Genomic DNA, 72,089 nt, shown 5'->3' with positions numbered 1-72,089 from the left:
AATTTTAATCAATAAGTTTCCCAGGTGGTGGTATTTTATGAGATTATTTAGGGTGAAAGGAGTGTTTTAATTTAAACTCCTTTGCTGGTATTTTAGTTTGTTTGGCAAATGCGTTTAGGTCCTTGGTACTAATATGCATGATTGCTTATAATATCCTAATCATAAAACAGCATAAAGAACCTGACCACCTAAAGTCTTTAGTAGGCACAGAGCCCTTCGGGGGTGAGGAAGCCCTATGAGAGAACATAAAAATATTATTCTAAAAGTGGTTATAGTTAAAGATTTAGAAAAATAAGAGTTTAAATTTGTTAATTTTAACCAGGAATGCTAAACAGGGGCTGCCTCACTGGAGCTGCAGAGTCTTTGTGTGGTAAACCTTTTAGATAAATTTAACTGATAACTTCTGCAAAAGGATTGACCTTTGTGTTCATTAAAGAATAGATTACGGAAAACAGCTTTGCATTCACCTAGGTCATAAAATGTCAATAGGCCCCAAGGCCAGAAGATAATGTACAAGACCCTCATAAACAAAGAAGTATGCAGAAAACACCCTGGTTTCGTGAAGGACAAGCTGACGTAATGTTAAACTATCTTCCCCTTAGAAATGTACAAACTTAGGGTATAAAAGCTATGGTAAAAAATAAAGCATTGCCAGACTCTTCCAGACTCTCTGCACCCGCGTCTGGTCATTCTCTCTCTCTCTCTCTCTCTCTCTCTCTCTCTCTCTCTCTCTCTCTCTCTCTCGCAGACTTGGCCCTATCAATGCTAGTCTCTCGTCTCTCTCTCTCTCTCTCTCTCGCCGACGCCGTTCATCCTGAGGGTATCCCCTGGATCCTGCCGAGGCTGGACCCCGGCAGCAAATCATTACTGATCCTCAGAAAAATGTAATGTGACTGGGCCTAAAACCTGGTTGGAATTTTCCATAGATGTGTGATATTGGAGATGTGTTTGCAGCTGCACTTGCCAAATCTCCTTTTCAAAGCACAGTAGGTCATGGCCAGAGGAGCAAGGGCAGCTCTGCTCGCTCTCAGGCAGAAAAGGATTTTAGAAATGTCAGGTTCTCTCCCACAAAGGAAGGGGTTAGCAGATTATGAATTGGTGATTAGTACAAGTGTCTGTGATCCCTCAACTAATTTCCATCTTGAAGCTGGGATATAAAGACTCAGGTGCTGGGTGGTGAGTCACAATCTCTGAATAGGTGCTTAGTCAGGACGGATGGGCTGAATCCGGGTCTCGGCATCTGGTACCCAGCTCTTTTTCCAGCAGGATGCCTTTAGACATGACCCTGACACCTTTGCATCCATAGCTTTTTGTTGTTGTTTGGTTGTTTGAGTATATAAAATGGTGATAACACTACTTGGTGGCATATTCAATTAAAAAAAAATAGCAACCTTTCATTACTCAGTGCAGATCAAACAGGAAATGCTTTCTCTTAGTAACCCTGCTTAACAATTTTCTGGACTCTTCTGCGCTGGGCCAGATTCAGAAATACACAAGTGAAAGATGAGACAGTACATCATGTTTTATTCAATTGGGTCTTGATACCTGTGTGTGACTCTTAACCAAGTAGTCTGCAGTAGTTAAGGACACAGATTGAAATTGTTTAGAGTGTGTCCTAAACTCTGACTGCCAGGATTTAAACCTCAACTCTGGAGATTGTAAAACCTGGGAAAAATTGCTCTCCTAAACTTCATTTCCTGCAACCGAGAAACATAACTGTATCTTCCTTGTTGTGTACTGAATAATACCCTTGTCCCTAAATATCCATATTCTAATGCCCAGAACCTGTGAATGTCACATTAAATGACAGAAGGGATTTTGCCAATGGGATTAAATTAAGGTTATTGATAGGAAGATTCTCCTGGGTTACCTGGATGGGCACTCAGTCATCACTGGTGTCCTCACGAGAGAGAGGTAGAGGGAGATTTGACTCCAAAGAGAAAGTGATGATGAAGCTAGGTTTGGATTGATGCAGCCAGAAACCAAGGAATGCTGACAAGAAAACAGATTCTGTCTTAGAGCCTCTAGAGGGGGCATGAATGGTCCTACCAACTCCTGATTTCAGTCCAGTGAAACTGGTTTTGGACCTCTGTCTTCCAGAACCGTAAGAAAATGTGTTTCGTTTTAAGCCACCAAGTTTGTAGTAATATTACAGCAACCGTACCGAACAAATGTGCACCTCTTAGGAACTATTACCCCAGTTAAGATGTGTGCCTGGAAGCACACTTAGTGGAATAGCGGCATGCAGCAGGTTTGCCATCATAAGCCATTCTTAAAAACCTGAATCCTTGGCTTTGCGGGATCATCAGATCCAGTACAGTGGTTGCCGTTTTTCTCCTTGTTCATCCTGGTAACATGTCTGGACAGCTAGTAGAGAGAGCTCTGTCCTTCTCCACAGGTCCTCTCACCTCTATTAATTAGAAGGAAAGTAAAAGTTGCTCGGTCATGTCCAACTCTTTGGAGACCCCATAGCCCCCCAGGCTCCTCTGTCCATGGGGAGGCTCCAGGCAAGAATACTGGAGTGGGTTGCCATACCTTGCTCCAGGGGATCTTCCCAACCAAGGGATCGAACCCAGGTCTCCTGCATTGCAGGCGGATTATTTGCCAACTGAGCCACGAGGGAAGCCCAAGAGTACTGGAGTGGGCAGTTTCCCTTCTTCAGGGGATCTTCCTGACCCGGGAATCGAACTGGGGTCTCCTGCATTGCAGGCAGACTGTTTCCCAACTGAGCTACCCAGGAAGTCCTAACGAGAGGGAAGAGGTTACTTAAGTAAGACGTTACTTAAGCCACCATCTTCTTTTCCTCTCCTTTATGACTCTTCATCCAACTGGTCTTTATAAATTTTAAAGAAAACAAAGTCATTTCTCAATGGATTCAGATACTACCCCAAATTAATATTCCCCAAAAGTTCTTATTCTTATTTCTAGACCTCATCACCAGAAATTCCTGAGCCTAAACCCTGCCTAGCTTCTAGGATCAGTCATTTTCTCATTTCTCCCTTTTCCTTTTAGTTGAGTCTTGTCATTTTTGTCCCTTCCCTAAACATAACTTGTAATAAGGTGACATAGCAAAGTGATGAAAGTATAGATGGTTTGTTTTAATCCTGGGTTTTTGCCATCTACTTACTGTGCGACATTGGACAGGCTCTTTAACCTCTCTGGGCCTCAGTTTCAAAAAAATAAGTCAGTATTATAAATAATACCTACCTAAGATTGCAATTGTGAGGATTAAATGGGCTTAAGCACTTGCTAAGCACTTAAAATAGTACTTGTTGTAGTGTAAGCACTGTAATTGTGCTTGCTAATAATCATAAGTGCAATTCCCAGCACATAACTTACTCAACTTTCTGTCATCACTTTGAGGTATGTATTTGATGAAATCAGTAAAATCATTCTGTTTCAAGGGGAACAGAAAAGTATTTTTGAGCAATTGTCCATGTGGCTATTTCACCACATTTAGTGTTTTCAGATTTCTGTACAACAGCCTGGGCTAGTCCAGCAGCAAATTAAAAATGGACAGAGCTTATGTTTTGCACCCTTTATCTCACTGTCCCCCCGCCTCCCCCACACACATCCCCATCTCTTTGGACATAAGCTTTCATTTTTCCTACATGTTCTGAAAACCTACTTCTAAGAAAGTGTCTCGGTTCATCCATGTCGCCACAAAGTAGCATTGGCATATAGACACTATCACGTGTGAAATAGCTACTAGTGGGAAGCTGCCGGATAACCCGGAGAGCCCAGCCTGGTACTCTGTGATGGCCTGGAGGGGAGTGAGGGGAGGGCTGAGGTAGGCTCAAGAGGAAGGGGAGATACAGATATAGATAATTATATGTTTATATTATATATAACGTATATATTATATATGTATATATAATTATGACTGATTTGCTTTGTTGTATGGCATAAACCAACACAACATTGTAAAACAAGTATCTGCCAGTTTAAAAACCAAAGGTGTGTGATCTCCAACTTAGCGTGAATTTAAGACAATAGTGCCACTTGTCTCAGAGAGAGAACTTTTCAAGCCTGGTTCTGTTTCTCAAGGTTGTTTTGTTTTTCTGTCTCTCCTAGCCTTTCCACCTTGGGCAAATACGGGAGGTCCACATTGTGGCTCCAACACTTAGCACCCGCGGCGTTCTCCAGGCCCGAGAGGAGCGTCTGAAGGCGGCACCCCTGTCCCGGGGCTGCTGAGGGACCGCGCCCGGCTCCGTCTCACGTGAGGCGTCAGCTGCTGCTCAGGCAGCCCCTCGCCTCTCGTCACCCTGGGTGACGGCAGCGCCCGGTCCAGGGAGGGCCTGGGTGGGCTCAGCATAGGCAAGGGTGTTTCTGGATCTCTGAGAAGAAAATATCGGCGACAAGAAAGACATGCATTCATGAGTCTGGGATTCTCAAATCTTCCACAAGCCGCCTGCTAATTCTTGAGAGGTATATGTGGGGAAAATGCCCTGCTTGATAATAACGAGAGTTTTAGCCTGAAGTTCCACACAAAATTTCTAATCTTAAGAAATGTAAGAGGCCCTAGGTGAGATCTCACTCGTGGCCTAGACCAGTATTGGGCACAGTATGGAATAAGGACTACCTGGCTCATAATGACCTGAAGTACTGTTTGAAATCCAGATTGTTAACTCTCCCACAAGGCAAGGAAATTAGGAGTGATGGGGCCAGAATTATGCCGTTTTCATGATCAGTAACTAGTGGTTATTTCCAGTCTAACCTGAAAGCAATTTGGTCTCTTTTCTTTCAGGGTCTTATGCTTCCTTTGGTCTTAGAGCTTCAAACTGAGGAGGGGGAGGGGCAAGGGTTCTGAAAGAGGAGGGGATCCAGGCAAGGAAACAGTGTTGCCTTTGAACATTTTAAAAATAGTTTATTCTGGGGAAATGGTTCAAGAGAACAAAAGAAGGTGGGTCAGATTTTAGGAGAAGTGATGACATTTTGTGAGAAAATAGCAGTTGAAGGAAAAAGCAAACTGAAATACAGCATGAGTTTAAACAGTTGATGATAGAGACAGAAGTAGGAGCATCATGCCTACAGAGAGGGAAATACAGTTCTACCATTCTGTTGTCTCCAGGACCGAGCAGAACTTAGTTAATTTAACTTACTGGTTTTCAACCCATAGCATCAACCTGTAAATAAAACACAGGACACTTTGTTGTGTTTGCATAACAAATTATAAATATTATCATCACAGGTAAAGCAAACATGCTATTGCCCAAAGGTGAGCTGTACAAGGGGAAAGACAGAACTGGGGGCACAAGCAGTCTCAGGCATAAAGAAAATGATGAGATTAGAGTGAAAGTGAGTACTGTAGCTATGTCCTATAGCTAATATTTCCTGAGAGCTTCCGTGTGTTGGACATTGAAGGCTGCAGATGTGTTATTATTTGCATCATCACGAGCAACTCCACGCAGTGGTGGTTATCATCCAGTTCCTCATCATACAGGTGAGGAAACAGAGGCCCAGGAAGGTTGAGTAAATTGCTCAGGATTGCAGAGCTAATAATATACTGAAGAACAAAGCTTCCAAGCCAAGTGGTCCATCTCCAGAACCAAGGCTTTTAGCCACTAGACTACTACTTCTCCCTTCAATAAAAGCCAGCAAAAATTGCATGGCATTACAGAAGAGAGGCAGCAGAAGTGATGAAATGAATATGATGTATTGGAGGGAAGAGGGATGAGAAGTAGTGGGGGTAGGAGTTTATCTTCCTGCCTCATGCTAGGGTGCTAAAATGGATCTACAATGGATACAGCAGATAAACATAATGTCTAGAATTATGGGGGCAACATTCCTGTGGCCAAAAACTGTCTCTGGAGAGGGGAACTGGGGTTAGAAAAGTTGAACTTCTGTATTTGAGATGCTATCATGTCCACATAGTATTTTCATAACAATATTTCCATTTATTTAGATGAAGCTTCAACTGTGTAAATGCATTAAAACATGAAATTCAAAATCATCTTTATATCTCATACATTTGCTAAGTGCTTGCCTTATCAGAATTGTTGTTTTCAGCTTTGAAGGATTTTTGTTTTTTAATGAAAAGCATTATAAATTTTAAAAGTTAAAAATTGTCCCTGGTGATGTTGTCCTGCATGGCCGAGAGAAGGTGTGGAACTATTAGAAGCAAACTGTATTTCAGCCCTGCTTCTGGTAGGGAAGGAGAGTGTCTGAAGTCAGGCAACAGGAGCTTTGATCCTCTGGAGTCGGAAGGAACAACTTGGAGTAAATGAATCAGGCGGCAGGGTGCCGGGAGGAGGCTGTCGGCCTCTCTGTGATGGTGTTCTTTGTTTTGCAGGACTAATCTCAGAAATGTTGCATTAGGCTCAGTGCTGTGCATTTTTAGGCTGCAGTATTTTTCCATCTGTATACTTCATGAAAGCAAGCACTTTTATGCTCCCTTTAAAATGGGAATCTCCTATTTGAATTGCCTGGTGAGGACATTTGAAGTAATTCATTAAGCATACATATGCATGCTCTATCTCCATCTATGTAGCTATCAGTTATCCTTTCCCTACTCACCTGCCTGTATTAGTCTGCTCAGGCTGCTATAACAGAATAGCATAGACTAAGTGGCTTAAACAAGAGACATTTCACACTTCTGGGAAGTCTTAAGAGCAAGGCAGAAACACTTCCAGGTGAGTCCTCCATTTTTGGCTTGTAGATGGCCATCTCCTTGCTGTGTCCTCCTCACATGGTGGAGAGAGAAAGCTTTCGTGTTTTTTCTGTTTCTTATAAGAGCTAATCCTATCATGACAGCTCTACCCTCATGGCCTCTTCTAAACCTAGTTACCTCCTAAAAACTCCATCTCCTAATTCCATCACACATAAGGGGATAGGGCTTCAATATATGAATCTGTGGAGGGGGACAAAAAAATTGTCTTAACTCTCTATATCTGTCTGTCTATCTGTCTTTATGTGTAGAATAATAACAGTGGCTTATAATTCATTTCCCTGTGTTATTTTATCCTTCCAAAACTCGTGTGAGGTAAATTGGCCATAGGAAAATCACTGATTTCACTGAAACGTTTGAAGGTTGGATTAAGTTTGTGATCACACAATCAATAAATGATGATGCCACAATTCAATCCACATCTTCTCCACCCTCCTTTCCTCTTCTCTTCTCCCTTCCCACTTTCTGACTTTCTTCCAGCCGCATTATTTACTAGCTTTTCCCTTAGGACATTGGTGTCCTTCTTCTGGGCCTTGCAGAGGTTATTCCCATTATCTGGAATGCTTTTTCCTCAGATATCTGACTCAGTTCCCTCCCGCTACACTGTTCAAACTCCACCTTCCCAGTAAGACTTATCCTGTTCTACTGTTTAACTGGAACACCTTGTTTCTCTGCCCATACACTGCTCAATCTCTGTTGCGTTTGTTACTAGGCTTCCCTGGAGGCTCAGTCAGTAAAGAATCCACCTGTAATGCAGGAGACCTGGCCCGATCTCTGGGTCAGGAAGACCCCCTGGAGAAGGAAATGGCAACCCACTCCAGTATCCTTGCCTGGAAAATCCTGTGGACAGAGGAGCCTACAGGTGGGCTACAGTCCCTGGGGTTGCAAAGAGTCTGACACAACTTAGCAACTAAACCACACCACCAGCTTGTCAGATAATTTACACTGATTTCTGTTCTCCCCTCTGACTACAGGATAGGCTACAGAGAGTCAGGAGTTTTGCCTTTATTGAACCTCCTGGAGGCCCAGCAAAACTCTAGGGTCTGCTAGAACTGGACACAGTTATACCTCTTATGTTTGGTATTTTAGCAGCCTATCTCAGAGCCAAGCCAGTTATTGAAGAGAATCTTTTCTGATACTTTAAGCAGTATGATCAACTTGAAGTAAACTTAAATTTTCAACAATTACAGAGCAGGCATGGACTCTTCCTTTGTTTCTCCAGACACATGAACCTGGATACAAAGTCCATCCTCTCTGGGTGAAGTGGGAACATACAGAGATGACTGGCCTAAGTTTCAATTGGATCAAAAGATGCACAAAAGAGACATTTAAACGTTTTCAAAAACGAAAACCATCAAGTGTGTTTCCTCTTCACACATCAGGGATTGTCTGGCCTCTGGTGTGGTTCGAGTGGTGCAGGGGGAGAGAGAGAGACATAGAGAAGTAAGGATGAGCTGCCCTGTCTCTGCCTCCTCTGGACCTTAGTTCTTCCTGGACTGTCACTCCTTACACTCAAAGCAGATTTCAGAAGTCAGCACACATGGTCATAATGTATGCCTAGCTCCACAACCCAGTCACTGGGACCCAGAAAATTTTGCAACCTTAAGTCTGCCTCAACACATCATGACTCATATATATCAATGGGTAAAGACACACAAACAGTAGTAGATTAACAGGAATAAGTTTTTACTTATATATAAATTACCTATATACATATTTGTCCATAAAGCTGGGAAAGATAAGTGTCCATTGAGGCAAATGGGTAGGGGGAGAGGAAGCAGCTAAAGACAGCTGTAGAACTTGCCAGTTCCAAGTGTAGGGAAAATATCCAGAAGTTTGGGTCGGCCAAGTTTACAGTCAAACCAGGGATGGCATAGTGGATGATACATGCAGATTACTTTCCATCCTCCACATGGAACTTCTCAATTCTGGTATGTAGTTCTGAACTGGGCTCAGATACTTCTCAGCCTGCACGACACACACACCCACCTTCCTCACCCATGCACATACAACACACACCTACTCGTGCATATCGCTGAGCGTGTGGTCCTTTGGCTCATTGCTGCTAAAGGCAACATCGTGCTCCTCCAAAGTCAGAGGGGTGCCCTGAGTTGGGGTCCCAGGAGTTCTGAGTGCAGACATTCCTCTCTAAATATATATGGTGCTATCCCCCATCGTACTACGTGGGTTTGGGCTGGGGAGGCCTGGGTGCTTTGTGTGAATGGGACAGCAGAAGTGTACCCAGTCACAGCGGCTGAGGTGCTGGCCCCCGTCACCCGCTCTGTGCTTTGCATATATGAGTTCCGAGCCCAGTGGCAGGTGCTGACACTGGGGCCTCCCATCCGAGATGAGATGTGGCTCCTTCCATGTGTTCACCCATGGTGTATTGGCCAGGTGGGTCCCAGTTGTACTGATGGGAAGTGTGGCTACCAGGTCCTCCATTCCTGGGAATGATGACGTTCCCTCCTATACCACCACCACTTGGATCTTGGACAGGTGAACCCCTTGTGTTTGGAAGTCAGGTGGAACTTCTAGTGGGTTTCAAGCCAGGGGTGGGTCTCACAGTTGCAAATCCAATGGATGCAGTGTTGTTCTAGTGAAAAGTTGAAATTGACTTGTCCCTTGACACAAATTTCTTCTTCATGGTGATGGGATTTGTAACTGTAGATTGTCTACACTCATGTGGGTCCTGGGTGCAGTGATGGGAAGTGGTAACACCCCGACCTCTAACCATAAGGATGGTGGTTTCCCCTGCCGTGACTCTACCACCTGGACTTGGCTGAAGGAGACCCCAGGCGTTTGGATTCAAGTTGGAACCAGATACGTGCCCGGATGCTGGGATGGGGGCTTGCTGTTCCTACTGCAGCAGCCAGCTGCAATGAGATGAGCCCAAGGTGATCTGGCCACAGTAGGAACACAGGTGGTGCTGGGTGTCCCACACAGTTCTGTGCAAAAGTGAGGTGGGCCAGATGCTTCTGAATAAGTGAGGCCTAGGGCATTCACACCAACCCAAAACTCCCACCAGCCATAGAGGCTGCAGCCCCATCAACAGTGGGCCTCATGTGGTACTAGCAAGACAACAAGCTACTGTCTCCAGGACTGGGCACTGTGGTATCCATTCCAAAACCAGAAGTAGCAGATACATCCCTGGGGAAAATACCTGAGCTGTAGACAGAGGGCGGCTGCATGTTGATGGTGGTGGTGGAAGACAGGGGATCTGGTAAACCCGAATCCATTATCCTTCCTCTGGGTGGCTGGACTGCAGAAGAGGTTAGCTTTTCATCTTGTGCTAGGGCTAATGGGTTTCCCAGTGGAATAGACTTGTTAGGCTTCTTCCTGTTGTTGGCCCCAGATGTGGGTTCAATGGTGAGTTCTGGGTTTCAAGCTTCACTTGAAACATGGGTACCTCTGTTGACCACGTCCACAGGTAAATAAGTCGAGGCTCGGGTCCAGGCATCGCTGCCACTGGGTGCTGTGTTCTCAGAACCAGGAAGAGCCATGTGGTATGAGTAGTGGTTGTCCTTGGAGTCAGAGGTAGACTAGAAAGTAAAGTCTGAGGAGGAGGTGCATCCATAGCTTTGATGTCAAAGACTGGTTTGACATCTGTAGAGATGCTGACTGCTGAAGCATAGATAACTGCCGAAGCCATAGGTGGGGGGCTGGGGGAGGCAGGAGCCGAAGCCATAGATGGGGGTTTGGGGAAAACAGGAGCTGAAGCAATAGATGGGGGGCTGGGGGAGGCAGGACCTAAAGCCATAATTTGGGGACTGAGGGAAAGAGCCAAAGCCCTAGAGAGGGGGCCAGGGAAGACAGGACCAAAAGCTGTAGATGGGGGGCTAGGGGAGAGAGTGGGCAGAACCCTAGATGGAGGGATGGGGAAGACACTGGCTGGAGTCCTACACAGTGGGGCCGGGGAAGACAGGACCCAAGGCCGTAGATGGGGTTCCAAGGGAGACATTAACCAGAGTCCCAGGTGGGGGCCCGGGGAAGGCGCCAGCCGGAGCCCCAGATGAGGGCCCGGGAAAGGCGGCAGCCTGACTCCGAGTGGGGGCCCGGGGAAGGCGCCAGCCGGAGCCCCAGATGAGGGCCCGGGAAAGGCAGCAGCCTGACCCCCAGGTGGGGGCCCCGGGAAGGCGGCAGCCGGAACCCCAGATGAGGGCCTGGGAAAGGCAGCAGCCTGATACCCAGGTGGGGGCCCGGGGAAGGCGGCAGCCTGACTCCGAGTGGGGGCCCGGGGAAGACAACAGCCTGACCCCCAGGTGGGCGCCCGGGGAAGGCGCCAGCCGGAGCCCCAGATGAGGGCCCGGGAAAGGCAGCAGCCTGACCCCCAGGTGGGGGCCCGGGGAAGGCGGCAGCCGGAGCCCCAGATGGGGGCCCGGGGAAGGCGGCAGCCTGACCCCCAGGTGGGGGCCCGGGAAAGGCGGCAGCCTGACTCCGAGTGGGGGCCCGGGGAAGACGACAGCCTGACCCCCAGGTGGGGGCCCGGGGAAGGCGCCAGTCGGAGCCCCAGATGAGGGCCTGGGAAAGGCAGCAGCCTGACCCCCAGGTGGGGGCCCGGGGAAGGCGGCAGCCGGAGCCCCAGATGGGGGCCCGGGAAAGGCGGCAGCCTGACCCCCAGGTGGGGGCCCGGGGAAGACGACAGCCTGACTCCCAGGTGGGCTCCCGGGAAAGGCGGCAGCCTGACCTCCGGGTGTGGGCCCGCGGAAGACGACAGCCTGACCCCCAGGTGGGGGCCCGGGGAAGATGGCAGTCGGAGCCCCAGATGAGGGCCCGGGAAAGGCGGCAGCCTGATATCCAGGTGATGGCCCGGGGAAGACGGCAGCCGGAGCCCCAGATGAGGGCCCGGGAAAGGCGGCAGCCTGATAACCATGTGGGGGCCCAGGGAAGGCGGCAGCCGGAGCCCCAGATGAGGGCTCGGGAATGGCGGCAGCCTGACCTCCGGGTGGGGGCCCGCGGAAGACGACAGCCTGACCCCCAGGTGGGGGCCCGGGGAAGACAGCAGCCGGAGCCCCAGATGGGGGCTTGGGAAAAACAGAGGCTCTCTGCTGCCCATCAGTGGCTGCAGATGTAGGGTGAGGGTTGGTTTGGGAGTGAAAGGCATAGTTAAAGATTGAAGCAGGGCAGGAGACCGTCGGCACAAATGGCGCTGGTGGTGTCTGGTCTCCCTGCAGTGCGTGTCTGCTCCACCCCAATACCTGGGGGAGACTGAAAGGTTACAGCATGAGCCGGGGGAGTAGTGTCCATGTCAGTGACGTCCTGATCTGAAGGAGACAGGAAGGTTACACTTGGAGATGCTGTGACTGTGGTGGTAAAAGGGACTCCAGTAGAAGTTGTAGCAGGGGGAGCGATGGGGCGGTCTGGAAGAGGGGTGAGTAAGTATGAGGGAGGGGGAGAATCTACACACATGGGTGTTGGGGATTCATTTTTGTCGGAGGGTGGCTGGAAGGGGAGGGTTGGGGTGCTCAGGGGTGTGGAGAGGTCAGAAATAGAAGGTGGTGTTGCTCTGACTGCACACGCAGTGCCCGCATCCTCCTTGAGGGCAGTTCCCACAGTGGGATTGGAAACTGGAGGCAGAGCATCTGCAGGACTAGCAGAATGAGAGTCCACGGGGGCTGTGTGTCTTGCCACCCGATCCACATAAGGTGTCAGGCAAGGTGGAAGGCCAGCCAGATTGGGGAATCTGGAGGACAGGTCGGCCAAGTTGGTGGTGGTAGGAGGGACCTGCAACGTGTGACTGACCGGAGGCAGGGAGCCTGTGGTCCCTGGGGCAGGCGGGGCGGCGCTGCGGCGTCGCATGGCCTGCCTTGGATCCCTCAGGATTCTGTTCCTCTGACGGTCCCTGTTTTGTTTCAGGGTGCCCCAGGTTTTGGCGCGAGTCATGGCTGGAAGCTTCGGAGGCGGGGGAAGGTCACTGCGACCCCAGAGCAGCGGCAGCGGGGGCGGCAGTGGCGGCAGCGGGGGCGGCAGTGGCAGAAAAAGCGGCGGGGGCATCGTCCTCTTGCGGGGGCGCCCACTGCCGGCGGCTCCCAGGGGAGAAGAGCTTCTCCGCGGGGTGTCTGAAGGTGGCTCACGCTGCAGCGCCTTCCCGGACATCGGTGACTCTGGGCAGCCGGGTTGGTGGTCTTCACCCAGCACCACTTCTCCTGGCCTCTCGGGCAGCAGGCTGCAGCGCGGACTTGGGGCAGAGAGCACCGTGGCCAGGGGGCCAGGCTGCGAGGGAGGCCGGCCGTCTCCAGCAGTGCCGTCTGAGCAGATGGCGGGGCTTTGGGAGGAAGGCTTCGTCCGAGACACCTGGGCTTTCTCACTGAAGTTGCCTCCTGGGTGCCCCGGAAGGAGGTTTGGGAGGCTCGGGAGGGCAGTGGAGGGGCGGGAGGAGCCCGCCGGTCTCCTGGGGCCTAGGTGTCATTGTCATAGCCCCGCTGCGGTCCGGACTCATCTTTCCGTTGTCCTCTCCTTCGGCCTCTGTGTGACCTTCCTCCTCTGTCACGCCTTCCCTTTGATCTTCCTGGACCATGGCCTTACTCTCCTTTGCGCGAGGAAGTGGGCGGTGACTGGTTGGTACCGGCTTCCCAGCCTTGGCTACCTGAACAGGTAGCTCAGGGAGTGAACGCAGGAGAGTAATTTTGCGCCCCGGTGGAGGAATTCTGACGGTTCTCGAAGGTCCGAACATCATGGAATTACGAGTGGACAGGACGGGCTGCTGCTTCGGCCGCTCCCTCAAGTTCGCCAGGGGTAGCCCGCCCACACGGGAGAGTACCCAGCCTGCTGGATTGGGTACCACCTTTTCGGCATGCTGTAAAACCCGGACGATGAGGGCACTGGATCCTGGTTGAGCAGCCTGCGACCAGGTTGTAAAGCAGGAGCTGGGGCGGCGGGGTGACCCCGGCCAGATGTGGTGGCACCCCGAGGGCGCAAAACCAGCGAGCGCCGGCCCAGCGGGCGCCGGCGGCGGAGCCCAGAAAGAAGTTTACACAGTAAATTGCCCGTATTGTGCGCCAAATAACCCGAGAATAGAATGTGAAACTGGGAGAGCGTCTCCCTAGCTTCTTACTCCTCTCGCGGTCAAACACGCCCTGGAGGGAGGAGGACTCAGCCTGGCAATTGTGACGCGTCCATGGTATACGTGTCACAGAGAAACTGCAAATTCCGGGGCAAAGGGCGGGCCCCAGTGCACGACCCCTCCCGGGCTCTCTAGCCGCTGAGACCTCCCACTGTGGGTGGCAGGTGTTTGGCACCAGATGGGCCACCGTGCAGAGACTCTTCAGGACCGTGGGGGCCTCCTTCTCCAGAGCTCATCCCATCTAGCTCCTCATCATGCAGCCCCCTTGGTGCCTGCGTGTGTATCTGCCGGCCCTTCCCTGCCTGGGTCTCAGAGACCTGTGCAAAGCTGACTGCAGGAGCCACCCACCCTCCCGGGGGTGGTCCAGCACCTGTGGGGACCTCTCCAGCTTCTTTGCGAGGCCAGGAGCCAGGAGCACCTTCTCCGCCGCGGCTCCTCTGCCATCATCACCAGCCGGAATGCAGAGCCCTCACCTGGCCAGGTGCTGCACCCCACCACGTCCTTTTCTGGCGGGTAAGCCTCTTTCTTCACTTCTTTTTAGAAATTTGGTACAACAGTTAAATCTTAGACTGTTCTTCAGGGTGTGCAGATGGTAATGGCTTAGCCAGGATGTGACCCAAACCTGCTCTGGGCTGTGGTGCCTCCCCGCCATACATGCTTCACGTGTTACTGCTCTTTTCTTGTCCTCCTTATGGCACTTAGCCCTAAGTGTCATACCTATAATGAGTCTATATCCTACCCTGTAGGTTTTCTTTTGCTCAATTCATGAATTGATCACCTGCTGCGTTGGGTTCTGATCTCAGAAGAGGCAGGTTAAGGACCACCAGTTGTCAGCATAGCACCAGCGGAGGTTTTCCCTTTGGGATAGTTTGAAGGATCCAGATATGTAAAGATGATAGTCTAGATAAATCATGGGCTTTCCTGAAAGAAATTTACCAGTGTATTATTCTGTATGGATTAGAAGCCTGTTTCTGTGGCCTTCCTGGAGTGTGTTCAGTAAGGCAGCTCATTCATGTTGAGAAAGCAAACACATCACTTATTGCAGCTTCATAGTGGAGCCCTGTGTCAGCTTCAGTCAGTCAGTACAGTTTGGTCACTGTGAGCATGTCAGCTGGGTCCACTCTTTACTACCATATATAATTCTAAAGATTCTTATGCCCAGGAGAGAAGTCACACTCTTGGGTGTCTAGGACAAGGGAGACATGTTATTATTCACAAGGTAGAAGCTTCAAAAGAATAGGATAGGACTGAAAACTCCTAGTCTAACATGGCTTTATCGAGTTTGAATCTTGTTTCTTTGGCTTACTTCATTGGAGTGTTTTCTTTCTCCTGGGCTGACATTGTGTGTTACACAGCAGGCATGTGACATGTAGAGGTTTCAGAACCCAGAATTGTATTGATCAGTGAAACTTTATTTATATATTTTAGTTTAAAATCTATTTAAAATAACACTGGACATAATTCATATATTATAAATTAGTTTGCCCTCTGCTCTTGAGATTCTTTTTATAGTATGTCAGAGTAAATTTGGACTTCCATCCCCAAGAAGATTTGAGATTGGAGGACACAAAAGGTTTTTCTCAGACCTAAATTATGTCTGAAAAAAGCGAGAAATATCATAAGCCCTATCTGACCTCTCTAGGAGCAGAAATGATTTACAGCTGTGGCATTTAACCATAATTCCTTGATCTCATTTGAGAAGAGTTCAGTAAGGAACAATCTCTTCATTTTTGTTTCTTCCTTATTTTCTTGTCTTGCTTACCAACAATCCATTGTAATCCATGGATTGATATGGCAGCAGGCTGAGTGGTCTCTGGAGCTCATACAATTAACTTTTTTCCCTAAAATAACTTTAATTTCCTTGTTTTTCAGCTCCTCTTCTTTCCTTGCCCTTTGCTATAACCAGAACTCACTGAAAGCTAACTGGCTTTGTGCAGACCCTCCTTAGGACAGTCTTTCCTTAGTTATTTTATTCATCACTCGGTTTCATTTTTTGCCTTCTCGAAATATGTTGAAATCTTTCTGTAGTTGATGACTTCCACAACCTCTTGGCTTTTACTGGCTTATTAATTTTGGTATTTCTACACTTTTATTTAAGTATGGTTTCAGAAGGAACAGAAAGTAAATGTGTCCTAGTCTGCCATCTTGAGCTGAAAATCCCTGTCAGTTTTAGCATCCAGCATTCCCATGGGGTGGGGCGGGGACCTTGGCATTAATAGGTGTAACACTCAAGATTTCAGCTTTTCTTGGGCAGTCACTAAGGACATAGTATGTGGTAATTTCTAATGGGAAAATAATAACTATTTCATGGAATTTATTTGAGGATTACATTAGATAATGAACATACAAATGCTTTCTAAAGTTTCAAAGTCCATAAAAATGTTTCTTGTTATTGATTTGGTGCTACTTCAGTTTTACTTGACAGTGATTCATGACCTTGCTTATGTGAGAAGATGCCTTCTGAAACAATTATGATCATTTAAAATATTTGTTTATTTTAAATGTTTACTTGTGTAAGGAGCTGTGCAGAATGAACTGGGCATCCCCTGCCCCCTAGTGGCTAAAAAGCTGCACACAAAACACTTTTAACATTTCCAGAGTGACTTGGAAAGGGCTGAGAGCTGGGAGACGCCGCTCTAAGGGACTTGCGTTTGTGTACTGCAGTCTGTAATTGCCTGTGCCGAAAGTTTTAGCCCCTCTTTTTTTTCTGGCATGTTATCTAAAGCTGGCTAATTAGCATTCTTAAGAGTAGATCATTTGTTACTTTGAATTAGGTGTGTTTTGTTCAAGGACAAGTTAACATATGTCAAGTCATGCTGAATGTAGATTCTCATTTTCATACAAAATAATGAATATCTAAAACACTTGGAATTTGTGTTTTAAAGCGTGTCCTGTGAATTGTTGAAAATCAGTAACTTTGTTTCGAGGTTTATTTAAGGGTAAAATTATTTTTTTCATTTTATCTCTCGATCTCAAGATTTATGTAAAATCCCATATGCTGAGTCTGTTCTTTCCAGAAAGTGAACTGAAACATTTATCTAGAAAGCATCTCAGTTCTGACCTCCTGGTCTTTTGTTTTGAAGCAGGAAGACAGCTGAAATTTTTGTAGTTTTACACAGCCATGATGTTGTTCTTACTATACAGATATTGAGAAAGTTTCTATTAGCTGATCCTTAGAAATTTTATAAACACATGTGAAAAATTTTTACAGAGAGAAATGGAAAGTTCAGTTAATATTTTCATTGCCCAAAATAAATTATGAATTGTAGATGCATTTTTAAAATTTCAATTGAAAGTTATTTGGAGGAAAACACAAAACATAACAAAGATAGAAAGAACAAAAATAACAGAAGAAGGTGTTACCTGGAAAAAAAAGGAAAGCAAATTGTTCCTCATGTGTCCTGAATTATAAGCATTATTGTATTAGAGCAACAGTTATCTCAGGTAGAGAAAAAAAAAGGTTAGGCTTGTACACGTGTTTCGTTTCCGGTTGTATATTTGTTTTATAGTTTAATTATGTTTTGGGAAAGTGTGACTAAGGCCTGTTTTAACACAAGTCAATAAATTAGACTGCATGCTTTTGTTATAATAGACATGTTAACATATGCGGTTCTTCATAAAATAAGTTTTTTTTCATATATTTTGAATCATTTTTTTCCTATTTTTCAGCCTCTAAATGTGACCTGTGCTTATAACTGACCTTACCTGTAAGTACAATGCTGTTGTCCTTCCTAGTTTTTTACTACTTTATTTTTAATTTTTACCCTCTTTTAAGAATCTGTTCCAAGTGGAGAAAATCAGAGTGTGACAGGAGGTGAGGAAGAGGCAGTGGATGAATGCCAAGAGTTAAATGCAAGAGAAGAGCGGGATATTGAGATAATGATGGAAGGCTGTGAATATGCAATTTCTAGCGCCGAGGCCTTTGCAGAAAGGTTGTCCAGAGAGCTGCAGGTGTTAGATGGGGTCAGCCTTTCTTGTAACGTGTGGCTAGTGATGTGTGGTAAGCTGAGGAGACTGGTGATGTTCATATTCTGCTGCCGCTGCCTTTGAGCCTAGACGGTGGGATCGTTGCTGTCTTTCCCTAGAAGCGCATCACCAGCTGCCTCCCTCTGTCTTTCACTGTTCTTGGTCCAGAGACAGAACCATTCCTATTAGGCCAGTGAAGGCAGTTGGCTGAGGTTCTGGATTTGGGGAGGTTCTTGATATGAAGTGATGGAAGTAGAAAGTAGCCAACCTGAAACCACCCTGGGGGTTGATTCCCCCAGCCTCTGGAACACTTCAGAATAGTTCAAGGCAAGAGAATAACATTTTTGTGGTTTGGGGGGAAAAAAATAGGTACAAGTTAGAAGGAGAGAGAGTGAGCTGAAAGAAGCGAATCCTTTACCCAAAGAGAGCAAAATAGTGTAGTGAAAACAGGAGAGCCAGGGCAAAAGGATGTTTGACGACTCCTCTGAACTGCTGTGGAATAGATGCTGTTTATTTGTATGCACATATCTGAGCTTGTACCTACATGTACATCTTTAGGAAGTAAAAAGCTACAAGTAGCACCTGTCTTATGAGAAAAATCTAAAATGAGAGTGTTTTGTGAGGGGGGTGTCGTTTTGTTAGGCAAAGTATGAATTTAAGAAAAACTCTGAGAATAAGGAATGTTTTTAAGACTTAAAAGAGTGTTGGCATTTTATACATGAAAGGTACAGAAGTTGTAAGGTTGAACTGAGGTCCAGAGATTACACCAATAGCCCAAGCTTACAAATTTGTAGAACTCTCTGGAAGTAAAGCCTAGAAGAGACTTCAAGATGTTGAAGTGAAAATTGTCCTGGATCAGTTCAAGTCACAGCTCTGCTGCTTAAGATTCAGTGGGTCAGAGCTCTGCTGCTTTACAGTTGGGCTGCACCTCCATGGGAGTTATTATGAATAGTATATAAAATAACATGTGAAATTTTAGCATCACCCATACAATGATGTTATTTTAACTCTTTATCCAAATTTTTTCCTCATATCATGTTATCTGCCTTCTTAATGTGGCTTTGTGGTTTGTATTTTCTAGTTAATGTTGCCTCTGTGTTTCAAGTCATCATATTACTTTGCAGTTTAATTTTGGGTTTGAAAGCTTCCATATTTCAGGGAATTGAGAATCAATAGAGTCTTTAGAAAATATTAATAAGGGGTCGGTGGTTTGTTGCTACTTTGTCTGGGAAAAAAAAGTAGTTGCAAATGAAAGAGAAAAGAAAGAATATTGTAGAAGGAGCTATCTTATGGCAATAGACTCTTCCACATCCTATTAGTACAAATCATGCTACAGTTATAAATTAGTTCCATGTATCTGTTAAAGACTGGCATGCTACTGCTACCCTCTTAACTAAGGTATTAGCATAGATGATTATTATGCTTTTGTTTAGGATTTTACATAAATGTTGCAGATTATAGAAAATGTCTATAGTTGATAGAGCTGGAAGCAGCGTCAGAGATGGTATAACCTAACGGCACTAATGAGAGTCCACCATTGCTGATGATACATCATGGCGCATGCCCTAAATATGCGGTATTGAGATCTGGTCCCTAACCTCCACATAAGGGGACGTGTGCTTCCCTGAAATACTGTGTGAAAAAGTGGAGTGTAAACACAAAGCAGCCAATTAAAGTAGACGTGTAGATGTGTGTGTCAGCCTTTGTTGCCGCTGCTGCTGAGTCACGCTGCTGTCAAAGATTTATGGATATTTCATTTGAAGAATATGAAGTATTACTTCTCTTTTTAACTGTGTAGGCCAACATCCAGTCTATCATGGCCTCTGAAAAGCAAGTCAACATCCTAATGAAGTTACTGGATGAGGCTCTCAAGGTGGTGGATCTGATTGAATTGAAACTGAGCAGTTATGAGGAAATGCTCCAAAGTGTAAAAGAACAGATGGATCAGATCTCCGAAAGCAACCACCTCATTCATCTCAGTAACACTAATAACGTAAAACTCCTGTCTGAGATAGAGTTTCTTGTGGTAAGCATGGTTATAAACTACTAGCAACAATTAAAAAAAAAACACAAAACTAATGATCTCTAAAGCCCATTTGCAAGTATTTTCTAGTTTCCTTAGGAGAGCAAGATTTAAAAATACTGAAGTTTCAAACACCCAGTAATAGGATTGCGTAGCATCTTACCTGTAAACTTCCTAAGAGTACACAGACAAATGGTGTGTTTATTTACTTTCCAGAGCCACATGGACCTGGCCAAAGGTCATATAAAGGCACTTCAGGAAGGAGATCTTTCTTCTTCCAGGGGCATTGAGGCCTGCACCAATGCTGCAGATGCCCTGCTGCAGTGCGTGAATGTAGCTCTTCGACCAGGTATGACCATAAAATCTGCCCAAGAACCTGGGACTAAGCTTCTGACTTAGTGTAAAGCTTTTGACAAGAAGTCCATGAGGCAGGTGGTTTAGGGTTAGATTATTAGCTATTGAAACAAGTTTCACTTACTCTCAAACATAATTTATATCGGCACGAAGAACTTGTTCATTTCAGTACCTTCTGATTGACCATCAGTGACTCTACGTTAACACCAGCATTTTTCTTCAGCGCTGTTCACAGGACCTAGCACAAAGTAGATGCCGTAAGGCTTTGCTAGACCAGCGGTTCCTAAACTTGAGCTTGCATCGGGATCACGGCTAGGGGCCAGCGCAGAAGCAGTAGGTCCGCTCTGAGGCCTTAGAATCCATGTTTCTGACCGTTCCCAGGTGAGGCTGAGGCAAGACCGCAGCGTGAGGATCGCTGAGTTACACTGTTTTTCCCCCTTACCTTTCTTTTATAAACACACGCATAAACCAGCAAAAGGTTGAGTTCTTCAGAACTGAAATACGGCTTCTGTTATAAATGCACTCCTTAGACATCCGGGAGCTCTTTAACCCGTTGAATAAGCTGTCACGATTTCAGGCCATGACGTGCTTCTGGCAGTTCAGCAGCAGCAGCAGCAGCAGCAGCAGCAGCGTTTCAGTGATTTGCGAGAGAATTTTGCCCGGAGACTGGCCAGTCACCTCAACAATGTTTTTGTTCGACAGGTAATTTTATCTTATTATAGTACTGGCATGTTCCTGTAGCTTGAAATGAAATGGTCACAGAAAAAAATTTTTAATGTATTTAATTGGGAGCACAATATGTTCCTTTCTATATTTATTTGATTTTAATATTTTTAGATATGTATGTATTTGCTCATAGATGTTTTCGGGGCCTCAGTGGTCTCCTATGAAGACAGTTCCTTTTAGCCAAAATTCCCCAAGTTTTAAATAATTGTGCTTGCATGTTACATATACCCCATTTAGACAATCTTGTTTCTAAAAATAAGTCCAAACTTGTTACGTTTTTAATGTTTGGCCTGTTTTATTTTTCAGTATTTTCAAGTGAGAACAGGGACTTGATTCCATGTTTTCAGTATTTCATTGGCTCCATATACTTATAAATATGAGAAAAATGACTAACTCAATTGTAAATTCTAGTTGATTTAATCTTATAGAAAACCTTTATCTCTATTTCTATGTGGAAAGGGTGTTATAATTAAGGTTGTGGCAATGATATAAATGTTACTGTTAAGTATACCTTAGAGGGATTTGACTAGAAGGTGCTTTTTTTAATAAATAATAAATTAGACTTAATATTTCTTGAATAAATTAGGTGTCATAAATTAGATTTTGTGTATTTATGATCTCTTTAATAGGGATTTGGGGCCAAAAAAAGTTGAGTGAAATTTTGTTCATCAAGAAATGCTGACTGATATTCCAGGTTCTTATTTTGTTTTCACTTTGTAGTATTCTGAAACAATTGTATTTACTCTATTTTATTTCTGATTAGTTTACTCAGGCCCTCCTTCAACTCTATAACAGGTCCTACTTTCTTTCCGTGCCTGTGGGTACATCAACTTTGGCTCCAGCTTCTCCGATTCTTTTTTTTCCCCTGTAAGGTTTACTAAGCTTAATAGCAGCAGAATCTTTATAGTTATAATTTACTGATTTGAGCTACCTGTTAACCATATTTGTGGCAGTTTTTTTAATGTCCCATAACAGAAAGTTTATTTAGATCCAAAGGCATTTAATCTCATTCTGCTTGCCTTTCTTTCTGTCATTCTTTCATTCACTCACTCACTCCTTTATTTGGAAGTCATTTGCCAAGTGATTAAAGATGCATTCCAGACGTTTCATTGGAATAGATGAGAGGCTGATTCTTTGCTCTAGTTGCTCACGATCTAGAGAAGGGCGACAAACAGACTGAGGGAGGGTGTATGTTATGGTGGTACCATGGGAGTAAAGGAAGACCAGCTAACTAACCGTGCAAGGGGGAACCAGGGGAAGACTCTCTTAACATTCCACTTGACTTGAAAAGCTTCAGGAAAAAAGTAAACCTAGGAATCACATAGGAAATACTAATGCACATTTTTCTTACACTATTATTTCAATAATATCTATTTTTACACAATTCCCTAGTTTTTTTAAATTATCCTGTTGACAGGCTATAGTCCACATTTGTAAATGGTATGGAAAATACCAGTCAGTAAATGATAATCCTTTCTCCACCCTTAATTGTTTGTTATAACATGCTATTATTTGTGATTTTTGCTTCCTTGCCTTATAAACTAATGGCTTTGTTTAAAATGAATGCATCCCAGTTCTGAAAATCTAATATGCATTGTTACATGTGAGTAATGCATGTTAAAAACCAGAATGTTGCAACAACCTGGAATGTGCTGATGAAGATGAAAGACAGTGTCCCAAGTGCAGAAAAGAGATTTTCTGTGTGTTAAATTGAATACTTCGTGTCACCTAGCAAAGAGTTGGGAAACAAGGGGATTTCTGTTCCTGGTTGTGGGACACACTGGGAAGATTCGATTACCGCACTGGGTTACATGTCTTTGTTCACCATCAAATTTTGATTGTGTGTCTGATTTGTGTGTTACATTGTGTGACAGGACTCACTGTCCTCCATATGTAAGAGTAAGAAATGGCTGCTACCCTCAAGATGCTTGTGAGGATGTGGTAAAGGTAATGTACTTAAAACTCTACAGCAGTGTATAGGGGCTACCTTAGGGACACCACAATGAAGTGAATGTGTCAGTAAAGCAAGTCACACAAATTTTTTGGTTTCCCAGTGCATAAAAAAGCTATGTTTACACAGTATTGTAGCCTATTGTGTGCAATAGCATTATGTCTAACAGAAGAATGTACACATTTATTTTAAAAATACTTCATTGCTAAAAATTGCTAAGCACCCTCTGAGCCTACCATCTGAGTCATCATCTTTTTGCTGGTGGAGGGTCTTTCCTCAATGTTGAAGGTGCTGGAGGACCAAGGCAGTGATTGCTGAAGATTGGGGTAGCTATGGCAATTTTTAAAAATAAGACAAGAGTGAAGTTTGCTGTAATGATCAACTTTTCCTTTCTCAGACAATTTCTCTGTGGCATGCAATGCTGTTTGATAGCATTTTACCCACAGTAGAACTTCTTCCAAAATTGGAGTCAGTCTTCTCAAATCCTGCTACTTGTTTTATCAACTTAGTTTATGTATTAATTATAGTCTAAATCCTTTGTTGTCATTTCAGTAGCCTTCACAGCATCTTCATCAGGAGTAGATTCTCTTTCAAGAGACCAGTTTCTTTGTTCATCCGTAAGAAGCAACTTCTCATCCATTAAATATCTGTTAAATGAGATTATAACAGTTCAGTCACATCTTTAGACTCCACTTCTAATTCTAGTTCTGCTTTCTACCACATCTATAGTTACTTCCTGTACTGAAGTCATACCCCTCAAAGTCATTCATGAGGGTTGGAATCCGCTTCTTCCAAAACTCCTGTTAATGTTGATATTTTGACCTCTTCTCATGAATCATGGTGTTCTTAAAGGCATCTAGAATGGCCAGTCCTTTTCAAAAGGTTTTCAGTCATCATTACTAATTTATTTATCTCTAATAAGAAACTTTAAACAATGTCTTAATTTTTAAAGTATATAAAGAGTAAAATTCTTAGCACGATTGAATTCTAGATATGATAGTTATCTATATTATTGATTGAATTAAGCAATTTAAGTATTTTTTCTCCTTCCTATATATTTTGAAACCAGTTTCTCTTAAAATCTTTCTGTTAACACTAACAATATTTAATATATCCTAATAGTCTGAAGGTAATAATGTTTTTATATCAGTGAATTTTCACATGATGATGATCTGGAAATGCTACTTACAGTAGAAAGTTTTGAATAGTAATATATGTAGAAGAGCTTTGTAAACCGTAAAATTCTCTATAAATGTTGGTTCTTCCATTTTGCAGGAGAGATGAAGGTTTTTAATTGAAGAGTTTTCCTGACATTAAATTAAATAGTACAACTTAACATGCAGTGACCTGAGTAAACAGCTATAGAAGAACATAAACCATGATTTTGAGTCTTGAATTATTGAAAAAATTAATGAGGAAGGATAATGGAAATATATCTAATGTTATTATTAATAAGGGTAAAATATTTGGAAAACATTTATCAGCAATAACAAGTTTGTCAAATACTCCTTCCTTTTAGTTAGTGTAACTTAATTAAGGCACAATTTGGAGACATTAGCAGACTTAAAACTAATCTCTCTCTGTGTACAGTATCTAATATCTGTGAGTCAGTGGAATCTCAGTCATCCTTCTGATGTGGTAAACATTTCTGAAATGTAATGTTTGTAATGACCTTCAGCAGTTTTTGAGTCTGGTTAGAATGGTTTTGTTTGGCATGTTTTTAAAAGAAAACAGAAGTGAGACTCACATGGCTGAGGTTCAGATTCTAGCCTTCCGCCTGTGTGGCCTGTGTGGATCACTTAGCCCTTTGAATTTCAGTTTGTTCCGTTGGGTCAGCTGATCTACTGGATCCATATACTCTAGAACAAAAGTCAGGATGCATCGTCTGCCTCAGGCTGATTGAAAACGTGCTCATTTATATAAGTCATGTCAAGGATTAAAAACAAAATTATATAGTTGCTTCTGTAGAAAATTAATGGAAAAATTAAAATTACATTATTATTAGGGGTTATCCTGGAAAGGGCTTCCCAGGTGGCTCAGTGGTAAAGAATCCGCCTGCAGTGCAGAAGACATAGGTTCAGTCCCTGGGTGGGGAAGATCCCCTGGAGGAGGAAATGGCAACCTACACCAGTACTCTTGCTGGGAACTCCCATGGACAGAGGAGCCCGGCAGGCTACAGACAATCTATTGGGTTGGCCAAGAATAGGATATGATCCAGCAACTGAGCACTGAGCGCTGTCCTGGAAAGCCCAGGAAGCAGTCATCTGCAGTCCTTCCTAGTTCTGACATTCTGTGTCCTGTGCATTTTCACCTGCTGTTTAAATATCGTAGACTCTAATGGAGATATCATAGATGGAGACAATTTGTTTTGAATGACTTCCCCTGTTCGGTGTGTGTTTCTTAGTAACAGTTTATATCATGATATTTATTTGCTTAGTCAATTGTAAAATGTTATGGGAGAGGTAAAGTTGATTAAACTATTCATTCTCAACTACTCTAAAAGATAAAATGAGTCGATTTATCAGAGAGTCATTCTTGTGTGTTTATGACTATTTTATGGTGGTGGTGTTCAGTTTGTATACACAGGATGATTAAAAAAAGACAAGTAAGTACTCAGTTCTTATATTTCTATGTTCTGTTGTTTTTGCTTGGCCATGCTTGATCATTATTAAGGATATTTAGTTACAACAATGTTTCTTTATACTGTCAGTGATAGTTATGTCCTTATTTATTCACTCTAGGGTCGTGATCAGAGTTCAACTCTTGCTCAGCGCTCTATTGAACTGACTTTACCTAATCATCATGCATTTCATAGAGACTTACTCCGATATGCCAAGCTGATGGAGTGGCTAGAGAGTACGGATTATCGAAAATATGAGGGACTAACAAAGGTATGGATTTGACGTCAGTTACTCACTGAGTATAGAGCATTATCTTTTAGAATCGAGAGGTCGTGTGTTCAGTTACGCAAGTGACATTTGAAGCACTGTTGTATGTTCTTAAAAAAGCAGCAAGTAGTTGAATTTCTTAGTGCTCATTAGCTATGGAGAACATTTTTTTTCTTTTTCATTTATTTTTATTCGTTGGAGGCTAATTACTTTACAATATTGTAGTGGTTTTTGCCGTACACTGACATGAATCAGCCATGGATTTACATGTGTTCCCCATCCTGATCCCCCCTCCCGCCTCCCTCTCCATCCCATCCCTCTGGGTCTTCCCAGTGCACCAGCCCTGAGCACCCGTCTCATGCATCCAGCCTGGGCTGGTGATCTCTTTCACCCTTGATAGTATACTTGTTTCAATGCTGTTCTCTCTGAACATCCCACCCTCGCCTTCTCCCACAGAGTCTAAAATTCTGGAGAACATTTATTTTATGTACTTAGATGGAGAACAGCTAAAATTTGAACTTCAGTATAGTATTAGGCCATACTGTAGCTTGAAGCATCATTTAGTTTAGTTAGTTAAATAATTATTTCCTGAGTTGCTTTATGTGCAATATAAAAACTAGAGAGTATGAAGTTATATTTTCAATGAGGCATTTGCTTTATAAGAACCTGTAATCTGTTCTTTTAAGCACATGCAGTGTGCCTCTTTATTAAGCAGACATTCCATTGTTCCAGGCACAGAGGAACATGGGTATTTCTGTTCCTGATTGTGGGACACACTAGCTGGAAAAATTGGATTATCATATTATGGTACATTTCTTTGTCACTCACCAGATTTTCACTGTGTGCCTCTTTTGTACTCACTAATCCATATGTAAGAATAAGAAGTGGCTCCCACACATGCTCCTACTTCCAGAGAGCGTCAGGTCTGCCCGGAAAGAGCAACTATCCTTAGCAGCCGGCCAGAGTTAAGTGCTGAACTGGATATGAGTTTAAATGTATAGCATGTTAGAGAAAGGAAATTCATGACCTGTAGCCACAGGAGAAAACTTCATAGAAAACATTGGACTTGACTCTTTTCCCGGGACTTTAAGAAGACCAGCCTGACTGAAGCTGAAATTCCATATTCTAGAAGAGTGAGAAGTTAGGTTGAAAAATCTGAGTCGTGAGTCCTAGCAGCATTCTTCAGACACAGGAAGAGACTTGATAGGGGAAACTAAGAACCTAATACAATAATGAACTGAAATGAAATCTTGGACGAAGAGGATGATAGTAGGAATAGAGATTATAAGTCACAAGAGAGAATCCCAAAACAAGGGACAGGATGGTGCCAGACTTGTGAGACGCAGAGATTAAAACAGTGATAAATACCACTTGGGCTTCCCAGGTGGCGCAATGATAAAAAAAAAATCCACCTGTCAATGTAGAAAATGCAGGCTTGATCCCTGGGTTGGAAAGATCCCCTGGAGAAGGAAATGGCAACCGACTGCAGTACCATTGCCTGGAGAATCCCGTGGAGAGAGGAGCCTGGTGGCCACAGTCCGTGGGGTCGCAGAGTGGGACACGACTGAGTGGCTGAGCACACACACACACGGATGGCCACAGCTGGACAAGAAAGAGCCATTCACACGTTCCCTTAGCAAACGCGCTGAGCATCTGCTGTGTGCTGACACTGTTGTATGCACGAAAGAGAACGGCGCTGAAGGAGACAGGCGAACACTTGCCTGTTCAGAGTACATATTCCAGTGGAGAAGGACCAACATAAAAGTCAACTTCATAGTCTGCTGGAAGGTACTGCTGAGAGCTCTAGAGAAAATAAAGCAGGGAATGCTAGGACATCAGAAAGGTTGCGGTTTCAAAAAGGGTGGTCCGAGAAGGCAACATTTGAGCACAAATTTTAAAGATAAGCAGGGGTGCGCAGTGGGAATTTCCGAGGAACGCTTTCCCAGCACAGCACAAGTGCCCCAAGGCAAGAGCAACCTGGAGCACTGGAGGAGCAAGCAGGCCGTGGTGGTGGGAGCACGGCGAGTCAGGTTCAGGATGGGAGGGCGGGCGTGAGAGGTGCGGTGGGGGGCGGGGGGCGGGGCAGGGCAGATCTGGAAGGGACTGGGCACCGGTGTTGGAATTTGGTTTTTACTTGCAGAGAGATGAGGGAGGGGTGTTGATGGGCTTTGAGTAGCAGAATGACATGCTCTCATTTAGTAAACGGCCATTGTAGCAGGAACCCTTGGGCTCAGGACTCTACTGTTGTGTTGTATTCTGATTAGTTTTGAGTCAGCAGAATTCTGATTTGGAGATAGTTTACAGAAGAATATTTGCATGACTGGAATCTTTGCCTTCTGAAGTTTTAAGAGGATTAATACTGTATTTTGAATGATTAAATATCGTTACATCTTAAGAGTTTTGTGCCAACAAGTGCTTTGTCCCCTAGTGAATATTCAAATGAGTAAAATAATCAATAAGCTTTTTGCCTGATTGTGTTCTCAGTGAGTATTATTGCCGTATCTTTATATATATGTAGCTTCATGAATGTAATTTAAAGTGAAGAAGCAAGCCAGTAGCCAGTCTAGTGCTGAAGTATGGAATCATTCTCTGCTCATGGTATATTTTCAATTGACAGTATTGATGTGCTTTTTTAAATGAAATTATCTTATTTCCAAAGAATCTTGCTTTGTCTTGTGTTTGAACTTGTGACAGACCATGCAGTTTTATGCCTGATAATCTAATTTGGTTGCTCAAGTGTTTTCAAAAATAGGAATCTTATTAATATGACAAAGAAAGGAATGAAAGGAAATGGAAGGAAAGGAATGAAAAAAGGAACCTGACAAATCAGTGTTTCTTTGGTAAGAAATAATAATTAAATCCAGATGCTATTTGTACTTGATCCTTTCCATGTAGTGTGTGCTAGTGGTAAAGAACCCGCCTGCCAATGCAGGAGACATAGGAGATTCAGCTTCAGTGTCTGGCTCAGGAAGGTCCCCTGGAGAAGGAAATGGCAACCTACTCCAGTATTCTTGCCTGGAGAATTCCATGGACAGAGGAGCCTGGTGAGCTCTAGTCCATAGGGCTGCAAAGAGTTGAACCTGATTGAAGTGACGTAGCACTCACCTTTGTACTTGGTTATTTGTACCCAGCTCACACTTTTTGGCAGGACCAGGAAAAGCTTGTCTTCATTTCTTTAGGGAAAAGAATAACTAGGCCCTGCCCCAACTCTACTTACGGCTGAATCTAAGCAAACCCCTGATTTGGGGTGTATGTAATTTAGAGCCTAAGGAAAATAGAGGTGCGTTGGGCATGTAATAAGCTCGGCTGCCCAGAATCCCTTCTGCCTAGCTGGGGCAGTAGAGCATGTAGAGCAGTTGAGCAGGGAGATGGTTTATCCTTGTTTAGGTAGGAACAATCTTTCCTCTCCCAATAGCCCCTTGAGGCCGACACATTGTCTCAGCCTCAGTCCTATATTTGTAAATATAGAAAATAAAACATGGTGTTATCTGTAAGACTCTAAAGTGAGCACAAGAAAAAGTTGGAAATACTGCCTGAGATAACAGTATTTAAGCTCAAGATAGTTGGATTTTAAGTTAGGTGCTGTATACAGGATGCTAAGAGAAATAAATACTCCCAGTGAGAAGCTTCTCTCTGAATTCAGTAAGTGAATGAGCTGGGAGTCACGCCTGTCTGTGGGCTTCCCCACCTGTGGGTTCTGTTGAGAACCTGGGGGAAGGTGTTCAGTCATTTCAATTGTATTGAAAAAGAAGGTGATTTTCAGTAGTCTGCTCAAATCACTGTTTTAAAAATAGCGACTGTTTAAATTGCTTGGGTAGTAGTGTGCACTTAGTTTGGGTATTGGAATGCAGTCTGTTATATTGAGTGAGTTGAGTAGAAATCTAATGAAGATTTTATGAATTATAAGTTGGTCAGCCATTTACATTGATTTCCAGTGATCAGTGTTTTTGTGATAATTTAAAATTCAACGAATGAGATGCTGAAAAGTGAAATAGCTGAATGAAATAGGAATAATTTTAGTGTCTTTTTAGCTTTAGATTTGCTTTTAAAGTTACACACAAAGATCACAGGAAAAAATTTCCTATTTAACTTTCCTTACGGAGAATCTGTGGGAAATGTATGTGGCATGCAAATTGGAAAAAAGAAGGCTCTATATTATGTTTCATCCAAAAATTTTTTATAAGGACATATCTATCAATAAAATATCTAAATATATATAAATATATCTAATATATTTTTATATACTTATAAAATAACTTAAAAAAATCAATAATGAACTATGAGTCAGTATACAAATAATTTAAGTGATATACCTTTGAAAGTTACATCTGATGTTTAAAGCAAAGTAAACTGTTCTAAAACTGGATGTGTTTGAAATTGAAGTGTAGATTTCATGATAAATTTAAAAGAATAACTAGGCATAGGAGTTTTTCTGCTGTGGATTTATTTAAATTTAGTGAAACTCTACATAAGGCATTTAACATAGGATTTGGAAAAATACATGGCCTCCCGCTGTTGACTCTTTCATCAGGGTATAAAATATTTTTGTATGATAATAAGCATAGATGATGAGGGAATGAGTTTGCATGTTAAATAATAGATGTTTTCATTTGAACTAGAATAAATTTTGTTTTTTAAAAAGAAATCATTTGATTATGAAAACTGTAAGATGTGGTAATTAAATTCTTATGAGAGTAACCTATTTGGGGCTAATTTACTACCCCATGCTGGCAAGGTATGGTAAAACTCAGTGTCCTGCTTCAGTGTCATTGATCCTGTCTGTTGGTATAATAATTTTTGAAACAGCATGGCATTATGGAAGAAGAGTTAAAAGATTCCCTTATTCTTTAGCACTGTAATTTTACCCTTAGGAAATTATTCCAAGAAAGCAGTTCATTAGAGATGAAAAGCTTGTTGTAACATTGTCTATCACAGCAAAACATCAAAACCAATTATGTAGTCTGTGTTAGGAGGTTGGTTTACTAAACTGAACATCAGCAGAGCATAATACTGTGCAGTCATTAGCATATGACCTGGAAAAGCGTGATTGTGCTGCCCCAAACACCCAGTATCGTATGAATGCAGCTATGTTTAAAATACATGAAAGGTAATGTGTAAATTACCATCGGATCATTGAAAAAGCAAGAGAGTTCCAGAAAAACATCTACTGCTGCTTTACTGACTACGCCAAAGCCTTTGACTGTGTGGATTACCAAACTGTGAAAAATTCTTCAAAAGATAGGAGTAGCAGACCACGTTATTTGCCTCTCAAGAAATCCGTATGCAGGTCAGATAGCAACGGTTAGAACTGAACATGGAACAACAGACTGGTTCCAAATCAGGAAAGGAGTATATCAAGGTTGTATACTGTCACCCTGCTTATTTAACTTATATGCAGAGTACATCGTTTGAAATGCTGGGCTTCGTGAAGCACAAACTGGAATCAGGATTGCCAGGAGAAATATCAAAATCCTCAGATAAGCAGATGACACCAGCCTTATGGCAGAAAGTGAAGAACTAAAGAGCCTCTTGATGAAAGCGAAAGAGGAGAGTGAAAAAGTTGGCTTAAAACTCAACATTCAGAAAAGTAAGATCATGGCATCTGGTCCCATCACTTCATGGCAAATAAATGGGGAGACAATGGAAGCAGTGAGAGACTTTATTTTGGGGGGCTCCAAAATCACTGCAGGTGGTGATTACAGCCATGAAATTAAAAGAGGCTTGCTCCTTGGGAGAAAAGCTATGACCAACCTAGACAGCATATTAAAAAACTGAGACATTACTTTGCCAACAAAGGTCCATTTAGTCAAGGCTATGACTTTTCCAGTAGTTATGTATGGGTGTGAGAGTTGGACTGTAAAGAAAGCTGAGCACCGAAGAATTGATGCTTTTGAACTGTGGTGTTGGAGAGGATTCTTGAGAGTCCCTCGTACAGCAAGGAGATACAACCAGTCAATCCTAAAGGAAATCAGTCCTGAATATTCATTGAAACAACTGATATTGAAGCTGAAACTCCAATACTTTGGCCACCTGATGCGTAGAAGTGACTCATTTGAAAAGACCCTGATGCTGGGAAAGATTGAAGACTGGAGGAGAAGGGGACAACAGAAGATGAGACGGCTGGATGGCATCACCGACTCAATGGACATGAGTTTGAGCAGGCTTCGGGAGTTGGTGATGGACAGGGAGGCCTGGCATGCTGCAGTCCATGGGGTTGCAAAGAGTCGTACTTGACTGAGCAACTGAACTGAACTGAAAGTATAAAAGTGAAAATGTGAGTGTGATTATTCAACTTCATATTTTTACAAACTGTTAATATTATGATGCCAGTTCAGTTTTTTTAAAAGATGGAAAATAGCCTTCTTGTGTCCTATGAAATGCATCAAATATTTTCAGACCACAAAATTGAAAACAAGCACAAAGGATATGGGGGGATTGAGAAATGGAAATTGTTATACTTGTTTTATTAATGAGTATGTGTTGTTTTCACTTTTAAGAATTGCATGGATTGTTTGTCATGACTCTGTGAGAGAGAAATTAAAGATGTCTTTGAAGTTGCAAAGATCAAGATGACTGGCACAACTAAAGAAAGCAAGAAGCTTGGTAAGCTTAGGCACCTCAGTCCCCTTGTTTTCTCTTCTACTAAAAATTATTTATCTGTGACACATAATTTTAAGACTTTTTAGGCAAGGTGGAAGGAGATACAATAGAATTAGTAAAAGAATAAATCTAATGCATTGGTTTGATTTATAGGTTTTTCATGGAACAAGTATGTCTCTAAAGCCTTATTTTTACTAATTAAAATTCTGCAGTATGTGAACTTGACAGCAATTGTATATACATGCCGTGTCTAATAAAAGTACAGCGCAGACGCGGAACCCGTGAATACGGAGGACCAACCATGGGACTTGAGCATCCATGGATTTTGGTGTCCACCACTGGTGCTGGAACCAACCCTGCACAGACACCAGGGACAGCTGTGTATAGTCACAGCAGCAGCAGTTGGCCAGAGAATGAAGTGCAGTCTGGAGAGAAAGTACTAGATTAAGAGACAGATGTTGGAAGTTCAGTTTCTGATTTCCTAAAAGACCTTTTGTACCAGTTGGAGGCAAGTCTGTGATCTCTTAAGTCATTGCACTCCACAGGGAAGTGAAGTGATGCCTGGCTTCTTACTTGTCACTGGCTATTTTGAATCAAAAAGAAAGTTGCTAAGTGTTTTCTCCCCTGTGAAGGGGCTGTAAAAATGTCACCAAAATTTCTCCTGTAATTATACTTTATTTTTCCAAAGAGTTATTTTTGAAACAAGAGGGGTTTTTGTTGCTTCTAAATATGTTAAATAAACAAAAAACTTGATTTAAAAGGATAACCAGTGAAAGTATCAAGTTGCAAGGAAATGATTTGCCGAGGCCACGTTCTGCTCTTGCATGTACCCATCTCTGGGCTTTTTGGATGGAGTTCTGTGCCTGTCGGAGTCAGAACCTGGCCTTAAATGGCTACAGTGTGTCCTCTGTGTCTGCATAGCTCCCCTTTAGAACCATGAGTGTAGCATTTGCTTGTTGAAAGGAGCCTGTGCCCTGATTGAAATTGATAGCTCGTCTTTCCATTCTTTTCTTTAGGACAAAGAAGACTATCTTTAGTAGTGGGTAATTATTTTGTGATTCACTGGTTTGTGGTTTGTTTTTGTTTTTAATACAACACTAATATATTGGTGATACTAGTTCCGATTTTTTAAATGGTTTGAATCTGTGTATTGCACTTTGGTAAAGATACTGATAAAAATATTGGGACAATAGGCTTTTGGAAACAGAAATGCTAACTCATCCTAAAGGTTACTTGTTCTTAAACGGTGTGTTTATATCCTTGTTAATGTTTCACCATGGATATGTTAAATTGAAGAAGGAATTCATAGGGCCTGGACTCCATCTCAGGCCTGTCCGTGCTGATCGTGCTCGGCTGCCTCTCCAGTGGACTCTGAACTCTCTGCTTAGTGCCTGTGGGAACGACAATGGAAGGATAAGACCCCCTCCAGACAGGGGAATCTTGAAGATCACATCCAGGTTGCTCATTGCCTAAGAGGAAGCATACCGTAATCACCCCTGTCTCCGGACAGGTCATAAACTTTTCCTGTATCTATCAGGATGTAATCACAGGCTTATCGATTATTAACTGGTTGGAATGTAACTCCGGGCTTATTGACTATTGACTGTTTGAACACACAACACTTGAATGATGGGGTTATTGTAGTTGTATTTACCCTACCTTTGTTTATGTAAGTCTCAACGGAATTGAGGTGGTGGGTTTGGACACGTACACATGGGGTAGGTGGTGGGGTTTGGACACGTACACATGGGGTAGGTGGTGGATTTGGACACGTACACATGGGGTATAAAAGATTTTCACAAATGCTGGACGGGGTCCTTGGCTAAGAGGAGACTCTGCCTTGGGCCCGCCGGTGTAATAAACTGCACTCCACTATCTGCATTGTCCTTCTGAGTGAGTCTGTTTCCCGGAAAGCGTGGCTATAACAAAATCAGTTTTTCTTTTTAGTAAACAACATATTAATACAGTTACATGTTTAATGTTTTCATTTAGTATATTTGTCATCACTTGCTACTGCAGTAAAAGGGAAATCTTTCTAAAACTACCTCCTTGGGAGGTTATTAATGCCCCTGTCATAATATTAATTTATCAAGCTTAAGATTCTCATTGAGATAAATGACATAATTGGAATATAATTTAAATCAAATACAATACTATCTTAATGGTATCATTGCATTAACCTAAAACCTTAATTTTTTTTTCTTATTTTTTGAAGTTCTTAAATTATCTTGTTAAAAAATTTTTAATTAACCTAAGACAAGTTTAGAAGATACTTTTAAAACAGGGTTAAGATTACATCTCTCGTATGTATCCATTAAGTAGTAAGAAATAGGAGAGTAACCAAAAAATTATAGTTTCTATTACTTTGATGTTATCAGTTACAAGAAAGGAAAAACTAAATAATAAACAGAATTCAGAGGATAAAAACTATTTTGTTCATCTTTGAAAATGTAGCTTGTTGGTCAACATTTAAAAATAAATTTCAAGTTAAATACAAATGACTTCAGAAGTTCTAAATAGATAGAATGTAAACTTTTTAAAGATACCTTTTCAAGGATTCGAATTATGTTTAAATCAGTTCTTAATAGTAATTACAGTTAAAAGAGAAACCTAAAATTTGGGGAAGGTAAATTTTCAATGGCTCAAAATTAAGGAATTATGAATAAAATTTTAAATTTGTTTTGTTTTTTCCTTGCTCTGAAAATGCTGCATCCGAGATACTAATAAAAATAGAAAGTCAGCGGCGGGCGGTTAAAAAAAAAAAAAGAATAGAAAGTCAGATTGAATGTATTTTACAAAAGGAAATTGTGTATAGTCATAGAGATTCAGGGGAATTCTCTCTTTTTGAACCATTCTTTACTCAAGTCTTTAACATCTACTTAGTTTAGATAATTTAAAACAACGTTAAAATGCCAGTAAAGCACTTTTTCTTTGTGGTAAGGTTTTTATAAAACCTTTGCCTTTCTAAGGTCAGAAGGTTACCCTGATACTCTCAGAGGTGTGGGATTGTCCTCCCGAGATTGATACTTTGGTGTTTTGTTTTTCTTCTGTATTCCTCAGATGTACTGAATGAAAAGACAGGCAAAGGATATCTAGTAATAATTTTTTAAATTGCCCATTTTTTTTCTTTTTACTACTAAGATAAGACACACAAGTATTAGTTGAGTCCATTTACATAATAACTTCCTTATCTTTAGTAATCCAAAACTTAAAAAATGATATGCCAAGCACATTTTTTCCAGTGTTTCTCCACTGAAATTAAGAAATCTTGTTGACTCCAAAGGGAGTCTTGAACACAAGACTACATTCAGTCCTGAGTGGATGATTCATTCAGTAAATGTTTATTAATTACCTATTACATGATAATCGCTGCTCGATACTGAGAATGCAGCAATGAGCAAAGACCCTACCCTCTTGGTGCTTGTACTCTAGCAGAAATTGTTTAAGGATATTTAAAATTTACCAGAATATTGTTACTTCTTGCTGATAAATAATATAGACTTTTTTATGAGCCCACATAGGGCACTAGTAGTATTTATTAACTACTTTAAAAAAGAAAACTATATGCAGAATCAGGCTTTGCTCTGAAACTGGTGAACTTAGTAGAGCGACACCTTAAGATCGCCAGCAGGTACTGTTCAGATTGACAAGCTAGTGGCTCCAGTGCATCCCCCGCTCCTGGTTGCTGTGTGTCCAGCCTTATCATTTCATATTCCTTTAAACTTCAGGCAGACAAGGCTAGGGAGATTGACATGTTTTTGGTGTGGCAAATTAGTAGTTTATACTCGAGCTTTTGCCTAGCAATAGCAACTATCACTATCCCTGTTTGGCAGGAGTTGACACCTTGTTTTCCGTTTCTTAAATATTTCTAGAGTTATATTCATTAATTTTCTGTTTTATTCTATAATTTCTTTCTTTGCCATTCAAGTTAGATTCTCATTTGGGTTTAGAATGTTTCACAAAACGATCTCTACAATTGATCGAACAAATACTAAAGAGAGGTTTTAGATAAAGGAAATGCCAAATGACCCTGAAAGAACTCCAATTCCCACATTAGACCTGTCTCTCAGCTTTACCCTTCTACCTACCCATCTCCCAATAATTAGTGTTTTGATACATGTGTTTTATTCTCAGTGTTCACAGAGCCAGCTAAGTTACTAAACAGTTTAGCTTATTATTTCTAAAATGGTTTTAAAACTCTACTCATAATTTTTTTTATCAGAGGGAGTATAAAATTATTTAGTACAGTGGAGATTCCTTCCAAGAGCTTTCAGTGAATACAGGATTGTTAATGCATTTAATGTATAAATGTGCAAGTTCTTTCTATTAAATTTTCACTGTATTAAATTATTTACTTGAACTCTGTTTTCTTCAGAAATCAGAACTTGGAAGTGTAGTCTTTAAATTTAAGTACATCAGCTTAGGAGACTTAAAAGTGTGGGGGAGGTTTACAAATGTAGATATTTTTACCTGAATATTTGCATCAAATAGTACATTAAAAGACTAGTAAAGGTTTTTCTGTCATGTAATTTCTCAAGCAGTAGCTGACCAACTAAACATATGTTGCCTCTCTCGTTGCTTGGTGCTCCTGGTTCTTTGCATGTGTCTTTTCAACTAGAGCTTTAACTTCCTCTTGTGCGCGGTTTGTGCAGATTGCAGCTTGCTAACTTGTCTTTGTCTGTGACGCTTGCAGCCTAACCCGTGGCAGCCACACTGCCTGGAAAGGCAGTGCTGTCAGACGGGAAGCCGAGAGTGGGCGTGCTCGGCGTGTCAGCAGGTGCTCTCAGTGCGTGTGTGTGTCTAGGAGCCAGTCGTTCATCCTGGAGAAGCTGCGCCAGAAACACTGCTTGCTCTGGGTTGCCAGGGCTTGGCCAGAAAGAAAACCAACAGAAAGGAAGTGGGATGACTGCATCCAAGAAATGTGTGGCATGGTTAAACATGTATGGTGGGTAGTCAGAAACTTATAAAAAGTCTTAACCGTTATACTTTTGTTTTCAGGCTGTGTTTAGAAACTATAAAATTTCTTGTACGTATGGTCAGATTTTGCATAATGAAACCAAAGTTTGTCTCTAACTAACTGTATATCATATTTGTTGTTGTTATTTTTTACTTTACATATACAAATATGATTTGTATATCATATTTTTTATCACTTATTTTATTATTTGTCCCTTCTGACCATCAGTGAATAATACAGGTTTAGCTGAGAAATAGTCAAGAAGAATAAAAATGTTTTACTGTTTAAATTTAATTCTGAATAGAAACATCACATTTTCTTGTAAAAATAGAATCCTTTAATAGTTTGGTGTATGTAGGATATTGTGCAGACATATTGTTCTCATTTTTCCTCATAGCTATGATAGATACCTATGTTTATACCTAAACTCAGATGTCCCATATTAATATAGTTAACTATGTATGTGTTATGTTAGTTGTATTTTAAATACAACAAATATTCAGGGTTTTGTTTTTGTTGTTAGTTTTTCTCTTTTCGTTTTGTTTAGTTTTTAAAAGAACTTTAATCAATTCACTTGCTGAAAAAACAGGAATGTCTGAGTTCAGGAATGTATTAAGTTGAGTCATGTGTAATTGACGTTTTTAGTAGGACAAGATTAATTGAGTGTTGGTAGTTTCATGTGGTTCAGCCTAATATGTTGATTCAATGTAGAGGCAAATAATATTGGAATATGGCAGTTTTTTTCTAGAAATACAATCATTATGTTAGCTAGTATTCTAGGGGGTCAGTGACTTTCATCCATAGTCATGTCTTCTGAGTGGAAAAGAACTCCTCATCTACTTTTGAAAAATCATCAGACAACTGTGATGAGACTGGGCAGGGCACAGTGTGATCTCTAAGATCCCTTTCAGTCTTATTCTGTGATTCTGTATGATTTCACCTGTCTTTACATAGGCTCAGAAGTAGAACACAAATCTTAATGAAAGAGGAAGACACTCTACATCCTCTTCATGTGGCAGAGTTGTGCCCTAACCCATATGAGCCCCAGAAGAGCAGGACAGCAGAAGGGAGCCCTGATGGATGCCATGAACCTTTCATTCGTGAAGGTCACAGCTTTTTAAAGGTTTATCATTTCCCAGGTCTTCACGGGAGTTCCGGGAAATTAACCGGGTCTACTTCCAGTCTAAATAAGCTCAGTGTTCAGAGCTCCGGGAACCACCGGTCTCAGTCATCTTCCTTGCTGGACATGGGAAACATGTCGGCCTCTGATCTCGATGTCGCCGACAGAGCCAGGTTTGATAAGGTAAGATAAAATGACGCATGTTTCTTAAACATTACTGTCAGTTTTCTAGCACCAGTTTGTTACTGCTTTAATTGTGTTCAAAGATTTGGGCTCTATTGACTCTTTTAATTAACCGTGTCTTACTTTCCATTTCTGAATCTAAAAAAAAAAAAAAAATAACTGGTCAAATGGCAACTGAAATGTGATTCATCAATTAAATGACATAACAGCTTTATTAAAATTTGTTATAAATCATAAAGAGCTTGCATTGTCAATCCAGTTATTTGAGTGACTACAAAGAGGAAACAACTTTTATGAAGCTAAATTGTTTAAATAAAGTTTTATCACTCTGTTCCTCTTTCCAGATTCCAAGTGAGTAATTGTTGTCAGTTTTGTTTTAGGTATGTTCTGACCCTGTTATGCCTCATCAATACTGCATTGTCTTGTCAATCTTGGAAGTATTTGTTTGGGGGATTCTATTAAGATTATAGATACAGCTTCCCTGGTTGCTGCAGAAAAGTGATTAAATGTGGAATGTTATTTTAAGCGTTTTGTTCAGTTCTTTGTAGAATCATTTTGGTTTTCTTCAGATCTTTGAACAGGTACTGAGTGAACTGGAGCCCCTGTGTCTGGCAGAACAAGACTTCATAAGTAAATTTTTCAAACTACAGCGACATCAGAGTATGCCTGGAACTGTGGTATGGGTGACATTTATTTACTAGCTCATATTTGTGATCTATATCATAATTAGCCTAATCATTATGTTGTCATAATTTCAATATCAGAACAGAAAGAATTTACATTGTAAGGATTTTTTAAGTAATTTTTATCATATAAGATAATAAAAAAAAGGATAGTGTTTGGGAATCTAATCTAATATTCTAGACTATCTTAGGCCTAAACATTCTCCAAATTGATGAGTGGGGGAAATGTCTGAGTTTACTTGGCAAAAAATATTTTTAAAAAGCAAATTTATTGTTTTAGTGATCAAGAAAAAGTAAATAGAATTAAAAAATTACAATGATGTTTTAATGTATATTTGTTGTTATTTAGTCACTAAGTCGTGTCTGACTCTTTGCAACCCCGTGGACTGTAGCCCACCAGGTTTCTCTCTCCATGGGATTCCCCAGGCAAGAATACTGGAGTGGATTGCCAGTTCCGTCACCAGGGGATCTTCCCAACCCAGGGATTGAACCCGTGGCTCCTGCATTGGCAGGCAGATTTCTTTCCTGCTGAGCCACCAGGGAAGCCCCCATGGTCTTAAAAAATAAATGAAAGCAAGCAAGAGAAAAATGGAGAGCCTCAAATCAGAATCTTTCTTATGGCTTTCTTACTATGAGACTGAGAGAGTAACAGGCGGGAAGGCCAGGGGTCTCCAAATGGAGGAATGAGGCTGTAAGTGCCAGACATTTTTATCTCTCCTAACCGGCAGAAAAGAACAAACCAGCGATCTGTTTTTCCTTCTCTATACAAAATTAAAAGGAGGTTTCTCCTAACATTCTGTGTGGCCATGACACCTGGTCTCACCTAAAGCTAACTACTCCCAAACCTTGAGTTAACCAATACATTTCTTTTTCGTATGGAAATGTTGTCTTAAGCTATGTTAATGAACCCCAGACTCCATCTTCAAGTTGGTTCCGCCAAAGGGCCTAACTTACTTGTTCAGGTATTGTTCCCCTAATCTATGTAAACGAAACTATTTGTTGGTACAAGGTGCAAGTCAATAGTTTTATGGCCTGGGATGAATTATCTGGTGCCATTCTAGATTTTATGACATTCCTTTCTTTTCATTAACAGACTGTGAGTGACTATATACCATACAGCTAAAGACTAGGAGGGGGGTACTCTTTTGCCCCCTTCTGATGCCTATGTCAGAAGCTTTCTCTATCTCCTTTATACTTTAATAAAACTTTATTACACAAAAGCTCTGAGCGATCCAGCCTCGTCTCTGGCCCCGGATTGAAGTCGTCTCCTCCGGAGGCCAAGAATCCCGCGTCTTATCGTTCAGCAACAACCTTTCATCTTGAGGGCTCGTCCGGGATCCTTCAGGACAAGGTAAGGATGCTTGGAGCTCTACTTCTTTGTTCTCCTAGCGAACACGTTTTCTGCTGTTCTTTACTAACTCTACGGTGTGCTTGTGTGAATGAATGAAAGGCCCTGCTCTGCGCTTCCTCGGCGACCTCATAAGGCTTATGGCAGAAACTTGTCGGGGGTTTATACCGACCTGCCAATGCCAAGAGGCAACCAGTGTCCCCTTTGGGAGCCGACCAGAAACGGGCAAAGCATGTGGACCGAACTCTTTTTTCTCGGTCAAACTTTTCGGTCTCTGACCATTTCATAACTCCTTGGGAATTAAAAGTACTAACCTTATCTCTCGGATCTTAGGCTTTCAAGAGACTTGTAACCTATGTTGCTACTCTACTGTGGTCTAGGTCTCAAACTTGGATTGGTAGTTAGGAAGCGCCTAGCCTCGCTAGGCATGGAAAGTTTGGAAGCTAGATGGAGCTCTAACTCCCAGAGCATCTCTGATGTTAAAGGTTACTTGGATTGGAACTGCAATGGTTTTTTTCTTTTGGTAACACTGGCTCTTACTGGAGCAGAGGAGGCTCTTATACCGGTGTGGTGACTCTTGGAAGGAACATCTCAGTTTCATGTTTGTATCAGTCTTATTGTGGTCAGGAATATACTCCGGGTCGTGCACAGGCACTCAGGTGACGAATGTGTCCCCCAGAGGTCTTGGCTTGGGAGGCATTCCGGAAGGTTACTCTGATTGCACCCTGGGTGGCATCAGAGGCAAGTGAGGTGAAGAGCTGGACGTCAGTCAGGGATGCCATCAGGTCTACCCTGGGTGCATCCCCACCCCGTCTCGGTGGTAGAACCGGGAGGGACGAGTGTGACGCCTGCGTCGGTAAGGGACAGACTAAGTCCGACCAGGAAGGAAAAGCTTTTGGTGTAATGTCTGTCTACACCCCCATCTAGAGCAGGGAGGGACGCCTCCGGTAGAAAAATGGCGCTGGTCGCTTTTTTTCTCTCTTACAGATGGGAGCTAACAATTCCAGCCTCACTCCTTTGAACTGTATCCTGCAAAACTGGGATAGATGTGATCCCCAGGGCTTAAAGAAGACACACCTGGTCTTCCTATGTGATACTGCATGGCCGCGGTACCCACTGGAGGATGGCGAACGGTGGCCAGTTGGAGGGTCTCTTAAGTATAATACTGTTTTACAATTAAAACAGTTCTGTAAAAAGCAAGGGAATTGGGTAGAAGTAGTGTATATTAGAGTGTATTAGAGCTTTTAAAGGTGTTACTCTGCATTATGACCTTACTTGGAAGGATGTGATGTATATCTTGGGACAAACGTTGACTGCCGACTCAAAGCCTCGAGTTTTGGGTAAAGCGGTTGCTTATGGAGATGAATGGCTTGGTAATGAATCAGTGGGAAAGAGGGAGGACGAGATGACTGCTCTCCCCACTGGGAGTCAGGCGGTCCCAGCTACAGAACCAGACTGGGACTCTAACACTGCTAAAGGAAGATGGGATCAGAGTCATTTTGTCAGATGTATTCTTGAAGGACTCAGGCAGGCGCGTTCTAAGCCTTTAAACTATGGCAAACTGGCAGACATAGAACAAGAAGAGAAGGAAGCTCCTGGTAAATTCCTAGACAGACTGAGAGAAGCCCTTCGCAGATTCACTGAGATTGATCCCGAAAGTGAAGAGGGGAAAGTGATCTTAAAGGATAGATTTCTCACTCAGTCGGCTCCAGATATTCGCCGTAAGTTATCAAAACGGGCGTATGGACCAAATCAGTCTGTAGATAATCTGTTACAACTGGCTCAGACAGTCTATTATGGTAGGGAATATGAGGAAAAGAAAGAAAGGCAGAGAAAGACGAAGGAAAAGGCGGAAGCCCTCGCAATGGCTATGAAAACCGTTCTTAAACAGCCTGAGAAAAATGCCCAGAGGGACCCAGGTGAAAAGGGATGGGCTTGCTATGGCTGTGGAAAGGAGGGGCATCTCAAGCGGGATTGCCCTCAGGCGTCTGAGCCGCCCCCGGCTCCATGTCCGGTCTGCAAGGGACCACACTGGAGGAGAGACTGCCCCCAGAGGTGTAGGTCTCAGGGGTCTGACTCTCAAGACAATCAGGACTGAAGGTGCCCGGGGGTCCCCACACAAGCTCCCGTCCTAATTACACCTGAGGAACCCCGGGTATTGATAACGGTGGGAGGCCAATCCGTCAATTTCCTTTTAGATACTGGGGCAACTTACTCCGTGCTTACTGAAGCCCCTGGCCCACTTTCTTCCCGATCCGCTTCCGTAATGGGACTGTCTGGACGAGCCAAAAGGTATTACTTCAGTTATTCTCTATCGTGCAACTGGGATTCTGTGCTATTTTCACACGAGTTTCTTATCGTGCCAGAATCACCCTCACCCCTTTTGGGGAGAGATATACTGAGCAAGGTCCATGCCTCTGTTTTCATGAATATGGAGCCCTCCCTTTCTCTCCCTTTAGTTGAAGAAAATGTGAATCCTAGAGTATGGGCTGATGGAAAATCTGTGGGTCGAGCACAAAATGCTATTCCTGTAGTTGTCAAGCTCCAAAGACCCACACTTATTCCCACATAAGAAGCAGTATCCACTGAAACCTGAAGTTAAGGAAGGGTTAAAACCCATCATTGAAAATTTAAAGGAGCAGGGACTATTAGTTCCCTGTAACAGTCCATGCAACACTCCTATTTTGGGTGTAAAAAAATCAAATGATAAGTGGAGATTAGTTCAAGATTTACGAATAATAAATGAGGCTGTGGTTCCTTTACACCCCGTGGTGCCTAATCCTTATACGCTACTGTCTGAAATTCCTGAACGAGCCAAATATTTTTCAGTAATTGATTTAAAAGATGCCTTCTCTTCAGTGCCTTTGGCAGAGGAAAGTCAATTTCTATTTGCCTTTGAAGACCCTACTCAGCCAGCTTCTCAGTTAACCTGGACAGTTTTGCCCCAGGGATTTCGTGACAGTCCCCACTTATTTGGACAAAGTTTGTCACGGGATCTACAAAACTTTAATAGCTCTAAAGCAGTAGTGTTACAATATGTAGATGATATTTTGCTCTGTGCTGAGACAGAGGAAGCTTGTTCACGAGCCTCAGAAGATTTCTTAAACTTTCTGGCAGGCTGCGGTTACAAGGCATCAAGAGAAAAGGCTCAGCTTTGTCAACAATCTGTTAGATATCTGGGCCTAATCATATCAGAAGGGACTAGGGCCATAGGCCCCGAGAGAATTAAACCTATACTAAACCATCCCCTACCTATGACTTTAAGGCAATTGAGAGGATTTTTGGGAATCACAGGCTACTGTCGTATTTGGATTCCGGGTTATGGAGAACTTGCCCGGCCTTTATATAAACTTATAGCTGAAACTCAGCAGGCCCAAACTGACAAACTGGTTTGGTCTCCAGATACTCAAAAGGCTTTTAAGGTTCTTCAGACTGCTCTCCTGCAAGCTCCAGCTTTGAGTTTGCCCACAGGGTCAGAATTTAACTTGTTTGTCACTGAAAGGAAAGGTATGGCCTTGGGAGTTTTGACACAACCCCGGGGGCCTCACCAGCTACCTATTGCTTATCTAAGCAAAGAATTAGATGTAATTGCACGTGGGTGGCCCCACTGCCTAAGAGTAATTGGGGCAGCTGCTTTATTAGCACCTGAAGCTTTAAAAATAATTACTGGACGAAACCTTACTGTACTGACTTCTCATGATGTGAGTGGAATCTTAAATTCTAAGGTTAACATTTGGATGACAGACAGTAGGCTTCTTAAATATCAGTCACTGTTGTTAGAAGGACCAGTAACTAAGCTTTAAGTTTGTAGAAATTTAAATCCTGCTACTTTCCTTCCTGAGAAGGAAGATGAAACACCTGATCACGATTGTTCCCAATTTCTAACTTTAAACTATGCAGCTCGGGAAGATCTAATGGATACCCCATTAGACAATCCTGACATGGAAATATTTACAGATGGCAGTTCTTTTGTTCGGGATGGAAAGCGTAAAGCAGGTTATGCTGTGGTGACGGCTGAACAGGTTTTAGAAGCAAAATCTCTCCCCCAGGAAACCAGCGCCCAGTTAGCGGAGCTTGTGGCTCTGACCCGAGCTCTAGAGTTAAGCAAAGGGCAGCGAGTAAATGTCTACACTGATTCTAAGTATGCTTATTTGACTTTGCATGCTCATGCTGCAGTATGGAAAGAAAGACAGTTTCAAACAGCAACAGGGGAACCTATTAAGCATTTCAGAGAGATCCAGAGACTTTTAACTGCTATCTATTGTCCTAAAGAAGTAGCGGTTATGCATTGCAAAGGGCACAGCAGGGATGGGAGTAAAGTAGCCACCGGTAACCTGTTAGCAGACTCTCAAGCCAAAAAAGCGGCACTTTATGAAACCCCCTCCCTACAGACGCCTTTGATATGGACAGGTCCTGTAGAACAAGAAAAACCACAATATACTGAGGAAGAATTAAAAAGATATGAGAAAAGAGGAGCAAAGATTACTGATAAAGGATGGTTACAGTCCGAGGATGGACGATTAATAATTCCTGAAAATGCTCAGTGGAAAATTCTTAAGGGTTTACATCAGAGTTTTCATTTGGGTGTAGAAAGTACTTGCCAGATGACTTCTCGTTTGTTTGAAGGTAAAAATATAATGAAAACTTTAAAAAACATTATCAAACGGTGTGAGGTTTGTCAGAAAAATAACCCAAAGACGGAAAGGCTAGCAAAATCTGGATTACAACGAAAGGGAAAGTATCCTGGAGAGGACTGGGAAATTGATTTTACTCATATGCCAAAACCTAATGGATATTCTTGCTTACAAGTTTGGGTGGATACTTTTACTGGATGGATTGAGGCGTTCCCCTGTCGTAGTGAACAAGCTAAGGAAGTTATAAAGATTTTAATCCATGAAATCATCCCCAGGTTTGGGCTGCCACGGAGCCTTCAGAGTGACAATGGCTCCGCCTTTAAAGCTGCTGTAACTCAGGGGGTGTCTAAAGCTCTAGGAATAGAGTATCACTCACACTGTTCCTGGAGACCCCAATCCTCAGGAAAGGTTGAAAAAGCTAATGACATTATCAAAAGACATCTGCGCAAATTAACTCAAGAAACCCATAGCTTTAATGAGGGCTGGAACTGCCCCCAAAAAGGAGGGACTGTCCCCCTTTGAATGTATTTATGGAAGGCCTTTCTTACGCACAGACATTGTTATAGATCCTGAAGCCTTAGAGCTAACTAATTATGTAACTCAGCTCTCAGCTTTTCAACAGGCATTAACAGAACTCCGGGAGACGACTCCTGACCCAGCCTCTGAATCCAGCAAGCCTCTATTTGAGCCAGGAACCGAGGTCCTCACAAAAACATTGGGATCTGGGGGCTCATCCCTCGAACCCCTCTGGGAAGGCCCTTACCAGGTTATTCTTTCTTCTCCCACAGCTGTCAAAGTGCCAGGAATTGATTCTTGGGTACATCACACTCGAGTCAAGAGGTGGCACCCTGACCAGAACTAAGTGATGTCATTTTTTGTTTTTACTTTCTATGCTCTGACTTTGTATGTTTCAGATGGGCCTGATAATCTATGTGAGCCTACTTCTGCTGACTCCAGAAATCCTGAGTCTGCCCTTTGATCCTCAAGACAGTGCCTTCCTGTCCTGGGCTCACTCCTATGCTGCATTCCACAATCGGTCTAACTGTTGGGTCTGCGGAGCACTCCCCTCTTCATCAGTGGAAGGCTTCCCATGGTGGACATCTCCACTTCAAGGAAAAGACTTTCTCCAAGTCTGCGAATACCTTCGACAACAATCACATGTGATGCCTCTTCTTCATCTGATGACATCTAACAACCCTAGAATGAACTGGTGTAATACTCTGTACCTTAACTATGGACATAATGTGACTTTTAATTTTGATTATACACTGTCTCAGTTTAATCACTATTTTGCTGCACAACGAGGAACTTGTGCCATCATTCATACTCAATGCTGTACATATATACCTGATATGAGCACTAATGTTACTCATTTTACTAAACACATGAACAAGATGATTGGGGCCATGGATACTCCTGAAGCCTCAATCGCCTCACTTTGGGAGACATTAACTAGTTCCCCATGGTGGAAAACTATCTTAATTACAATAATTCTGATTGTTTTGTTTTTGCTCTTTGCTCCCTGCATCTGTAACTGTGTAACTGGATTTGTTTCTAGTCGCATGAAAGCTTTTAAGTTACAAATGGTTGCTCAAACTCCTGCTATCACTGCAGTTTCTTCTGATTACTATTTGGGGCCCCTGGATCAGACATCCTCACTATGAGGATTTAGGAGAATATGTTGCCTCACCAATTTAGGGACAACGCCCCTTGTCAGCTCAGAAGCAGTTATGGAATGAAAACGACGCCCCTTTTCCCTAGGCAACATAATTCTCCTAAAAGAAAAGGGGGGAATGAGAGAGTAACAGGCAGGAAGGCCAGGGGTCTCCAAATGGAGGTATGAGACTGTAAGTGCCAGACATTTTTATCTCTCTTAACCGGCAGAAAAGAACAAACCAGCGATCTGTTTTTCCTTCTCTATACAAAATTAAAAGGAGGTTTCTCCTAACATTCTGTGTGGCCATGACACCTGGTCTCACCTAAAGCTAACTACTCCCAAACCTTGAGTTAACCAATACATTTCTTTTTCGTATGGAAATGTTGTCTTAAGCTATGTTAATGAACCCCAGACTCCATCTTCAAGTTGGTTCCGCCAAAGGGCCTAACTTACTTGTTCAGGTATTGTTCCCCTAATCTATGTAAATGAAACTATTTGTTGGTACAAGGTGCAAGTCAATAGTTTTATGGCCTGGGATGAATTATCTGGTGCCATTCTAGATTTTATGACATTCCTTTCTTTTCATTAACGGACTGTGAGTGACTATATACCATACAGCTAAAGACTAGGAGGGGGGTACTCTTTTGCCCCCTTCTGATGCCTATGTCAGAAGCTTTCTCTATCTCCTTTATACTTTAATAAAACTTTATTACACAAAAGCTCTGAGCGATCCAGCCTCGTCTCTGGCCCCGAATTGAATTCGTCTCCTCCGGAGGCCAAGAATCCCGCGTCTTATCGTTCAGCAACAACCTTTCAAGACCATAAACTAATTATTTAATCCCTACTTTTCCTCATCTATGTAATGGGTATAATAATGCCTATTGAACATGGCTCTCTGGTGGCATAAATGTAAGAAAATAAAATGAGCCATTTGCTAGAGTATTTTAAAGAACTTAAAAACACAATGCAAATCGAGTGATTTTTTTTAAATTAAGATGATCTTTAAAAGAACTAGCATATAAAAACAGTGCTCAAAATTAAGTCTTTCAGATGGTTAGGGGGTTTGTTCTTGTAGATGGTAATTGCTAGTAAATTTGTTAGTTTCTGTAAGAACTTCTGACAGCATTTTTTATGCTCAAGTTTTATTAGGATGATTAGTTTTATTACAATGATTTTAATTTTCAAAATTCTCCCTTGAACATGTCCCTAGATATTTTCAGCTTTTTATTAAATTGTCCCCTCGTTCCTGCACTCCCTCTGAGTCTCCTCTACCTTTCTCTCCCGCCCCACCCCCCCTAAATGTGCTCAGAAGCAAACACAGCTTCTCATTCTCAGATAAAATCTGAAAACAAAGCTTCTCCTGAACGTTCTGAAGCAACATGTTAAATTATATAATTTCATTGATAATACTACCTTTAAAAATCATTTCTCATCATACATTCTCTCCTAAGAATTTGGAGACTGAGCAGGCTATTGCTATATAAACTAAACTCTTCAATTTGTTAGCCTTTTATTATGTGAAGTATCTGAATAATTTTTGCAGACTGAAGCAGAGGACACAGATGGAGGAACTTTGTCACAGCAACATAATGCTGGCCCACCGCTGCCTGTTTCATCTGAGTATGTGTTTGTTACTATCTGTTGTTTATTGTGAAAAAAAAGTAAACTTTCAATTGAGCAGGAAGGAATGCTGCCCAGTGAGGAGTCCAGATTACTGTCCATAGCTGACAACACTCAGAGCACCGATCTGTGTGCCCAGTGTGTTACAGAGCTTCTCAATGAAGTAAACTTGGTCCCCTTTATGGCTCTTTGGCTTTTCTTTGCTCTTGTAATCACACAAATGCAGTCAATTTTGATGTTTGCTGGTAGGAAGTTGCATTTGAATTGTAGTGTATTTCTCAGAAATCACAAAGCACATTTCAGGACCCAGTTCTACAAAGGACGTTATTTTGAGTGATAAAAATGCAACCTCAAAAAAATATGTTTATGTTGGAAACCACTCTAGAATAATTAACTATTTGGACAGTGTTAGTTGATATATCAAATTTTAGTCATTTGTGTATACCGAGTGGATTAAAGTTAAAGGTAAATGCACCTGAAGCTTGTACTAACTATTCTGTTTTGTATTTCTGAACAGGAAAGATATGATCCGCCAGATGATGATTAAAATATTTCGCTGCATTGAGCCAGAACTGAACAACTTGATTGCATTAGGAGACAAAATCGATAGCTTTAACTCCCTTGACATGCTAGTCAAAATGAGTCGCCATGTGTGGACTGCACAGAACGTGGACCCCGCTTCTTTTCTGAGCACTACACTGGGAAATGTTTTGGTGACTGTCAAAAGGAACTTTGACAAATGTATTGTAAGTTGGGTATTTTTTTTTTCAGTAACTTAGAACTCTTAACCATTGCAGAGTATCTGTGTGTGTGTGTGTCTCTGTGTGTGTGTGTGTGTGTGTGTGTGTGTGTGTTTCAAAGACTTCTGGCTTCCCACCAGGGGACCTACTGTTCCTGTCCCCACGCCTTGCAGCAGGGTATTGGCTGCAGTGTCCAGGAGCAGGCTAGTGCCAAGTTGTGTCCCGTCTACACTGTGAACCATGGCCAGTTCCTGGAGTGACTGACACAGAGGCAGCAGCGATTACACCCGAGATCCACTAAGTAACTGAAATCCCAGGTGACCAATTAGTGACCATAGATTTAATGAAGCAACTGAAACTTGAATTTATTGTTTTTCTTCTTTTAATATATCACAATAGGGTAATTAATATTTGGGTTATTTTAATTGATTAAAGTATTTTTTTCAGTTCAATAGCTTTAATCATATTGCTTTAAGAATAAATTGTTCTTATGACAACTTTTGGTAGTTATCATTTTTCTCCTAATAGGGAAAAAAATCATTAACTTTATTTTTTCTGTTAGGTTTTGGTAAGCTTATAGATATGAAGAGGATTGGGCCAGGTTCTAAAAAGAGTTTCATTTTATGAATATATTTAGTATTAATATGTAAAAATAGGTATTTATCATCTGAATTATTCTACTATGTAACCTCTAAGTTAAATCCAGTGCTTGAATAGCCATAGAATAATGAGTGAGTGAAAGTCACTCAGTCATGTTTGAGTCTTTGTGACCCCATGGTCTGTAGTTTGCCAGACTCCTCTGTCCATGGAATTATCCAGACAAGAATACTGGAGTGGGTAGCCATTCCCTCCAGGGGATCTTCCCAACCCAGGGATCGAACCCAGGTCTCTCGCTTTGCAGGCAGATTCTTTACCGGCTGAGCCACCAGGGAAGCCCATAGAATAATGAGAGAATAATAAAAATATTAAGGGTGATTAAAATCCACTTCATCTTTTATACTTTTTAAAAATAATGCTTACTGATTTCTGAAAGTTTAAAAGCCATCCGTAGAAACGTAAATGTCACCTCAACAGACTTGTTAACCCTCCTTCCCCACCAAATGATTGCACTGGCATTTGAAATATTATGAAATTTGGCCACTTATCCTCTTCCCTGCCCAGCTTTCTTCAGAAGTGATGATAAACCTGTAAGGTCTGATTGTAAGCTGATTGCCAAAAAGAAAATAAAGAATTACTAAAGTCTAAGATAATGAGTCCTATGTGACATAGAATAAGAATAGCTAGAACATTAACCATGAGAACACTGTACATTTTTAGAATATGAAGATTTTCTTGCTCTTATCAGTGAATAAAGCTAGTATATAAAACTTTAATATAATACCTCTCAATCCAGTTGAATGTAATTGTTAGAAGTGTAAGATATAATAGTGTCAGGGAGATGTAGACATGGGTTCAAATGAAGTGCTTAGCACATTGCCTGGTACAGAATAAGAGCTTGTAACTAATTGCTTGTAATGGTGATGATGATGATGATGATGATGACAGTAATGAAAGTGAAAGTAAAGTCGCTTAGTCGTGACCGACTCTCTGCGACCCCATGGACTGTAGCCTACCATGCTCCTCCGTCCATGGGATTTTCCAGGCCAGAGTACTGGAGTGGGTTGCCATTTCCTTCTCCAGGGGATCATCCCGACCCAGGGATCGAACCCAGGTTTCCCACATTGTAGGCAGATGCTTTACCATCTGAGTCACCAGGGAACAATAGTGGTAATTAGTAATAGTTTGCTGAAGAATGTTCGTGTTCCTCTCAAAACCGGGAAGTGAAGAAATTTAGTTAAATTAACCTAGACAAAGGTATAAAGTCGTGTTTTTTCCCTAAATTGCATGTATTTCTAAAAGATGGACCTTGTCACTAAAGGGAAGAGGATGGTTCCTTCTGTTGGTTATCATCAATCTGTTTCTTAATTTAAATCAAGTCTTTTCACAGTGTCGTCAGTTGTGTGTGCTCAGTAAGTGTTACATGTTTTTGGTACTTGGGACAAGATCTGGACCTAAAGCATACCTTGAAAGAGTAGTGAATGGTTCTCTGTGTATTGAGCCAAAGAATGAATGTCAGACAACTGCAGAAAGTGGAATAGATGGTATCTGAGTTTAGTACTTTCATCTGGTGGCAAAGCCCAAAGTGTTCTTCAAGGAACGGGGCTAAAAAGATTAGCCTGCCAAGAACTAGGGATAAAATTAGAAACATATCAAGTACTACCAAGCTGGACACTGCACTCCAGTACATTTCTTACCTGCATTTACTTTGCTTTTCAGGATTCCTCACACTACAGTGATGTGGTTTTGTACCCTTTAACCTTTGAAAATGGTATGATCTGGGTGTCTCTGCCTCATTGTATATTCTTGCCTTCTTTGTCATAGATTAATTAACCGTATAAGGATGGGTTTATTCCTGGGCGCTCTGTTCTGTTAATGTACATGTCTGTTTTTGTACCAGTACCATATTGTTTGATGACTGTAACTTTGTAGTATAGTTTGAAATCAGGGAGCATAATACCTCTGATTTTGTTCTTCTTTCTTGAGCTTACTTTGGCATTACGATCTTTTGTGTTTCCATACAGGTTTTAGAATGATTTGTCCAATTTGGATTCCTTTTATTTATTTTTCCTGTCTGATTGCTATGTCTAGGACTTCCAATACCATATTGAACAAAAGAACGGTTACTTTTCTAATCTCTACATGTCATATGGTTTTCAGGTTATACCCCCAGAATCTCAGCACAATGAAATTTTAGGTAGGAGTTGAAAATGATTCAACACTTTGGCAATGTACTTCTTACTGGGAATAGAACTAGATCCCCTGGAAGTACACAGAATCATAATTGATTATTTTGAACCAAAGTGTCTATATTCTGTCTATTTGTCTATTTGTTACTTTGTATCCATCTTACACAAGTACTTTGCTATACTGATTTAGAGTGAATGACTAATAGGTACATGGAAAACTATATAATGCAAATCCACAGTAGAAGTACCTGTTCTCCTCTGTGCTCATACCCCCAAAACATAGAACTTCTCTATCCAAACAAATTTTAGGCTGATGAGATTTGGAAATGGTTGTGGTTCTCAACTTGACTATATAGACACCAACCAGAAATAATCTTGAGAGATCCTGTGTGTGCTCTGGTATCTGCTCTGCCCCAAAGTGGGCAATCATTATATACTTACCTTTTATAAATGATAGAAGTGTTCATTGGTTGTTTTTACTTGAAACAAAGACCTGAGGTTCACAAGCTTTGAGTGCATTTTGTTTTGAATAATTTGGATTTTTTCCCTTGATTTTAGTTCCTTCAATGATATCTATGTACTTTTTAATCTCTAGAAATAGTTTTTCATAGTTATCCATATTGTGTTAATCTTTGATTAGTAAATGTCCGAAATGTTCTAGGTATTAAATTACATCATGCCTTTGTGGTATATATATTTACTTTTAATTGTACGTTGTTTCTAAGTTGCTTAGCTATTTTTCTCCCTTGCTTTCTGCCTAACTTTAGAGTAACCAAATAAGGCAAATGGAAGAAGTAAAGATCTCAAAGAAGAGTAAAGTAGGAATTCTCCCGTTTGTTGCTGAATTTGAAGAATTTGCTGGACTTGCAGAATCAATCTTTAAAAATGCTGAGTGTCGTGGAGATCTAGATAAAGCATATACTAAACTTATCAGAGGAGTATTTGTTAATGGTAAACTTTTGTTACATTATGAAGAAGTTTTTGGTGGTGGTTTTCCTTATTTCTGGTGTTTTTGGTCAGTTGTTTTCATTATTTCTGATTAAGTTAGAAGTTGGGAGACAGATGTGTTCATTATTTTCCATAGTCTCTAGTCTTTTTTAAGTTTTCTGAAATTAAAGATTTCTTAAATTTGGGACTTCTCTGGTGGTCCAGTGGCTAAGACTCCACACTCCCAATGTGGAGAACCTGGGTTCAATCCCTGGTCAGGGAACCAGATCCCACATGCAGCGTTGAAGTCCTGGCACAAGTAAATAAAAAAATATATATATATTAAAAATAATAATAATAATAAAGATTTCTTAAATTTGAAAAACAGTGTGTAAAACCCTTTTGTATTTACCAGGAACTACTTATATTTTAGGGTTCATATGGGCTATCAGTATGCAAAGTTGAAATTCATTTTTTAAACACAAAAATGACCTTGTGGATTACATTCGCATTTTAGCAGGAGTCTTCTTGAGCTGATCAACAGTGATGTCTGTATGTGTGTGTGCTTAGTCAGTCAGTCATGTCCGACTCTTTGCAACACCATGGACTGTAGCCCGCCAGGCTCCTCTGTCCATGGGATTCTCCAGGCAAGAATACTGGCACGGGTTGCCGTGCAATCAGCCAGGGGATCTTCCCAACCCCGGGATCAAACCCAGGCCTCCCACATTGCAGGTGGTTTCTTTACCATCTGAGCCACCGGGGAAGGTCAAGAATACTGCAGTGGGTAGCCTATCCCTTCTCCAGGGGATCTTCCCGAGCCAGTTACTGAATCTGGGTCTCCTGCATTGCAGGCCGATTCTTTACCAGCTGAGCTACCAGGGAAGCCCAAATTAATGCTAAAATAGTGTAATTCATCATCTAGCTATGTCAGATCACACAGTTAAGTTACAGAAACAGTGTGGATGTGTTTAATTTGAAATAAATGATCTGACTGCATCAATTCAGGAATTTTTAAAACTAAAAAAAATGACCAAAGTAGAATTATCTCAACAGTTAGAGATAATACATTTTTGGTGGAAACAGGTTTAGGGGAAAGATGATAAATTACATGATTGAATGTTTATATGGTTGATATTTCTTTTAAAATTCAAAGTAGCTTTGCTTTGTCTGATTGTAAAGTAGTATATGCTCATTACATACCCCCCAAAATCAGCACACTGACTTTAAAAATCAAGAAGAAACTAAAGGTAATTTGTAATCTCATCATACAAAGGTTAACATTTAATTTTTACCTGTGTGAACTTTTCAGTATATCTCTCTCCCTGACAGACATGCACATATTGTGTGTTCTGTAATTTGAAATGTTTCTCACACCTTACACCCTGTTTGGAACCTGCTAGACTCTGTGATTCTAGTGTCTGTCCTTGTCTCCTGATACAGATAACCGTAGTCACTTCTGATGATTACATAGAGTTCCATCTGTCATTGTTTACTTAGCAGATCTTCTGTTAACAGGCATTTGGTTTGTTTCCAGTTTTCTGTATATTTCTGTATATTGTCCAATGATTTCCCTAGGATCAGTTATTAGAAATAATTCCTGGGTCAGAAGTTTTGTGTCTGTTGAGTTTCTGCCAAATAACCACATAGAAAGATTATACCAGTTTGGTCCTTTGAGTGTTTGGTGAAAGTTTCTGTCACATCTGCCTCAAGACCCAGTATTTCTCGGTATTATCAGTCTTGTTATCCTTTGTTAACCTAGAAGGATATAATTCAGTTTTGCTTATGGTATGTTTTACTGTGTAAGAGCTTCCAAATTATATGTTAAGTTTATTCATCTTTCTCTTTATGACTTCTCAGTTTTGGGCCATTCTTAGAAAGTTCGTACTACCACAGAATTATTTCTTTAATTAGGTTTATTTTTCTTAGTACTTACAATTGCATTCATTTATTTGCCTTTGACATTTTAAGCACTTGAACAATTTAGAATTTGGTTGGCTAAAAGATGTGAAATAGGAATCCAAATTTAGCCATATATATATATATATATATATATATATATATATATAACTGTTTTAGAATGATTTTTTATTTAGGTTTAGGTCGATCCTTCAATACAGTATGTTTTATTTGATTAAGTCCAGAAATGTGCTTACTTCTTAAAGTTATAAATGAAAAAAATCATGTAATTTTTCCATAGCTAAATGTGGTCATAGTCATACCAGGTCATCGTTACATTTTTTCCATTTTTGTTTTAGTGGAGAAAGTAGCGAACGAAAGCCAGAAGACCCCCAGGGATGTCCTCATGATGGAAAACTTCCACCATATTTTTGCAACACTTTCTCGTTTGAAAATCTCATGTCTAGAAGCTGAAAAAAAAAGAAGCCAAACAAAAAAACACAGATCACCTTCAGTCTTATGTCATATACTCTTTAGGACAACCTCTTGAAAAGCTAAATGTCAGCATATTTTCATTCAGTATTTTTTTCTTGGTTTTGAACCTGTGTTTAGATGTGAGTAACACAACAGACATTTAAATTTGCTCATTCATTGGTGGGTGCAGGAGGATAAGGAAGGATGGACTGAGATATTGAAGCTGCTCAGACACTGCTAGATGTTTTATATACATTATTTCTTTTAATTCTTGTAAACGATGATGTGGGGTAAGATAGCATTATCCTTGTTTTACAAATGAAGAAATTGGAAGTAAATAAAAAGTTATAGTAATTGACAGGTAGCAAAGCAGGGGGATTAACCATAGATTTAGCCTTTTCCATTATACCAGTCTTCCATTTCTTACCTCGTAAATGGCTAACCTTTATCCCTAGCTCAGATGAAGATTTTGAAAATTCTATCAAGATAAAAAGAAAATAAAAAATTGTTTTATTCATTGCCTTTTCTTTATCCTTCCTTTCTTGACTTGTCATTCCCCAGAGCAAATCTGATCTTTAAACATGAGAAATGGTAGTTTTAGAGAACTTTGCAACATAGTAGAAGCTTAAATGGACCCTTCTAACAAATTAGGTCCACAGTGTGATTCGTCATCTGTTTTGAAGTTAGAGTCAAATAAAAATTGTCTGTCTGTTGTCAGCAATTCAAATGCAGAACCAGTGCCTTGTAAACTGAAGAACAGGCAGATATTCCTTTAGGGTAAAGGGTCTGTCTCAGACCTAAAGCCTGCATGATGCGTAACTGCAACATAAAGGAACTTCCTTTGAAATCAAATTTAGAGCAGACACATTGATAAATCCTTTATTATGTAACATTGTTAGAGAAGCTCTAGCCAATGCAGTAAGACCGAAACATAAAGACATATGGAAAGAGAATCATACTGGAATGGACTGCCATTTCCTTCTCCACGGAATCCTACCACCCAGGGGTCAGATCCGGGCCTCTTGTGTCTCCTGCTGGCAGGCGGAGTCTGTGACTGCGCCACCTGGGAGGCCCTCGGGCTTACAATCACCTGTGTGTGACATGTGGGAGTTATTTCATCTTGTAAAGTAAAGTAGGTTTTTTAACCTAGTCAAGGTATATATATATATCAAAAAACAGTTTGTTTCCTATATGTTATAATAACCAATTAAAAATCTGTGTAGAAAAATAAATACATTAATTAAAATCTGTGTAGAAAAAAAATTTAAATATCTGGAACAGATTTGTCTAGAAAATTATTATTAAAAATGTAGTAATTTAATGAAGAATAAATAAATAATTGCTAAGAAAATTTTAGAGAATAGTAGAGAGGGGATTTGACTTGTCAGTATTAAATCATGTTGTGCTCAAGTAAAGACTTGCCAATATACATGTTAAAAAACCACTTACACTTAAAAGGCAGCCTGAGAAGAATATTTATAACAGTACAAGAGTCAGGATGCTAAATATAAAAGATCTTTTTAAAATCAGTCAGGAAAGCACTAGGATCCCAATATATAAATGGGTATGGGTTCTGAATGTACTTACTGAGCATATGAAAAGCAGATAAACTTCATTGCTAGCTGAAGAATATTGAAATAAAATGACAAATAAACCTTTCTTACTTTTTTTTTTTGGCTACACCACTTGGCATGTGGGATCTTAGTTCCCCATCCCCGTCCGTCCACCGGGGATCCAATCCATGCCGTCTGCATTGGAAGGGCAGAGTCTTAACCACTGGACTGCCAGGAAAGTCCCCCTTTTTCACTTTTCAAAATGACAAAGATTTTTCTTTAGTTATGATAATGCTGATGATAGTATGATAAGATTAAATAGTGTCATATACTGCTGACAGAAATATAAAGTAACTGAACTTTTCTGGGAAGCAATTTGTGTATATGAAGAGTCTTCAGAATGCTTAACAATTACACTCCTCAACTGAAGAATTATAGTCCTAGAAATTTATGCTGGACAGTCATCAAAAATGTGGGTAAATACCTATGTATGAAAGTTATTTATAGCTGTATTTATAATAGATTTTGTTTTTGATGAGTAGATTTTGCCAACTTCAAGAGAAAAAGTAAAAAATATTAAATACTTAATACTGAAGGAATGAATAAACATAGTATAGTCATTGGACGGAACATGATGCAGCCATTAAAATTTATACTTTGGGAAAAACATATCAAATATTAAATGGAAAATATAGCATACAAAATTAATCTCATTTTCATACTCACACATCAAAAGACTAGAGGGAATTCTAGTCTTTTGACAGTACTTATCTCTGAGTAGTGTGATAATAGCTGATTATTATTTTATCCTTTATATTTTCACACACCGTCTGATTTTTACACAGTGGATATATACTAGTTTATAATCAGATTTTTTTTTTTTTTTTTAATTTAAGTGGTAGTGAGAGCCGTTCTTAGCCGTTGTTTCTTTTCATTTCCTTGAAGCATTTGTTTGAAGGTGTGGAAGCTCGGGTGGCACAGGGTATAAGAGAGGAGGAAGTGAGCTATCAACTTGCGTTTAACAAGCAAGAACTCCGAAAAGTTATTAAAGAGTCTCCTGGAAAAGAAGTGAAAAAAGGTCTCGATAACCTCTACAAGAAGGTTGATAAACATTTATGTGAAGAGGAGAACTTACTTCAGGTATGCTTTAGTTCTCTTAACCTACCTAGATTGCACATCCTTTTATATATCTATTTTCCCCTAAATATTCCTCTAGAAATGCTATACATTTTCTAATTTTAGTGCAGGAGGAAAGCGCCATATAAAATGCAGACAAGATTAGTAAATTGTGAGGAAAAAAGGAATATTTATACAAGTTTATATGGCTATCTCTGTGTATTTTATATTTCTGTGGTATCATTTTGAGACATTAAGTTGTTTTGCTTTTGTTTGGGGACGGGTTTTTCATGACTTTCTGTGTTTTGTTTTAGTTTGGAAGGTAGTAAGGGAATGGAATGTGGAGTGATTGTGAGCATGGGAGCCTGGATATGGGTTCATAATCTGCCTCCAGGTAAAACTGCCTGGTTTGGAGCAAGTTAGTTCACCTCTCTGAGCCTCAGTTTCCTTATTTGAAAAGCAGAAATAATACCTGTACTCTCTAGGTGGGCACTAATATTATTGCCATTGCCATTTTATACATGTGAAAATCAGAGCTTGGAGAGGTAGAGTAATGTGACCACGATCCCATAGCTAATGTATGATAGAGTCAGGTTTAAACCTCAGTTAGAGATGAGTAAGAATCACTCTTGATTTTAGCATCATGGAAGGCTTCATGAAGGAAAGCATTTATGTTAGTCTCTGGAAGTCAGATACTAACTTAACAGAAAAAATAGAAGTGGCATTCCCAGTGGAAGAAATACTGTGAGCTAAAAGATGAGAAGCAAAAAGTGTAAGTAAAGCTGTTTAGTAAAATAGTCTTAAGCTGACTGTTAGGAATTTAAGATTTGTGACATTTAGGATTTACAAGGAAAAATCCTCGAAGAAGGCACTCTTTGAACTGGCAGATAGAAGTGGTGTTCGTTCATAGTACCCGCCCTCACCAGGTTGTCATGAGACTTAAATAGAATAATATGTGCATAAAGCCCTTTGCACTGTGCTGATGTGAAACAAGTCGAGTAAGTGTAGCCTATTGACAGCGCTGCCGTGTCAGTGTGTGTGTGTCAGGTTCTGCCTTGATAGTTGTCTAAGGTTTATTTTCTGATGGGACTGTTCATTTGTTTACTTTTTCTTGACTGAAGTACAGTTGATTTACAGTGTCGTATTGATTTCTGCTTATATCTGTCAGCAATTTAGTTTCCACTTCTAGACTATAGATCCCTTTGACTGCTCATGATTAGTCTGACTCATCTTGGTGTTCTCCATGTCATCAAGAAGTGTTTTGCATCCTTAATTTTAGATAAATTAAACTTTCATCTGCTGTGAAGTTTCATTTAATCCTTAGTCTTATTTCATACATAGTAGTGCATAGCCACATCTGTGTTGGCTATTGGAACAGATACAATAACAGCTGAAATGTAATAAACATTACTGTGTTGTCAAACACTGTTCTGAGCACTTTACATACATTCACTCATTTAATCTCATTTGAACCTGTGGGGAAGGTATTATTATCACGACCCAGTTTACAGATAAGGAGGGCCTTGAGGCACAGAAGAGTGGTGTAACATACTCAAGGTCACTCGAGGAGTTACGAATCTTCCTTCAGGATGTACATTCTTAACTGTTGTTGTTCAGTCGTTCAGACGTGACTCTGTGACCCTGTGGACTGCAGCACGCCAGGCTTCCCTGTCCTTCACTCTCTCCCAGTTCAGCTCCGTCGCTCAGTCGTGTCCGACTCTTTGCGACCCCATGGACTGCCCAGAGTTTGCTCACATTCATGTCCATTGAGTCGATGATGTTACCTAACCATCTCATCCTCTGCCACCTTCTCCTCTTCCCACCTTCAATCTTTCCCAGCATCAGGGTCTTTTCCAGTGAGTCGGCTCTTCACATCAGGTGTCCAAAATATTGGAGCTTTAACTTCAGCATCAATCCTTCCAATGAATATTCAGGGTTGATTTCCTTTAGGACTGACTGGTTGGATCTCCTTGCAGTCCAAGGGACTCAAGAATCTTCCCCAGCACAGTTCGAAAGCATCAGTTTTTTGGCACTCAGCCCTCTTTATGGTCCAAGTCTCACATCTCTACATGACTACTGGAAAAACCATAGTTTTGACTCTACAGACCTTTGTCAGCAAAGTGAAGTTTTTGCTGTTTAATATGTTGTCTAGGTTTGTCATAGCTTTTCTTCCAAGGAGCAAGCATCTTTTAATTTCATGGCTGCAGTCACCATCCACAGTGATTAACTATTATGCTATCCTGCTGCTAAGTCACTTCAGTCCTGTCCGACCCTGTGCGACCCCATAGACGGCGGCCCACCAGGCTCCCCCGTCCCTGGGATCTCAAGGCAAGAACACTGGAGTGGGTTGCCATTGCCTTCTCCAATGTGTGAAAGTGAATTATGCTATCCTAAATGCTTAGAATATGTCTTGACAGTATTTCTACATTCTTGTTATGTATTGTTTCCTCTTGCAGTTTAGCGACTCTCATTTTCATTTTGTAGGTGGTGTGGCACTCCATGCAGGATGAATTCATTCGCCAGTACAAGCATTTTGAAGGTTTGATAGCTCGCTGTTATCCTGGATCTGGTGTTACAATGGAATTCACTATTCAGGACATTCTGGACTATTGCTCCAGCATTGCACAGTCCCACTAAACCTTATAAAAGAAGAAAAGATAAATGAAAAGAAACACTCTGAGTACACCAGACACTATTCAAAAATACCAAGCAACCGTTTTGAGAACTCCGACTTGAAATTTTACGTATTACTTAATGTCAGATAATTGGGTAATGTGTGCATGCTCAGTTGTGTCTGACTCTTTGCAACCCCATGGACTGTAGCCCACCAGGTTCCTCTGTCCATGGAATTTTCCACGCAAGAATACTGGAGTGGGTTGCCGTTTTCTTCTCCAAAATGGATGATGCCATACCACATATATTCAAGAGGAAAACTACCAACCAGTGTGGCAGTTTTATTCACCCAGTAGGTTGTGTACTAACTTAAAGCATTTATCTCATCATAAATGCCTTTATCATTTTTCTACGACTGAACAGAAAATTTTCCTTTATTGTCTCGCTTCTTGTATTTGAGAATGGTTATCCTATATGTAATTCATTGAGAGTTCTTCGGCTTTCAGTAATTCAGTATTGGTTGCAAATCATGTAACTACTAAAATACTGTATCGAATTTTTCCTTCTGAATAACTATTGTGTATATGGATAAGGGTCTTGTGAAGATCAGTTGTAAACTTGAATTTTGAGGATCATGTGATTCTGTGTAACAGTCTGAAATACATTTTCCAAAAAGTTGAAATGTGGTAATATTATTCTTAAATTTATCATGTGCTGTCATTTGTATGAAAGCAAGTCCTTATAGAATCAATACAGAAGAATTATTACATGTCATTTATCGTAAAACATAGTCAGTCAGTGGTACTCAGTGAGGACTGAATCACTGCCATAAAGAGACTCGTGTCCTTAATGCATAAACACAAAGACCCTGTCAGTGCAGCGGCTTCACTTTTTTGGCATTTATTTTACTTTTGGTTACGTCAGGATCCTCACTGCAGCCTGTGGGCTTCTCTCTAGTTGTGGCGCTCAGGCTCAGGTCCCATGGCCTATGGGATCCCAGTTCCTGGGCTAGGGATCAACCCGCATTCCCTGCATTGGAAGGCGGATTCTTAGCCACTAGGCTGCTGGGAAAGTCCCTCAGTACAGTTGTAATAGCAAAAAATTGCAAATAATCCAACTTTCCATTAGTAGTAGATGGATAAATTAAGGTGTATTCAGTATTTGCCAATAGAGTAGTGAGAATAAGTGAATTTTATCTACAAAAATTACTGCAGATGAATACCAGGAAAATAATGTCAGGTTTAAAAAAAAAAAAGTCACAGAATATATATCATATGATTCTATTAATATAAAAGTTCAAAATAAACAGTATTTAGAGTTACAAGTGTTGTATAACTGAGAAAAAGCAAGGAAATGATCATAAAATTCTAGAGTGATTAGGGAGCAGGAAGGGAAGATTATGGTATCTAGCAGGGGCAGGATTTTAAAGGTATGTTATGTTACTTAAACTGGGCAGTGGCTACATGGATTTCATTGTACTTGATACTTGATACCTTACACATACCTTATAAATCTTATTTTATATTAGCTCCACGTTTAATTTAAAAACAAAATCAAACTCATATGTGTGTGTATATTCTTTATTGACATAGGAAAAAACCTTAACATTTGTAGATGATCTGGAGACAAAGAAGATCCAAGGTTGGTTGGATTGCTCGAGGTTCAAGCCAAGTATTTTCAGAGCTGATATTCCACACAACAGTGACCTCCCTCTCCAGAATGTTACAGATATAAATATATTTAAACATCTAAAGACCAAACACTGTCTAATGTTTGTGTTAACAGACCAAGGTTAATTTTACCTGAGGTGCTATGGCTCTTATTTAAAGAAAAGGCAGATAGCAAAATACTTCTTAGAAAAGAATCTAGAAAAGTAAGCACGTCACATAACAAAATTATCTAAATAACTGGATAGAAATTTTGAGAAAGTAAGATGTACATGATTCCTATTAAAGATAAACATTGGTTAATTAATATGTCTCAGTTTATATTTGTGTTAGTATCTGTTTATTCTAAGGAATTAGAAACTAAGTTTAATACAGCTTTTCAAAATTAAATAAGATATTTTGAATGAAGACAGAAAAGGCAGTGGATGACTGATCAGCTACAATTTTCTAGATCTTAGAGATATGTAATATTTTGTGCTACAGATGGAATGAGAAGAGCAACATATGATAACTTAGAGAATATAAAGAAATGAAAAAGTGCTGAGAAAGCAAAAATGGCTATGCCAGGAAGGTTAAATATACAATGGTGTCTAGGAAGTAAGATTATTAATTCTCATAACTCTCTGTTCTAGGATCCTCTGCATCTGCAAGTCCCCAGTTTTAATGTACGTATGAAACAACCAGGAATCTTGTTGAAATGCAGGTTTTGTATGATCTAAGACTCTGCATTTCTAGCAAGATCCCAGGTAATATCAGTGCTACAGGCCTATAACCCACAGCTGAAATTGCAAAGTTTTACAGTGGTATCAGTTCAATTCAGTCGCTCAGTCATGTCTGACTCTGCGACCCCATGGACTGCAGCACACCAGGCCTCCCTGTCCATCTCTTTGGTTTCTTTAGGTAGATATACTCCTAAGTATTTTATTCTTTTTGTTGCAATGGTGAATGGTATTGTTTCCTTAATTTCTCTTTGTATTTTTTCGTTGTTAGTATATAGGAATGCAAGAGATTTCTGTTGTTAATTGTATATCCTGCAACTTTACTATATTCATTGATTAGCTCTAGTACTTTTCTGGAAGAGTCTTCAGGGTTTTCTGTGTAGAGGATCATGTCATCTGCAAACAGTGAGAGTTTCACTTCTTCTTTTCCAATCTGGATTCCTTTTACTTCCTTTTCTGCTCTGATTGCTGTGACCAAAACTTCCAACACTATGTTGAATAGTAGTGGTGAGAGTGGGCACCCTTGTCTTGTTCCTGATTTTAGGGGAAATGCTTTCAATTTTTCACCATTGAGGGTGATGCTTGCTATGGGTTTGTCATATATAGCTTTTATTATGTTGAGGTATGTTCCTTCTATTCCTGCTTTCTGGAGAGTTTTAATCATAAATGAGTGTTGAATTTTGTCAAAGGCTTTCTCTGCATCTATTGAGATAATCATATGGTTTTTATCTTTCAAGTTGTTAATGTGGTGTATTACATTGATTGATTTGTGGATATTAAAGAATCCTTGCATTCCTGGGATAAAACCCACTTGGTCATGGTGTATGATTTTTTTAATATGTTGTTGGATTCTGTTTGCTAGAATTTTGTTAAGGATTTTGCATCTATGTTCATCAGTGATATTGGCCTGTAGTTTTCTTTTTTTGTGGCATCTTTGTCTGGTTTTGGAATTAGGGTAATGGTGGCCTCATAGAATGAGTTTGGAAGTTTACCTTCTTCTGCAATTTTCTGGAAGAGTTTGAGTAAGATGGGTGTTAGCTCTTCTCTAAATTTTTGGTAGAATTCAGCTGTGAAGCCATCTGGTCCTGGGCTTTTCTTTGCTGGAAGATTTCTGATTACAGTTTCGATTTCCGTGCTTGTGATTGGTCTGTTAAGATCTTCTCTTTCTTCCTGGTTCAGTTTTGGAAAGTTATACTTTTCTAAGAATTTGTCCATTTCTTCCAAGTTGTCCATTTTATTGGCATAGAGCTGCTGGTACTAGTCTCTTATGATCCTTTGTATTTCAGTGTTGTCTGTTGTGATCTCTCCATTTTCTTTCTTTTTTTTTTTATCTCTCCATTTTCATTTCTAATTTTGTTGATTTGATTCTTCTCCCTTTGTTTCTTGATGAGTCTGGCTAACGGTTTGTCAATTTTGTTTACCTTTTCAAAAAACCAGCTTTTAGCTTTGTTGATTTTTTCTATGGTCTCTTTTGTTTCTTTTGCATTTATTTCTGCCCTAAGTTTTAAGATTTCTTTCCTTCTACTAACCCTGGGGTTCTTCATTTCTTCCTTCTCTAGTTGCTTTAGGTGTAGAGTTAGGTTAGTTATTTGACTTTTTTCTTGTTTCTTGAGGTAAGCTTGTAATGCTATGAACCTTCCCCATAGCACTGCTTTTACAGTGTCCCATAAGTTTTGGGTTGTTGTGTTTTCATTTTCATTCGTTTCTATATCAAGAGGCCTTTTAGTTCCTCCCTGCTTTCTGCCATAAGGGTGGTGTCATCTGCATATCTGAGGTTATTGATATTTCTCCCAGCAATCTTGATTCCAGCTTGTGCTTCATCCACCCCAGCAATTCTCATGATGTACTCTGCATATAAGTTAATAAGCACAGTGACAAAATACAGCCTTGACGTAGTCCTTTCCCTATTTGGAACCAGTCTGTTTTTCCATGTGCAGTTCTAACTGTCGCTTCCTGATCTGCATACAGATTTTTCAAGAGGCAGGTCAGGTGGTCTGGTATTCCCATCTCTTTCAGAATTTTCCACAGTTTATTGTTATCCACACAGTCAAAGGCTTTGGCTTAGTCAATTACAATGGTGTATGCTACATCATTCATACCTCTGAACAAATTAACATAATTTGGGGTTTCTTGTTGTTGTTGTTTTGTCTTTTGGAAGACAGCTCACATGTGTGCTTGTGGCTTTAAGAGTTCTCAGCTTTTAATATTTGGCAGCACCATGATATGGTATGCTGGTATGCATAGGTCCTGAGTTGTGTCCATCTCTTTGCAACCCCATGGGCTGTAGCCTACCAGGCTTCTCTGTCCAAGGGATTTTCCAGGCAAGAATACTGGAGTGGGTTGCCATTTCCTTCTCCAGTGCGTGAAAGTGAAAAGTGAAAGTGAAGTTGCTCAGTCGTGTCCGGCTCAGCGACCCCATGGACTGCAGCCTACCAGGCTCCTCTGTCCATGGGATTTTCCAGGCAAGAGTACTGGAGTGGGGTGCCATTGCCTTCTCCGAGTACTAAGTGCATTTAGGAGCAATTCATATTTTGAAAAGAGGAAGAAAAAAGACAGTGGGGCGGATGAAAGGGGGGAGAGGAATATATGAAAAAAAGGGAAATCAGGTGATAAGAAACAATGGAGAATATAGCAAGCAAGACAAACATGAGTCTATGAGCACATGTCTTGCCCAAAAAATCTTGAGAAAGCAGCTTCTCTGAGATAACATCTCGATCAATTTCACTGGCAAGATGGTGAGTCTTTCAAGAAGTTCCAGGTAGTCAGCTAGAAGAGAAGGTAGTAAAACAGAAATTAAGAAATGGAAGGAATGTGCTTTAATCTGAATTTAAATTTGTCTCCATCTCACTTTAAACAGTTAGCCTTTCTGGATCTCCTTTCATTTCAATTATGTTGCCCTGTAACTCTCTCATAAGAGCCTATTCTTTTCCTTCATGGCACTTAACTATAATATACTACTTCTTTAGTATATCTCCCCTATATCTAAGCCTGCAGTCTTTATGACTAGGATTATTTTGTGTAACAGTATCTGTCTAGAACATGTACGTACTTAAATATTGAGTTTAAACAGTAGAAAGTGAACAGGCAGCCTTGAATTGTTAACTCATGGAAGGAGGAAACCATTGCATGAATTTCTTTACAATTCTCTTCAATGTTTAGAGCACAACTGTATTCTTGAAAGTAAGTTGCATTAGGGCAGAATCTCTGTTCTCTGCTTGAACCTAGCACCTAATGTAACTAGAATGTGGATCTCATTCTAGGTGCTGAGTGAAGGTTGTTACAAGGAAATTGGACTTACAAGATAAAGTATACTCTGCTCCCAGTTTTTACCTTATACATATACAGGGTCTCCACAGTGGTATACATTCTATAAAGATTGACGAATTAAATTCATGAAGGGCCTAAATGAACAATGTCTTCTGTAGATTTCAGATATGCTCTCTTGGGGAGGCCGTGTACCTGATCTACTGTCAGCTCCTCTGGTAGACACTGTGAGCTGTGGGGTCTGCCTGCTCCTCCTGCTAACAGAGCTCTGCTTTTTACAGAGTAGGAACAGGCCAGACAAAAGTGAAACACCAAAGCTGGCATAGACTCTTGGATCCCGACCTGCTGCATATTAGAGTTGTGGAAATGTTTAAAACTCCTGATATCTGCACCCTACTCTAGCCAAATAAATATGAATCTCTGAAGATGGGGCCCAGGTTCTTACAAGCCTCCCAAACCATAATGGGCAGCATGCTTGGCCTGGTCTCAGCAGGCCATGACAGTCCAGCTCTCCTTTGCCTAGGTTTGATTGAGGAGTACATATTTGTGTAAACCCAGCTCTAGTCAGTGAGATCTAGGAGGAAGTCTGCTAAGAGATCTCGAGAGAGATTGTCCATCCTGAAAAAAAAAGAAAGTTCATAAGACATACAGGGTCTTTAGCCTCTATATCTTCTTCCTTCTTGGTATGTTGTGATAGGAGATGAGAGCCATGGCTGCTGTGATCATGAAGTAGGATTACCAGAGCCATCAAAGAAAAAGGTAAAGCATGCAATGATATATGTGTATTAAAACATGCAAGCATGTCAAAAAAATATGTATATAAACAGAGTAGGTGCAAGTGTTTGAAAATTTAGGGTATTGAATGTAATTTCTTTAATGATTATCCATATGTTACTATTAATCTTTAGAGGTTTCTATTGAATTTTCATCACACAACCATGATCCTTATGGTTTTGCAGATGATTTTAAAATACGTGCAGAGAGATCTGAGAGTTGTTTGGAAGAAATTTTGTATTGTTTTGTTAGAATATATGCATTTGCTATAGTTTAAAAGAACGCTTTATCATGGGTTGTTTTTCTGGACCAACAGCTCTTATCTTACCTCCCAGTCTTTGCCAAGCTGTAGCTAAGCCAACATTGATCCTCTGCAACTACTTTGAGGTCAGGTTGACCAGTCAATACTGTAGCACTTAGGGAAAATAGAACTTTCTAAAAGGATTTCTACGTAGTGGAATAATACAAAATTTAATCCAAAACACCACCTGCTTTCCTAAGGCAGTTTGTAGGCCCAACCAAAATTTAAATTTGAAAAAAAAAAAATATCTTGAAGTGGTTTGTATTAAAATTCACTCATTATAATTTTACTTAGCTTTTTTAAAGCCAAGTTTATTTAGCTACAGCTATAAATGAAATGAACTACATCTAACTTGTGTTCATAAAAATTCATTTCCATATTTGTTTATTCAGGAGGAATAATCTCCTGTAAGATTGCTCAAACCATAAAATTTATCACAGGGAACAGTTCTGAAAGTAGAAGAGAGCAGAGGAACAGCTAAGAGTATAATAGATGAATACTTTAACTTTTACTGATGGAGGCTGAAATTATGTGCCTCTTCCTAGGGCATCATCATTCTAAGAATTGTGATTTCTCTGCTTATTCTCTGGGTCCTTTGTCTTAATAATTTCCTGCCTCTTAGCCTTGTCTTTGTACCATAGATTGTCTTTTCTGCCTGAAAAATTATAGTATTGCATCAGGGGATATAAAATTAATCACAATAATCTAGACATGGATTGTGTCTCTTCCCAGATCACAGTAGGATCATTTGGATCCTGAAAGATTATCCATCACAGTCCCCATGCTCTGCAAAGACTAGGCAGATGATTGGTCTAACTGGGCCAATCAGGCTCTCCATCTCTGCCGGGAGTGTGAATCTTGGGCAGGCGACACTGCTTGAATGAAGGTACTTAGAGTTAAATCCTCCCCGTTTCACACCAAAAGAGAACACCCATAAATGTCTTCTATAAAGATCTCCAAAGTTGCCCTTGTTTGTGATCTTCCCAAGATGAAGTGGTTCTTTTTTCTTCTGATTTTGTGAATCACCCGATATTCTTCCCATATTGCAGTCGGGGAGTAGTAGGGAGCCCTTAAGTTAGTTGAAGTTAGTTTCTGTAGCTTGCAACCGAAGATCCCCAATTAATGCAAACTAAAATATGTTTATACACAGAATCAAATAAACTGTATAAGACAATAAATGGTATTTGCCAAATGAATGATACAGACAGTGTTGTAATAGCTCAGAGGAGTTAGATGTATCTGTAGTCTGATAAAGTCAAGGAATTGAGACATGCATCATTGAGTTGCTGCCACCCACCCACTGGGCAGCACCCGTGAAGATCAGTTAACAGTGTAACCTGAGCTGAGAGTTCAGACTCTGAAGTTAGCACAGGCCTCACACCCTGCCTCTCTCGGGCTGTCTGATCTTGTGCAGGTAAGTTAGTTCTGGGCCTCAGGATCCTAATTTGTAAAAGGGAAAGAGTAGTGCTTCTCTCATAGATTCATTGTAAGGATTAAATCAGATGGTGTTTGTAAAATGTTTAGCACGGTGCTAATAAGCATTCAATTTTAAGAAGAAATGGATCAACGACGCATTTCTGAGCAACGGTTGAGCAATCAGACTCTGCTCTCCAGGGTGAGTGGATGAAATGGAGCAACATCCTTGGGCCGAAAGATGACAACACCTCACTGGGGTCCGTTCCTCACCCTGACCCAGTCACCCACCGGGCAGGCGCACCTGCGTCTTCCCAGGACAGAGGAAGTCTCTCCAGGCCTTTGTGTGCGAAGCCATTACCCACAAAGTCCTTAGAAACTTGCTAATGTTGTTTCATCAGCCTTTCCAAATCCTGTGAGGCAAAGCAGAGAAGAAGGCTTCAAGCCTCAACCAGCCTTCTGAGAAATGTTAATAAGGTTAATATCTTAGACATCTTCAACAAATTCTGCTAAATGACCTGGGAAAGAACCTCATTCACTGAACCTGAAAACTAGATATGAACTGGGTCCTGTTTCTTACTCATAACACCAGTAATCTATTCACTAGGTTGGTTTGTCTCATCCTTCATTTTAATCAGACTGCCAACGTTATGTCTTTTTTAATTTAGAATTATGTTACTAATTTTTAAAACATTGACAAATCCAAATGACCAATCAGCGCAGTTCATTTCACTTGAGCACATTAGATAGCAGAGTATGTATTGACTATGCTTTATAACATATCGAAAGTAAAGTAAGCCGTGAAAATTCTGGGCGTTACTGCTATGAGATCAGATAGTCACGTAAAAACACAAAAGCCTTGATGAATTGCCTTATCATCCAAACTTCTCATTCCGTGCTCCCCGGCGCGAGCTCGGGAGCTGCGGCCCCCAGGATCCCAGGCGCGGGCTCGTGAGCTGCGACCCCCGGGCTCCCGGGCGCAGGCTCGGGAGTGGCGGTTCCCAGGCTCCCGGGCGCGGGCTCGGGAGCTGGGGCCCCAGACTCCCAGGCTCCCAGGCGAAGACACGAGAGCTGCTGTAAACCAGTCTCCGGGCTCCCGGGCGTTTGCTCGGGAGCTGAGGGCCCCAGGCTCCCAGGCTCCCAGGCTCCCAGGCTCCCAGGTGCGGGCTCGTGAGCGGCATCTCCCAGGCTCCGAGGGGCAGGCTCGGGAGCTGCCTTCCCCAGGTTCAAAGGCAACCAGGCGCGGGTTCGGGAGCTGGGGCCACCAGGATCACAGGCTACCAGGGGCGGGCTCGGGAGCTGGGGCCCCAGACTCCCAGGCTCCCAGGCGAAGACACGAGAGCTGCTGTAAACCAGTCTCCGGGCTCCCGGGCGTTTGCTCGGGAGCTGCGGGCCCCAGGCTCCCAGGCTCCCAGGCTCCCAGGCGCGGGCTCGGGTGCTGGGGACCTCAGGCTCGAAGGCGCGGGCACGTGAGCTGCATCTCCCAGGCTCCGAGGTGCAGGCTCGGGAGCTTCCACCCCCAGGTTCAAAGGCAACCAGGCGCGGGTTCGGGAGCTGGGGCCCCCAGGCTCACAGGCTCCCAGGCGCGGGCTAGGGAGCTGGGGCCCCAGACTCCCATGCTTCCAGGCAAAGACACGAGAGCTGCTGTAAACCAGTCTCCGGGCTCCCGGGCGTTTGCTCGGGAGCTGAGGGCCCCAGGCTCCCAAGTTCCCAGTCTCCCAAGCTTCCAGGCGCAGGCTCGGGTGCTGCGGACCCCAGACTCCCAGGCTACCAGGCTCCCAGTCGAAGACACGAGAGCTGCTGTAAACCAGTCTCCGGGCTCCCGGGCGTTTGCTCGGGAGTTCAGGGCCCCAGGCTCTCAGGCTCCCTGGCGAAGACACGAGAGCTGCTATAAACCAGTCTCCGGGCTCCCGGGCGTTTTCTCGGGAGCTGACGCCCCAGGCTCCCAGGCGTGGGCTCGTGTGCTGCGGACCCCAGGCTCCAGGCACGGCCTCGTGAGCTGCTTCTCCCAGGCTCCAAGGGGCAGGCTCGGGAGCTGCCTCCCCCAGGTTAAAAGGCAACCAGGCGCGGGTTCGGGAGCTGGGGCCACCAGGATCACTGGCTACTAGGCGCGGGCTCGGGAGCTGGGACCCCAGACCCCCAGGCTCCCAGGCGCAGACACGAGACCTGCTGTAAACCATCTCCAGGCTCCCGGGCGTTTGCTCGGGAGCTGAGGGACCCAGGCTCCCAGGCTCCCAGGCTCCCAGGCGCGGGCTCAGGAGCTGGGGCCCCAGACTCCCAGGCGCGGGCTCGTGAGCTGGGACCCCAAGGCTCACAGGCTACCAGGCGCGGGCTCGTAAGCTGGGACCCCAAGGCCCACAGGCAACCAGGCGCGGGCTCGGGACCTGGGGCCCCCAGGCTCACAGGCTCCCGGTCGCGGGCCCGGGAGCTGGGGCCCCAGACTCCCAGGCTCACAGGCGCGGGCTCGTGAGCTGAGGGCCCCAGGCTCCCATGCGCGGGCTCGGGAGCTAGGACCCCAAGGCTCACAGGCTACCTGGAGCGGGCTCGGAAGCTGGGGTCCCCATGCTCACAGGCTACCAGGCGCGGGCTCCGGAGCTGGGCCCCCAGGCTCACACACTACAAGACGCGGGCTCGGGAACTGGTGCTCACAGGCTACCAGGCGCGGGCTCGGAAGCTGGGGCCCCAGACTCCCAGGCTCCCAGGCGCGGGCTCGGGTGCTGTGGGCCCCAGGCTCCAAGGCACCCAGGCTCCCAGGCTCCCTGGCGTGGGCTCGGGTGCTGTGGGCCCCAGACTCCCAGGCTCCCAGGCGCGGGCTCGGAAGCTGGGGCCCCAGACTCCCAGGCTCCCAGGCGAAGACACGAGAGCTGCTGTAAACCAGTCTCCGGGCTCCCGAGCGTTTGCTCGGGAGATGGGGGCCCCAGGCTCCCAGGCTCCCAGGCGAAGATCAAAAGCAGCTGAAAACAAGTATCCGGCCTCCCGGGCGTTTGCTCGGCAGATGCGTGCACCAGGCTCCCAAGCGCGTGCTCGTGAGCTGGGACCCCAAGGCTCATAGGCTAACAAGTGCGTTCTCGGGAGATTGTGCCCCCAGGTTCACAGGCTCCCAGGCGCGTGCTCGTGTGCTGGGCACCCCAGGCTCCCAGGCGCGGGCTCGGGAGCTGGGCCTCACAGGCTCCCAGGCGCGGGCTCGTGAGCTGGGGCTCCCAGGCTCACAGGCTCCCAGACGCGGGCTCGGGAGCTGGGGCCCCAGACTCCCAGGCTCCCTGGCGCGGGCTCCTGGGCTGCATCTCCCAGGCTCCGAGGGGCAGGCTCGGGAGCTGCCTCCCCCAGGTTCAAAGGCAACCAGGTGCGGGTTCAGGAGCTGGGGCCCCCATGCTCCCAGGTTCACAGGCGCGGGCTCAGGTGCTGCGGA

At 41.9% G+C, this 72,089-nt stretch overlaps 1 protein-coding gene, 1 long non-coding RNA gene and 1 other non-coding gene across 3 annotated transcripts in view; all 3 read left to right on the top strand.

Moving 5' to 3' along the window:
- Positions 1 to 4,152, top strand: part of LOC136155406 (uncharacterized) — a 42,803-nt gene extending 38,651 nt beyond the window's left edge. The window contains exon 3 of the long non-coding RNA XR_010660808.1: positions 4,075 to 4,152. This is a non-coding gene — a long non-coding RNA (uncharacterized lncRNA). The remainder of the gene's footprint in view (positions 1 to 4,074) is intronic.
- A 9,186-nt stretch (positions 4,153 to 13,338) lies between these two features.
- LOC136155415 (exocyst complex component 1-like) lies at positions 13,339 to 57,896 on the top strand. The gene is given in 15 exon segments (XM_065917147.1): positions 13,339 to 13,399; positions 17,503 to 17,690; positions 19,492 to 19,719; positions 19,933 to 20,065; positions 20,648 to 20,772; positions 25,489 to 25,638; positions 32,133 to 32,238; positions 38,332 to 38,495; positions 39,065 to 39,172; positions 48,361 to 48,437; positions 48,955 to 49,183; positions 49,351 to 49,494; positions 51,494 to 51,545; positions 52,731 to 52,914; positions 57,759 to 57,896. Coding segments are annotated over 12 exon segments (1,656 nt in total). The 3' UTR covers positions 49,438 to 49,494; positions 51,494 to 51,545; positions 52,731 to 52,914; positions 57,759 to 57,896.
- Positions 53,101 to 53,173, top strand: TRNAG-CCC (transfer RNA glycine (anticodon CCC)). Its single transcript has one exon. It is a non-coding gene; the product is annotated as a tRNA-Gly (tRNA).
- Positions 57,897 to 72,089: the final 14,193 nt, after the last annotated feature.

This window comes from Muntiacus reevesi, unplaced genomic scaffold (assembly GCF_963930625.1).
Source record: "Muntiacus reevesi unplaced genomic scaffold, mMunRee1.1 SCAFFOLD_31, whole genome shotgun sequence".
NCBI classification, from domain to species: Eukaryota; Metazoa; Chordata; class Mammalia; order Artiodactyla; family Cervidae; genus Muntiacus; species Muntiacus reevesi.
This window is presented reverse-complemented; position numbering and strand designations above follow the sequence as displayed.